Source organism: Grampus griseus (genome assembly GCF_964374135.1).
Source record: "Grampus griseus genome assembly, chromosome: 13".
In the NCBI taxonomy this organism is placed as follows: Eukaryota; Metazoa; Chordata; class Mammalia; order Artiodactyla; family Delphinidae; genus Grampus; species Grampus griseus.
Window position 1 is genome coordinate 52,526,163 of NC_139007.1, and position 72,089 is coordinate 52,598,251.

The 72,089-nt window shown below is 41.8% G+C and overlaps 1 protein-coding gene across 1 annotated transcript; it reads right to left on the reverse strand.

Annotated features, from left to right (window-relative positions):
• Positions 1-3,981: 3,981 nt before the first annotated feature.
• HDDC2 (HD domain containing 2) lies at positions 3,982-22,013 on the reverse strand. Its single transcript, XM_082668800.1, has 6 exons — positions 21,886-22,013; positions 20,528-20,649; positions 18,569-18,671; positions 11,802-11,870; positions 7,790-7,928; positions 3,982-4,329 (listed from the first exon to the last, which is right to left on the reverse strand). Exons 1-6 carry the CDS (start codon positions 21,955-21,957, stop codon positions 4,232-4,234), a joined length of 603 nt encoding a protein of 200 aa, XP_082524926.1. The 5' UTR covers positions 21,958-22,013; the 3' UTR covers positions 3,982-4,231.
• Positions 22,014-72,089: the final 50,076 nt, after the last annotated feature.

Genomic DNA, 72,089 nt, shown 5'->3' on the forward strand with positions numbered 1-72,089 from the left:
GCCAGTAGGAGCGTTGGCATTCTCCCTAATTTATCCTTCCAGCCTGCTGGTTGAAGCCAAAGTGGCTTGTGACCGTGTTGCTCACCCCCTGCTACAGCGTGTCCTCCGTCTCTCTGTGACCAGTCTGCAGTTGCCTGGTCACCTTTTGTAAACTCACTGCCATTGTTTTGATTGCATTCAGCACCCTGCATTGTATTAGAAAATGCAGTTATGTTGCTATAAACGTATTTTCATTCACCAACCCATTTCTGCACACAGTAGTCTCAACCCTACAATCTGAAAACACAGTATTAAAATTAGGTAGAAAAATAATCAAGAAAATTAGTGTTAATGCCTCAAAGCTAAAATAAAATAAAATAAATTTTATGTTTGTTTTATTTATTTTAATATTTTTGGCTGCGCCAGGTCTTAGTTGCAGCATGCAGAATCTAGTTCCCTGACCAGGGATCGAACCCGGGTCCCCTGCATTGGGAGCATGGAGTCTTAACCTCTAGACCACCAGGAAAGTCCCTAGCTGTTTATTTTAAACCATTCTTCAAAAATTCTAATTTGATCAGTTTTTTAAAAACTATATTCACATCACCTCTATTAATTGAAAAGTTTGTTTTTAATTAAAATTATTCCCTCTCATCTGGGAGTGATAAAATGGCCATGACATCTCTTTTTTCATTTTGTCATGAGATGTGTGAGTAGAATAATTAAATCAGTTTTTGGTTGGTAGGTCTCATCTTCTCACTGCTTACTCACTCAGGAGCTGCTCATGTCTCCCTGACTTTGCACAGGCAAGTATGTCCCAACTTGACTGGCCGCTGAGTTGCCCTATTTTGTCCAGCTGGGCTTAGTTCACATGCAGTAGTTTAAAGTGTTCCACAAGTACTGAACAGTATTTGCACGCAATGGACATAGCCTTTTGCTAACAAATCAAAACGACTTCAGGTCAGGCCAGCCAAGTATACGAAATGCCACAACATGTATGATACCAAAAATGCATCTCAATAATTGAAAACTCCAATGTGAACTGTGATTACAAAATAAACTGTTTTTAAGTAAGCCATTCTGTAATTTAACCATTCATTACTTTTAAAATCCTGTTGCTCTGATGGAAAGTATTCAGAAATTTACACTGCAAATTTATCTTAAACTCAAATCTCATAGACTATGACTATTGGTAGGTCATGTCAGCAAAGCAATCTGTATCTTTCCCTAAATTACACATTTTCTTATAAATCTGCTCTTGAACCATAGACAACAGAACGAACTGTCCTGATAAGCCATGCCACTCACAGTGGTCAACGTGAAGAGAACTCTGGGAATCTAAGCGGCTCTTCTGCCACAGTGCATTGTTCCAAAATTACCCATCAGCTTGAAAGTTGTTGAACTTCACTGTAAAATGGTGCATAAGGTTGTGAACTTTAACCCCAAGCCTCTCCTCTCCCTTTTTATTAAATTGGAGTGTGGATGGGTACAATAAAGGAAGGTGGTGATAAGTTTAAAAAGTGATTTAAATATGACATGTAAAGCAACTTCTTCAAACCTGGCGTTCAAATATAATTTCAAACTATATTTGGCAAAGTTTTACGGTTATTTTTGATAATCTTTATTTAAGAATGGTAAAATTCTTTATTCTGCATTTCTACTTGACTTTCAGTTTCTACCATAAAGAGTATATATATCAAGGCAAACCACAAATCACATAATCCTAAGTCTCCCATAGAAATCATCCCCAATCTCACTTTGTCTATAAAGACTGGCAAGTTACTTAAATAAAAATGCTGGGTACAGAGGATGCTCTTCCCAAGGCACTTCGTTAGTCATTTATCCCAGAGCATACGTTACAAGATTTTAAGACGAACAGGTTGGCCATTCTGTTAGAATTAGTATTTGTCAAATATAAGGGCATTGAGAATTACGTAAGAGCTAGGGAAATGGTAGCCCACAGACAATGGGAAAACAAGGAACTGTTTTGGAGATAGAACCACCCCCACCTCCACCCGACCCGGATCAGCCCCAGGGACCAGGCAGGGAGAACTAGCCTGAGGTGCCCCCTGCAGACCAACCCTTCCAGCTGCTCCTCTTTTTGAGTGCGGGGTAGTCTCTTCCTCATTACCAAGAGGTAACAAGGAATTGTTTTTGTTGAGTTCATGTTGCAGGTCATCAGGAGGATGTGACCACCAGCTGACCAGAGAGCTGGGCCCAGGCAATTGGAGGCTACTCACCCCCATCCCTCTGCGTGTAATGTGTGTTCCACCTACCATTCCCACACTAGGAGCTGTTTCAGGAAGCTGCCTTGTGACGGTAATGGTTGAGACCATCTGGACGGTACACGACTGACTGAAGCCAGTTAAAGCTTCTATATAAATTCAAGATTCTGACAGGCGAGTGCAGAGATCTTGTCTTGAGGCCGCCCCAGACAAGCTGCATATGTAAGTTGCCTTGCTTATGAACTGGCCACCTACTAAGCTGGAGTGGCTGCCTCTTCTGCAGTCTCTCCTTGCCCTCCGCGTAGGGGAGCCGGTCTGCGAACCAACAGTTCAACCCAAGAATAATTATTTACTCGGCAACATAGTTCTAGGGTTTGTTATTCAGAAGACCAATTCCAGACAAGTAGCACAGGTATCTAAGAAGAAAAAACCATTAGATTGATAATGCTTAACTATTTGTAGACATCGGCTGGTGAATGCAATAGCTATCTTCTTTTACTGGTCTTCATTTTGTCCTTATTAAAGGATATTTTATTTATAACACCATTACATTTTCTGTTTTTAAATATATTAGCCCAATAAGGAAGGTTTAGGACTAAATGTGAACCCTCATTTGGTAGGTAAATGGAAAACTGAGATAATGATTGTGACCAGTATTAAGTCTGACCCAGTAAAGACTTCGAGAGTCTCTGTGTGGATTTATGAAAATTACAACAGGCAAACAACCCAAATAAAACTCCAGGGCCACAGAAATCTTCTGGTTACAAATATTTGAACTTTATCAAGGGTTATTTTGTGTGCATGTTTTCATGCCAGGAGAAAAAAACTCCAAAACACTGATAGATATAGTTGTTTTCTTCTAAACCGTATCTCCAGTGAATAACCAGACCTTGCTGACTTTCAACTATTTACTGCTTTTTACATACTGTTGCTGTGACGCAACAGCATCTCAGTGCAGAGCAGCACTGCTCTTTTCAATGCAGATCAGCTGTATGTACACGTTTGTGTTCCTCCTAAAGAGATCATGCACCTTGCTTCCGGCAGATTGGGTATCCATGGATACTGCAAAGTTTCCAAAGAAACTGGTGCCTAGGATTCTCACCATGCCAGCCTTTTTAGGCCTTCTTCAAATGGAAACTGATATTTGAATTAAAGGGACAGGCATCATGCTCCCACCAAACTACTGAGCAGGTTTGCATGGATAGCCTTCCCTTCCTCACCATTCAGTGGCTGTGCAACATGTAAAGGCAAGCGGGCAGATTACTTACCCTATGCTAGGGAGATGAGGGGAAGAAGTCCGGTCTGATGCGTTCTCTCCATAAGGCCCCGTGACCCAGTAATAACTCATATATTTCTCATCTGGTGATAAATATCTTATAATCAAGGTCTGAAGAATATAAATCAGCCAGGGGAAAACAGAGGAGGAGAAATGCCATTTGAGATCGCATGCCCAGATTTATATCCCCAAATGACAGAAAGGATTGATGGGGGCAGGGGCAGAACCAGTTACCAGGTTACAAGTCTATGATCAGGGCCCTAAAGCACATCATAGTGAATTAAAAGTCTGGCTGCAGCATCTGAATAAAGCAGCATTTCATCTGATGGGAGAATGCATTATGATACTTTGTCTTTCCTGGATCCTTATCACTAAGCCAGCTGAAGAATCTTCTTAAAAGCAATCATAATTACATTTTCTATTGTTCAACGAATCTGGCCTTCAGGGAGGTAGGTTATTAACTCAGAATAAGATGACTTAAAATCAGTAATAAATATTCCAAAGTTTAAGGTTTTAAAAATTTATTTACTCAGTTCATAAAAAGCCCCCCACCCTCCAAGTCTTCATCCATGGCATTTTCAGGACCACACCCTGTTCTGTAGCTTCTTTTACTGTCCAAATTTTATCACGTTTCTTGCTGGAGTCCAGGCAACTGAAAATAAACAGACTCACATCTGGGGAATCAACAGACCAACAGTGGCAAAACACAATACCATGAAACAGAAAAATAAAATGTTTGTTACAGGAGTGCATCTCACGAGTGTGGCTCACTGGCGGCGGCAGCTATGTTAGCGTTTCTTTCTGCCTCAAGTTCAGAAACAAGCTGGGCTATCTCAGGGTGACTGAATTTTCCTGCAATGCAAGAAGATAGGGAAAAAGATAATGACAAGTGATACATCAGTTTCTCCAGCTGGATCCTAGGGCTTGTCAGGAGCTCGATTCTGTGATCTGACCCATACTTCACTCCAACGCAGAGTAAGATTCCAGGTCCTGGAGAGAGGCCAAAGGCAACCACTCGGAGCTTATGCTAGTCACCCCAGATGCTATCAAGCGTAAGGATGAGAATCAGGCAAAGAACTACAGCTCAGGCAGACCTGGGGAAAACCTCACCAGGCAGCCTCTGAGTACCCCTACCAGGAACTCCAGGGAAACTCAGGGAGGATGGAGTCCAGAGAACTGAGAACAATCGTTGTCCATTCTGAATCTGCAATTAGTTGTGGGGAACAATGCACCTACATATAAAAAGACTGATAGGAAGACCAGGGGGTCTGGGCTGTCCCAGGATGCAGACAAGAGTGCAAACGTCTACATTGAAACCAGCTAGTCTGTGCTGTCTTCCTGGCTCCTTGGCCCCTCTGGGCTTCTGCCCTGGGCAGCAGCCAAGCTCCGAGCTATCTTAGGTGGGTGGTGGCTAGCACGTGGTGGGCGGGGGGGGGGGTGGTTAAACCCACCATCCCTTCTTCCCTGTCTTCTCTTGCCAGTGCCTTTTGTTGCTTGCTCTTCATTCCACAGTTAACTCTATTCCATTGATTCGCTATGCTCAATCTCTTCTCTGAACGTCCCCTTCACTTTCTTGCCCTAACTGACACCTACTCGTCCTGAGGATACAGCTTTCTCTGCAGCCCCTCCACCCGTGGCTGTCTTCTGTCTCATGCAGCTCCTACCACCAGGCCAGGGCTTGTCCTCCACACTCCTCGTTGCTTCCAGGCCATCCTCTGCCCCACGGTGTAAAAGTCGTGCTGTCAGACTTAACGTCATTCCACCAAAACTGCTTTTACCAAGGACACCGATCAGCTCCATGTTGCTAAATCCGACAGCTACTCCTGCCCTCTTGAAACACTTTCTTCCCTTGGCTTCTGGGACCCCTGATTTTCTTCCTCCAAACCTATTCTTCCCCCCATCTTTCCTGTCTAGTGGAAAGTCCAAAATCCTCAGACTCCTCTTATAAACACCCCATACACAAATCCTGTCGACTCTATACTCAAAATATATCCAGAATCTGACTTCTTACTTTTTCTACCATTACTACCCTGGTCCAAACCAGGGCAAGAAATAGGAAGAAACCATTTCTTACATCATTTACACTGTTTAAGTTTACTAATTTTTTACTAGAAATAGTGCACCACAGTGGAAAGTGCAGTGAATTTTAATCTCATCAGCTGTGCGCACATCACCCTCTTTCCAGGCTCAAGTTTCTTCCACAATAAAATGTGGAGTTTAAACCAGATGACCTTCCAGCTCCCATAGTTTTTGATTGTACTAGTATTCTCATGTTTCATTTTCTGTTTTTCATTGTGAATGTACCAAAATAGAAGAAAATAGTATTAAAATGCAAAGAACAACATAAACGTGACATATTTTATTACCTTATTGGGGAAATATGCTATCTAGTAACCCGATCATTGGTCAAACCTTTTTTCGTGTAAAGAGTCAGATAGTAAATATTTTAGGTTTTGTGAACTATTTGGTCTTTGCTGCCAACTACTGAGCTCTGCTGCTGTAGCATGAAAACAGTATAGACAACAGAGAAAGAAAGAGCGTGGCTGTTTCAGTAAAGCTTTATTGATAGAAACAAGCAGCAGCCAGTTTGGCCCACGGGCTATAGTTGGCTGACCCCTGGTTTACAACATTATTCCACTGAACCAAAGTCAAACATTTTGAGCATCACCTATACCGAGGACAGATAAGACAAAGCTGGTTGGTCTCAGCCCTCAAACAGCTTACGATAGGGTGGGGTGGGCAAGTGGGGTTTTGGAAAGAAACCCAACGAGGAACATCATTACGGAGAATGCAAGTCAGACTGTGACAACGCTAAGGCAAGATGCAGACCGAGGGCAGATTGAGCAAAAAGAAGGGAACGCTCAGCTGTGACAGGGAAGATTAGGAGAGGAAACCAGACAGCTGAGTGGCCTTAGCCTGCAGAGCTGTTCAGATGACTTAGAAATTGTCAAGATTTTATTTTTAAGGAAGAGGAAAGCCACAAACGTTTAAAAAACAAAGAGGTGATGATACCTATATCTACTAAGGAGGAAAGCACTGAGACACGCAGGATGAACTCATGAGCCTAGCAGATTAAATTAGGTGGTTATAACAACAGCTCAATACAGAAATAATGAGGGCCTTGTCTAGGGCAGAGGTAGTGGGGCTGGAAAAGAGAGAAGGAAAATCACATCAACTTCATTACAATGCAAATCATAGTTTGGAGCATATTTTGGAGCTGGGACTTTCCTCTACTTGATGAGGTCACAAAAGGGTCCAGAGAGGTCCCCCCAAAATCATTGCTAACAGTATTCTCAGGGGAGATGGAGGCTGAGCTGAGCCTGAAGAACTCCCAGGGAAGAGAGATGGAGTTCTACTCCAGGGAGCAACATGAACACCAGCGGTCAGTGCACCTGGTGCCTCACTCTAGAAGCTGAATCAAAATGAAGATAGCGGGCTTCCCTGGTGGCGCAGTGGTTGGGAGTCTGCCTGCCAACGCAGGGGACGCAGGTTTGTGCCCCAGCCCGGGAAGATCCCACATGCCGCGGAGCGGCTAGGCCCGTGAGCCATGGCCGCTGAGCCTGTGCGTCCGGAGCCTGTGCTCCGCAACGGGAGAGGCCACAACAGTGAGAGGCCTGCGTACCGCAAAAAAAAAAAAAAAAATGAAGATAGCTAAGGCTTATTGCCAGCCATTATTCTAAGCACTTCACATATATCCTCAAATAACCCTATAAAGTAGATTTTGTAATTATCCTCAAGTTAAAAATAAGGAAATGAAGGCCCAGAGCTAGGTTAAGTATTAATTTACTGGAAGTTACGTAAATTGTATGTGGCAGAACCAGGATTCAAACCCATGCAGTTTGACTTTAGGCCTGTGCTCTGAAGAGCTATAATGACGACGGTGACTTCAGCTGTTTGGAGTTTTCTCTTTTTAAGTCTCTATTTCTACCTCCACCTTAACATGACCTGACATCTATAAAGCACTTACATATTATAATGCATTTGACATACCTTGAATCTCAAAACCAGCCTATGTCTTAAGTAAGGTATTATGATTTCCATTTTTCAGAGAGGTCAGGAGACTGCCTGGAAGCACACAGCTAGTATGTGTGATGTGAACCTGGTGCTCAGACTCCAGAGCGGCAATGCTCTTGTGCACTAGGTCACCTCATACCATAAACCCCACCATTTGCTTCTTAGATGCTCCATACGAAAGTGTCAGAGGAGGGTAACAACAGTGGACATATAATATAATGTTATGACTAACATTTTATACATTAGGAGTAAATTAAGCCAAACTAAAGTGATGCTTATTGAAAGCAGCATTGCGTACCTGCTGTGGAATTGTAGAAGTCCTGCAGTCTCCCAGGTTTGTTCTCAAGGTCTTCATATTCAGATGCCTGAAGAATCATTTCACACTGGTCCAGCTGCTTCACAAATTTAGCTTCTGCACTAGATTGGGTCTCATATTCCTAAGTAAAGGGACAATTAAAGCCACATGATTAGGGCTGCATGATAGGTTATTCCAGGAAAATTCTCATTCTGGTACCTGAAATCAGAGTCACAGCTAAAAGCACATTCTGCACTGGCCACATTTCTCCACTGCATACAAACCCATCACAGAGACTAGTCACCTGCAACTCCACCGCTTAACAGCGGCGCTGTATGTGGGAAGGCGGTGCTCACAGCTCCATCTATTCCACCCGATGCCTGCGAGGCCTCATGTGTTCACATGGACACTTCCAAGCATTTTCCTTCCTGTTTAGTAACTTATCTTCAAGATCATTATTCTTTAATCCACCTGAGTAGAGCAGGTCTTTTCAACTTCAAGCTAATATTTCATCTTATGCTTCTCAAATTATTTCCCTCTCCATTTAATGTCGCGTTTCCTTTTCCTTTTGAAGTGAATTTCTAGCTTTCTCATTTAATTTCAGTTACCACTCTACAATGAAAATCTCTGTCCCTGCTTTCCAAATAGGGAGGAGTTAATCAAGTCCCTCCGGGTTATGACTCTTGAGGATACAGCCAGGGTCTGAGAACTCTTCATGCCATGGGTATGTGCATGTGTTGGTGGCAGGGAGGCGGTGAAGGTAGTGGACGGGGTGTGGCTTTTTTACCTTTCCTCTTCCCTTTGTTCCCTCCCTCCTCAGTGCAGGCCAGAAATAAGAGGCAGTCTGCTTCATAGTGCATGACACATGTCACAAAACCACCAGTCCCAATTAATACTATACAGAACCATTCTTCTATTAAGACCAAAGTATTCCCAACTGATTTCCCTGCCAAGCTCTCATTTGTAATTCCACCCTAGATGTGTTCAGATAATGAACCTGTCATGCTTTCTCAGCAGGGTGATGTGATGTGAATCACTGAAGACTTCTTGGTTTTTATTAGATGCAGCTCTGACTGGGGTTTTCAGAACAACAGAAGGATGAGGATTTCAAGCAAGTTCCAGGTTCTCAACATGGAGGACCGAAGGAAAGAGAAAGAGAGGAAAGGAGAGGAAGATCAAAGGTTACCTCCCTCTCCCTTGGGGAAAGATTGGCCCTACATGAAGTATCGACATATATAAAGTTGTCTTTTATGTGTTCCACTTTCCCACCTCCTAGTGACTCTCCCTCTGGGACCCAGGACGCTCATGTTGCTGTATATCAAACTCCCCACCAAAATACTGCACTTGTACTTCAAAGGATAGAACAGAGAGAGGCTTTTTTAAGGGGTACTTGTTAACCCAACAGTATCTTCAGCTGTATGTTGGGAAACAATCCAAGGGCAGGTGAGTGTGCCAGGCATTCAGCGTATGGCAGGGAGCACCTCTTGCTTTGCCTCGGGATTCCAAGGGTTATTTCTTTAAAGCAAAATGCAGGTGGTAGGGCGGATATCTTTCTGTGATACTTCGAGGAAAAAAATGAAAATGTTTTCCCTTGACTTACTAAAATTTGACTTCACACTTCTATGGTAAAAGATAAATTATAATCGAGGATATCTAATTGCTTTAACTAGATGTGACCCTGTGGGCTGACAGCTATTTACAGTTGTGAATAGCAGTGATTAACGTTTCAGAAATCGATCAACTGCCATTTTCTATGTAACCAGTACTCAGTTCCCTGCGTACAGAGTGACCCTATTTTCTTAAATCAAAATCAGAACATATGGACTGGAGACAGAAAAACAGAGTGTACTATGTATCAGGCAATATTCTAACTGCTTTACATATATTCATTTGATTGCCACGCAACCCTATAAAATAGGTATACTACTATTAGTAGCATTTTATAGATGAGGAAATTGAGACAGAGAGGTTCAGTAAGTCGCCCAAGATCACATAGCTAGTAAACAGAGGAGCCAGTAATTTGAACCTTGGAAATCTGGTATTGAAGCCAATGTACATGAATCTAAAACATGCATAAGTTAATATGAGAGTCTGTGTTCTCTGTTGAATAGCGTTCCCACAAAATCATGTCTACCTGTAATGCACGAATGTAACCTTATTTGGAAATAGAGTCTTTGCAGATGTAATCAAATTAAGATAAAGTCATAATGGATTAGCATGGACCTCAACCCAATGACCGACATCCTTACGAGAGGGAAATCTGGGCACAGTTACAGACATAGGAAGAACATCACCTGACTAAGGAGGCAGAGACTCGAACAATGTATTCAGAAGGCAAGGATGTCAAAGCTGGAAGACGCATTCACCAGAAGCTAGGGAGAGGCAAGGAAGGATCCTCTCCCAGAGCCTTCAGGGAGCATGGCCCTGCCAGCACCTTGATTTGGACTTCTGGCCTCCAAAACTGTGAGACAATACATTGTTGTTTTAAGCCATCCGAGTTCGTGGTAATTTGTTACAGCAGCCCCTGGAAACCCAGGGTCTCTTACAATTAATAGTAAGTAACTGACATAGTATCATGAATACATAAGAACTATAAATGCTTGTTCAATTAATTAACGTACAGCGTAATGACATAAAGAAAATGCTGAGTTAGGAGGCAGGCTTGTGGCCTTGCTTTGTCACCAGCTGGCTAAGAGACCTTGGGGAAGGCAAAACTCTTTAGTCTCCAGTCTTCTTATCTATAAAATAAGGAAGTTGGAAACAGGCTTTCTTTCAGCTATAACTGTACAAAACTCTAACAGATACAGTAAAGAGCCAAACAGAGAGAATATAGAGATAATTAAAAAATAACGAAGAATATAATAAAGTAGCCACTGCACAGAATCAGGGAAAGAGGAAGAAAGAGAGAGAAAATTAGTTTTCTAAGGCTGCTGTAAAAAGTACCACAAACCGGGTGGCTTAAGCAACAGAAATTTATTATCTCCCAGTTCTGGAGGCTGGGAATTGGAAATCAAGGTATTTGCAGGGTTGGTTCCTTCTGAGGGCTGTGAGGGAAGGAACTGCTCCAGGCCTCTGTCCTTGGCTTACAGATGGCCTTCTTCATGCTCACATGGTATTCTTCCAATATGTGTGTCTCTACATCCAAACTCCCCTTTTTATAAGGACACCAGTCATATTGGAAGAGCGCCCCACCCAAATGACCTCATTTTAACTTGATTACCTCTGTAAGAATCCTAGTTCCAAATAAGGTCTTATTTGGAGGTACATATGAGTTTTAGGGGGTGAAAGAAAAGGTGGAAGGTCAGGTTCAGAAGACAGGAGGAGGGAGCAGGGCTTTGAAGGAAATGTGAAAAGTGAGAGTGAGAGGCAGGGCTACCCAAGCGTAAGGGGTGGGGCTAGAGGCTCAGGCAAGGGAGGGTCAGTGGGGCTGGAGGGGAGTGAGAAACTGCAGTAGGCAGGGTTTGTTTGTCGTTTTCTCTTCACTGCTGGAAAACAGCACCAGGGAGGGACTGAGCACCCACAGAGCCCACGTTCTGCACTGGGCTCCATGGCAGCACCTGGCCTTGACCTCACTCAGCCCTAACACCGCTTAATGGTTTCAGAGATGGACAACTGACTCAGGGAGGGGAAGGAGCCCAAGGTCACTGAGCCAGGAAGTGATGAGTGAGGTGGGAACCCAGTTCTGAACTACCCCAACGCCTACATTCCTTTCAAGGACCAGAGACGGGGGTGGGGGAGTGTGAGGTTGACAGGGTGGAGGATGAGAGCCATGCATCAGGAAATCCAGGGGCTGTGAGTCAGTACCCGTACCAGGCTTTATGGTGACAAGGGAAATGGGAAGAAAAATTACTGTTAGTCCTGAGAAGTTCCTGCAGCAGCTGGGAGGTGAGAAACTGACACGACCAAAAAAGCAACAAGTTGGAGACAGCTTATTGAGACAGTCTAAGTCAAATAAAACACTGATGAGCCATATAAATTCAGTTACAATAAAAAGCAACCCAGCAGATATACTTACTTCCCAAAGTTCATAGAGCTCTTTTCTGAGATCCTCTGGGAGGAGCTGGGTTAGCTGCTTCATAGCTTCCTGAAATATCAAATCATTACTTTAATCATATTCACATTTATTTAACAACTCATCTACAAATGCCAAATAATGGACTCAAACTCTTACAAATAACTCCCAAAGGGGCAGCAGAATATTGGACAATATTTAGGCTTACAAGGAGGGCAGCTGTGTACATTAAATAAATGTATTTGTTCATATGTATTTATTCACGAGCACTTATTTTGTGGCCTACAGCACACCAGACACGAATAAGGACAATGAGGAAGGTGTGAAATGATTACAGAAGTATCAGAAGCGAGGCCAAGGAGTTTACATCTTTTTTTTTTTTTTTGCATCTTTATTGGAGTATAATTGCTTTACAATGTTGTGTTAGTTTCTGCTGTATAACAAAGTGAATCAGCTATACGCATACATATATCCCCATATACCCTCCCTCTGGCATCTCCCTCCCACCCTCCCTATCCCACCTCTCTAGGTGGTCACAAAGCACCGAGCTGATCTCCCTGTGCTATGCGGCTGCTTCCCACTAGCTATCTGTTTTACATTTGGTAGTGTATATATGTCCATGCCACTCTCTCACTTCGTCCCAGCTTACCCTTCCCCCTCCCTGTGTCCTCAAGTCCATTCTCTACATCTGCATCTTTATTCCTGTCCTGCTCCTAAGTTCGTCAGAACCTTTTTTTGTTTTTTAGATTCCATATATATGTGTTACCATATGGTATTTGTTTTTCTCTTTCTGACTTACTTTACTCTGTATGAGAGACTCTAGGTCCATCCACCTTACTACAAATAACTCAAATTCGTTTCTTTTTATGGCTGAGTAATATTCCATTGTATATATGTACCACATCTTCTTTATCCATTCATCTGTCGATGGACACTTAGGTTGCTTCCATGTCCTGGCTATTGTAAATAGTGCTGTAATGAACATTGTGATACATGACTCCTTTTGAATTTTGGTTTTCTCAGGGTATATGCCCAGTAGTGGGATTGCTGGGTCATATGGTAGTTCTGTTTTTAGTTTTTTAAGGAACCTCCATACTGTTATCCATAGTGGCTGTATCAATTTACATTCCCATCAACAGTGCAAGAGGGTTCCCTTTTCTCCACAACCTCTCCAGCATTTATTGTTTGTAGATTTTGTGATGATGGTCATTCTGACCAGTGTGAGGTGATACCTCATTGTGGTTTTGATTTGCATTTCTCTAATGATAAATGATGTTGTGCATTCTTTCATGTGTCTGTTGGCAATCTGTATATCTTCTTTGGAGAAATGTCTATTTAGGTCTTCTGCCCAGTTTTGGATTGGGTTGTTTTTTTTTTTTTTTTTGATATGGAGCTGCATGAGCTGCTTGTATATTTTGGAGATTAATCCTTTGTCAGTTGCTTCATTTGCAAACAGTTTCTCCCATTCTGAGGGTTGTCTTTTTGTCTTGTTTATGGTTTCCTTTGCTGTGCAAAAGCTTTTAAGTTTCATTAGGTCCCATTTGCTTATTTTTGTTTTTATTTCCATTACTCCAGGAGGTGGGTCAAAAAGGATCTTGCTGTGATTTATTTCATAGAGTGTTCTGCCTATGTTTTCCTCTAAGAGTTTTATGGATTTCACATCTTGTGGATGAATTGCTAGATGCCCACATGAAGTTCAACCATAAGCACACTAGAGTTCAAAACAAACCTGAGTGTGGGGAGAATAGGAAAGTATCAGTGAATTACAAATCTCAAAGAAATTTTTTGTATACCATTATGTTCATTTTTTATCGTTCAAATGTTTTTATTGCAAAATGTAAAGCACTACACAAATGGGCAGATATTGTTATTAACATAAAGGAAATTACAAGCAGCATTTCATAGGCTCACAGACTCACAGACTGAAAAGAGATGTTAAAGGGTAATGAGCCCAACCACCCAGCAGCATCACTGGGCACTTCTTATCCTCCCTCCATAAACATGTCCAGTGGTGGGAACCTAGCACCTCAAGAGGTTACCCAAATGGGCTTTAGGCAGCATTGGTAGAAAGTACTTTCTTACATCAAGCTGAAAATTGTCCCTGTAGTCCTTCCACTATGCCTATAGCCCCAGCTCTTCTGCCTTCCTCCCTCATAAAAACACAATGTCAAACAGGTGGGCAGTGGCCCAGCTGGGCCAGAATCTCTGCGACCAGTGATTGGTCCAAGGGATGGCCATGTAACTCAAACCAGCCACTCAGGGACCATCTGCATGAGTTGTCCAGCAGAGGCTGGGAGACAGAAGCCCCGAGTAGAGCCTGGAGAGCCAAAACCCACAGAAAAGCAGAGATGAGAGAGTGAGAGCATAGAGGGTGTTCAGTATGTATATCTAGTCTCCAAGTCCCAGGAGCCCCTCTCGTTCCCATCTCTTCCTTCATTTCTATGTTGCTCCAAAATTCTAAAATATCACATTTTGGGGGCATGAGGTCTCCAATCTACTCTCAGATGGCTTCCAATTCCTTCACTATCCTCATCCTATGCCTCTTAATCTGGTCCAGTTCTTCTAACTAGAGCTTAGGCTCTTTGAAAAGAATATGGTTGTAAGAACCACTTTTGGCAAAGTGGGTATATAAAAGTGGCAAAGGTCTCACATAAAATCAAATGGTGAGATGGGAAAAAGCAATAAAAATAAAAATGAATATTTGTATATATAATTATTTATTACCGGGAGAAAAAAATGTTATAGAATACAACCACTTCCAGAGCAAACCATATTGGCCAGTGTCAACGATCTGCTCTTGTAACTAACATCACCATCTTGAATGGTTTGCACCATTATAGCAGCCTTAGTGGTATGAAATTTAGGGTGTTTTGCACCTGCATTCTCCCTTGTTTCTTTTTCATAAACCTCAGCAAAATACTTGAGAAAATACTTTGCACTTTCAAAAATTAATAGTGTCTTTATAAATAGATCACTTTTCTCTACACTATTCTAGAAACATAAGTTTGCCCATTGCTTTTGTTTGAAAAGAATGAACTGAATAACATATAGGTATAGAGACATATCAAAATTAAACTTCTAGAATATAAACATAGAAGTCCTGCTGTGACAAGGGATGACTTTATTTCCTTCAGAGCGACGCAGCCAGCACTGAATACAGTGATTGATATGTGGTCTGACCCCGAAACACAATGGAACCAAAGCTTCCATCGTGCCAAATGCTCTATTTCTATAAATGCAGCCCAAGGCTGAGTTGGCTTTTTGGAAATCACATATGATTACTGACTTATTAATAAGCTTCCTGGTGACTAAAATCACCATGTCTTTTAAAAAACAAAACATAGCAAACACATACGTTTTTGTTCTCTTCCTGAAATTAAGCAATGATTTTCTGGACCTAAACTCATTGATATCATTTGTTATTATACAATCAGAATTGCATTGTGAGACCTCTTAGTTGTTATTCCTTGTTTGGCCTCATATGCCACAGAATCATGCCTACCTTTTCAAATGAGCCACTGAAATCGACTTCATTGAAGTCCAGGACAAATGGCTGAAGATGTCAGACTTGCCCTGCCTGATGGTGAGCCCTGCCACTCCCACTTCTAAACTGAGTTTTGTCTTTTTCACACAGATTTAGAGTGATAATCTCCCTAGCTTCTTCCTGTTAGCAAAGCATGTCAAGAATCTGCCTACAGGGCTTCGCTGGGGGCGCAGTGGTTGAGAGTCCGCCTGCCGATGCAGGGGACATGGTTTGGTGCCCCGGTCCGGGGAGATCCCACATGCCGCGGAGCGGCTGGGCCCGTGAGCCATGGCTGCTGAGCCTGCGCGTCCGGAGCCTGTGCTCCGCAGCGGGAGAGGCCACAACCATGAGAGGCCCGCGTACCGCAAAAAAAAAAAAAAAAAAAAAAAAAAAAGAATCTGCCTACAGTTCTGAGCTGAGTGAAGCTTTCAGCAAATGTCTGTCAGTTTTGTGACAAGCACCCAGAAAGCAGTATTCATCACTCACACATCTTTGGTGAGGCTGAAGAGTGCAACAGTTAATGACAATCTGTAGATTCAGATGGGGTTTGAAACCCTGCTTGCCATTTACTAGCTGTGGAACCCTGTGCAAGTTACTTCTTTGTCCTTCAGGTTTCTCATCTGTAAAATGGGGTTAATAGTGGTACCTACCTGAAAGGATTGCTGTGAGGATTAAATAGTTAATATATATATCAAGTGCTCATTATCTGGCACAGGAAAAGCACTCTGTAAAATGTTCACTGTATTTTTCACTTTCTCCATCTTGCCATGTTTACTCCCATAATAAAGTTTGGTTCTTCCCCTTTTAACCTCTAGTTCTTCAGCAACTTTAACTCTCAGGTACATATATATCATAACTCTGCCTTCTGTTTTAATAAGTTTTCCCTTTGCCAAGGAATATAACCTGCTATTGCTATATTCCAGAGTCAAGCTTCATCCCACTGCTTCTTAATGATCCCTACCAGGCGTCATTTACCAACTAGGGTTATAATATAAAGTTTATTTTATCCTGTTTAGGAGGGGAGTCAGACTACAAGTATTACTTTTGGCCCCCCTGAATTTTCTCTTCTACACCTTCATTCTCCCTTTCATCTTAATACCTACTCTCCTCCAAGACAATCAGCCTTCCAATTTTATCAAGTATTTTTCCTCCCATTCCTACTTGGGTTTAAAGCCTTTCTGATGCCGTTGGCTAGCCTCTGGGCAAATGATACTTCCTGGTTTTCAGTATGTGCATTCCACCTCAAGGAGCCAAGAAACCCTCATTTAATTATCTTAAGTTATGGCTCAGACATCCACATCTTACTCATAAACACCATCTGCATAAAGAACTGTTCACCTCCCAGATCTTTTTCTCTGTCCCAAATCCTAACTAGCAGAGGAAGAGGCAATGGAGTATCAGCACTCCCCAAGCCTTTGGTTTCCTGTCCAAGAACTTGGGGTTCTTTAAGATGTTTCCCCTGTCCCTTCTGATATTTATTCTCCTGTAAATCAGATGCAGTGGGCAGCAGCCAGGAGGTTTAATGAGGCTGGGCAGGCTTTTCATCATTGCCTGCATACGGCGTCCAGGAAGAAGCAGCACTGAGTGTCAAGTCCCCTCTATGCCCCGCTCCGGGGGGTGTCACTAGCCAGGACTCAGCTTCTGTCATGACACAGGTAGGTTTTCTCTGTCTCCAGTGGTTGGAGATCCTTCCTACTGAATGTTTTTTCTTCAGAAGGTTCTGACTCGCTCCTCTGTGGAATGAACCTCACATTCCTTGTGTGCCTATACGGGAACACTCTCTTCTTCCTTTGCGTCACTTTAAGGTCTCTGGTCACCCTCTGGTACTTCAGTATGTGATTTCTCCTCCACAAGGTATACATTTACCCTTGAATGAAACCATCGTACATCCTGAAACGTGCTATATAATTGAGGAGTCTTTTCCTCCTCCTTTTTCTCTATGTCATATGTCAATACCCAACATCCTCTGGTTTGGGGCTAACTCCTCTCCGCAACTCAGCATCTTGAGCTAATTGTTTTCTTTTTGTGTTAATCCTGCCAGTCAACCTAGGAGTTCTTTATTCAGGACAGTCTAGACTCCTACAGAGAAATATTTCCTTAGCTCCTCCCTTTTCACAGACTGTCATGATGCTCATGTGTTCTGGACCTGTATTTACACTAAGAACACATCCCTTACACTATTCCCCTTACTACCATAATTTAGGGTGTGTTGGAACTCCTAAACTGAGATTCCTTATAGATCTTCTTGCCTCTAGAGGGGCAAAAATGCTGTTGGCTACTGAGCTCTAGCCTCCGCCAGCTCCGAGAACAGCTATTTAAGCCCACCTTCCCTGTTAAACCACCTTGATGAAGGATCTGTTGACTTAGACATTTAGGATCAGTCTCTCTGGCCTACAATAAAAGCAGCTTGCAATAATCCCTGAATTGGGAACCAGCCATTCAGCATTTTAAAAAAAAAACCTTCCTGGATTTTCCAGTCTCTGTGTCAAATATGTCTTCCTCTTTGTCCCTGGACTCTGGTTTAGAGTCCAAATCAGCAGACAATGTTTTATTGATGTTATTCATTTTTTACTAATACAAAATTTTTTCTTTACTTTTAACCACTAAATCAAAGGACTAATTTAAAATTTACTAAATACTAATTATAATAATGATTATTCTTGGGCTTTCTAGAACTTCTCTCCAAAGAGCTTAAACTAGCATGGAGAATTCCTTCAAGTTCCAGCTATTTCCATTGTTCTAATGAAAGCCGTACTATCTGTACTCTGTGTTCAGGTCCCCTCTATGCCCCTCCATGAGAACTGAAACCAACAAAATGTCCTGTCTCTGTGTTAAACAAGGCTTAGAATAAGCAAAACCAATTCACTGCTTATTCCAAAAAATCCTTACTTCTGGAAGGTAAGATTGTAAACCACCCAAAATAGGGTAAGCACTAACAGCTTGCCCTTCAAGACGCTTGTTAAGACCTTGGCTCACCAGCCCTACCACCCCAAAGTTATTATGTCCTAAACTCTATGCAATCCCATCTTGTAAGATAGTAGCTCCTCTTGTAAGATGCATCCAAACATCCTCCAGCCCAGGCCCTAAAACTCTATAAATACCCTCCCTTCACCCTCCTTTCTGAGACACTACTAAAACTCCATTAAGGAGGTATTCTCCCTTACTGCAATAGGTCTAATAAACTTAGCTTTGTTTCAGCAGTGGGTTTTTCTGGGGGTCTTTTGTGGAGTCAACAGTCAACACTGACCTCTTCTCGCCTATGTTTTTCTTCTTTGGGGATGTTATCTGCTGGTGCTATGTCCCCAACGATGCATTCTGCCATGTCATGAACCAGGGCTAGGCGTACACATCTGACCAGGCAAGAAATGGTGAATAATTACACAGAATTATATTCACTACAGATTCCTTCTCTATACTACTTTGAAGTTACATAATATAGTTTTCTTTCTCCAGCCTCACAGAGTATTTTATTTTAATGCAGTATTTTCTAAAGTAATTATATTCTGCCAGCCTGCAACAGTTCTGAATCAAACCTGCTAGTTAATATTCAGCACAATACATGAGAATACAGGGGAAATTGTTAGCATGAATTAAAAAAAAAATAGCTGGTTTCTCAAATGTCACTTTAAAAGGTTGATAACTTTAGATTAAAAAGCCAGGAGGTGATCTAGTTAGAGCATTTACTTACTGATACAAAATTCAAAAACTATCATTTCCCCAATGTACTAGTCAGATGTCAAAATGATGCCCTTTCTAGAGAAATGGGTAGAGTTGGACAGATCTGAGTTTGCATCCAGCAATCAACATCTAATAGCTGTGTGGCCTTTGCCAAGGTACTTAATTTCTTTAAATGCTGAGTTTTGCAGCCTTCATTTTTAACATCCGTAAAAAGGGGTAATAATACTTCCTAACTTTGGTATGAAAACTAAATTTGATAATTTATGTTCCTGAAACATGTTGATTATTCAACAAATGATTATAATTATTAGTGATAATGATGAGTGATTAGGATAATCAGCATCAAAATAATAAAGGCAGTTCATGAGATAAATGCCCCGGAGGGCCAGTCTGTTTTATGTTCCCACCATCACCGAGGCAGAAGAAGGCCTCCCAGCCTCCTCACAGGTGTCCCTGCCTGCAGTTGCTCTCTCATCTAGTTCAAATTTCAGACTGTCCTTACGAGCCTCTCCATCTGACACCGTGCTCATCTCGTACCATCTGCCAAAAACCTCCTAAATTCTACGCCATCTACAGAGTAACAGGCCTCCGGAGACTCCCTAATGGACCTTCGTTTCAATCAATTTGATTTACTTATCAATTCCAAAATAAACCTTTACTTTCCTACCATCAGAGATTTGGTTTCTCTGCCCTCTCTTTATGTGCTGTCTTCTACTTCTCCACCTAATCAGCACCATAGAGGTCAACTCCGATTCTGTCTCCTCCATGAAGACCGCCCAAGAACAGGTGATCTCTTCGGTTAAATTTTCTAACTTAATTTATTTTGTGCTCTGTATGGAAGCCACTCTGGGCCTGTGTAATTCATCTGGGTTTTATTTACTATCTTATACTGTATTGCTAGGAAAGTTTGTCCTGCGCTCAAAAAGCATTTTATTTTTTATTTTGTTTATTTATTTTGGCTGAGCCAGGTCTTAGTTGCGGCATTCAAGACGGATCTAGTTCCCCACCCAGGGATCAAACTCAGGGCCCTTGCATTGGGCGTGGAGTCTTACCCACTGGACTACCAGGGAAGTCCCTCAAAAAGCATTTTAAACACTTGTTGGTTGACTGAAGGGAGAGAGGATATCTTTCTCAGCTCTTTCCTGCACATACAATTTCAAAAAGTCACTTCACAAATAAGTGCTACTATTCAGAAAAGGGGTGAAATAAAGGTACACACAGTGTATGGATACAATTTTAGACAAAAGACACTTTACCTTCAAGGCCCTGGAAACCCTCACATCACACTTAAGTTTCCTTGAGACCAAGGTAGGCTCTTTCACTTGCCAGGAGAAAACCCAGAGTACAGTTTACAACAACTGAAGTGATCAGCATATAATGCCCCTTCCCACATCCTGAATCTGTATGGTTTGCCTCAAGTAATTTTTCTTGACATATACACTAAGCTACAAGAATCTGACACAGGCCTCAGTCATGAAGAGTCATGCATACCCACAGACCCTAACCGGCACCAAAGTTCACAGCTTACCGGTCTTTGTTAAGATGTTCATCTTTGGTCACCAGAGCCATAATTGCCATCCTATACATGTGATCTGATACGCTCTCTGGCTTCTGGACATTTCTGTATACCCAGCCAGTACGTGGGACTCTCTGATAAAAATGAACAGAAAACAATTGATAAAAATAAGTATTTTAACTATCTACGGTGCTCTTCAAGAGAAGGCCAGGGAATAGGGCACAGAAGCTGGGTCATGGTTTCAGTACACATTAAAAAACGCTTAACTAACCTAAATGATCAACTGCTGGAATCAAATAAACCAGTGAGGGCGGAGAATGAGAAAGAGAGAGGGAGGGAGGAATAATTCACAAGTATACAATACATTAAGTCCTAAAGTCAAGTTACTCCATGTTACCGATTTACTGATGTACAGATCATATACAAGTCCTTAAAACATAAGAACAAAACTGTAAAGTATCTTATCTTTCCTAACTATAAGAGTTGTTAAGTTTTACTTCAAACAACTCATTAGACACAAGTAGAAAACACTGTGGTGAAAGCGTCGTGAACAAGCAACAGACTTCCAAATTCTGAAGCAGAAAGGATAAGGCATTTCTAACTGCTTCATGCTACCCACCAGTCATGACTCTTCCTTTTACTCAGATAATGATGTGATCCTGTGAGACTCGGGAGTTCACATTTCTAAAGAATTTTATGAACTGTAGAAACAATGGCATGAAACAGATAATCTGCTTTGAACTTGGAGAAATTCTGCAAAACGTGTGGCCAGGGGTGGACCGGCAGGAGGAGGACCCCTGGGATGTAACTCCAGTGTGTGCTACATAAAATCCTCCGTTAAAAAAAAAAAAAAAAAAAAGTCTTGTTATTTCTATAAGTAATTGTGAGACAGATTTTAAGCACTCCACTTAAACCCTGCAGGACCAATGGGTTCTGATCTTCCCACTTGGCCGGTTGTGGGGTCGTGAGCCCCAAAAGTACTCGGGGCAGACGCGGGCAGATGGACCAGCACATCACCGCGCCGGATCCCCTCCAGAAACCTCTCGAAAGGCCGCCTGGGCCGGCCCCATCGGAGCGCCAGGCCGACACAGGAAACAGCGCGTCTCGGACTCCTCTCGGCCTGGGGTCGGCCCTAGCAGCCCGGCTACGCAGTCTCCGCCACTTGCTTCCTCCGACCACGGTCCGGACGCACTACCGCATCCATCCGGAGGGGTTTCCTCTGTCGACCCCAAGAGGCCGGGAGAACTGAGGAAGGGGGCTGGCCTCGGGCCAGGTGGGGAGCAGGAGCCTCGTCGCCCCGCGGCCGGCCCCGGCCTCTCCCCGCGCAGCCGCGACCCGGGCCCCAGGCGGCCCTCCCGGCGCCCGCTCACCTTGAGCTGCCCCACCAGCCGCAGGAACTGCAGCAAGTCCCGGGCCCCGCGGCCCGAGATGGGCGCAGCCATGCGGCCACCGATCGCGACACGTCTGAGCCAGCAGCGCGACCGCCGCTCGAAGCTCCTCCCCCCGAAGCCCCTCCCACTGAAGCTCCTCCCATTCTTCCTCCCTACCCCTCCTTCCCTCTCCTCCTCTCCTTACTCCTCCATTTCCTCACCCTGGTTTTCTCAGACTGTTCTGTCCAGTCTTCCACCTTCCTGGCCGTAGTGGCTGCAGTTGGGCATTGCACCATCCAAGGCAGAGGCACTGTACTTGGAGCATCTAGGTATGCATTACTTGTTTGCTAAACTCCGCTCAGCTGAACTCCATCAAACTTTTAAAGGGATTGCAGTTCCTTGGGGAGGGACAGAGGGGTTGGGGTGCCGTGGAGGTGGAGGAAGGTTATGCCTTAATGCACCAAAATCTTGCCTTTTAGCAATTCAACCTCTGACTAGAGGGAGAGATAAGGAACTCTACTTCAAGGCGAGCAATCTATAAACATTTTAACAGAGGCACAAGGAAGATGCTTTGGAAGGGAGACATTAGTTAGGAGTGGCAAAAGTACTGGAAGGATTGGAGGCTAGCCATAGCTAGAGAACTTTAGAGGTTAGTATAAATGGCTAGGGAGAGAATACAATTCCATGTTGAAATCACAACCCCCTGACACCTCAAGTGCTGAAGAATCCCCAAAAGTTGGTCAGGGCCTGTCTCAACTATCTGTCCTAATTCTATCAAAAACCGATGGTACCAGTTTTTAAAGTCACTTAGTGACATGCATACTGAAGGACTCAATGAGAGAGGGTAACATGGAGAATAGACTGTATAGGGAGGAAGGAAGTTGGAAGACCAGTTAGGAGTCTATTGAAGTAATTCTTTGGGGAGATGATTTTGGTTTAATCCAGGATTCGAGTAGTGGAGGTGGTGAGATGTTAAATTTGGGGTACAATTTAAAGGTAGGACTAACAGGATTTGTGACAGATTGGACATGGGGTATGAGAGAAAGAGAGGAGTCAAGGATGACTCCATAAATCTTGGCCTGACCAACTGAAAGAATGGAGTTGCTATGTATTGAGCCAGAGAAAACTGCAAGAAGAGTAGGTTGTGGGGAAGGGTAGGAATCAGAAGTTTAGTTTAGGACATGTTGAGATACCTATTAGAGATCCTAGTAGAGAGATAAATCGGGAGGTCAGGGGAAAGGTGACAACTTTGTGTCATCAGCACATAAGATGGTTTGTAAAACCAAGCAACTGGATGAGACCACCTGGTGGAAAAGTGTGGATGAAGAAAAGATGTCTGAAGCCTCAGGTCTCAGGCAAACCAAAGTTTAGAGTTTGGGAGACCAGAAAGAAGTGGCCAGTAGAGGATTAAGAGGTGGTTGTGTCCTGGAGGCCAGATGAAGAAAATACTTCAAGAAGGAAGGAATGTGATCAATTAAGTCAACATTATATCAGATAAAGACAGATTTGACTACTGGATTTAGCAAATTCATTGTCACTACTGACCTTGACAAGAGCAGCTTTGGTCTGCTGGGGCAAGCAGAACCCTACCTGGAGATGGTTCCAAAGAGAACAGGAGTGAGAAATGCAACTCATTTAAAATGCGTGGGGCTACTGGAGGAAAGATTTCTTTTTAAGACAGGAGATGTTACAGTATTTTTGTTTACTGATGGAGGTGATCTAGTAGAGAGGGAAAATTAATGATGTACTGTAGGAGACGAAGGAGAGAAATACTGGAATGATGGCCTTGAGTAGATAGAAGAGGATACAATCTAGGGTACAAGATGAAAGATTGGTCTTAGGAATATGGAGCATTCATCCATAAAACATGAGGAAGGGAGAATATATGGTGACTAATTAATGGCAGTTGTGGTCGTGGGAGATTGTGGAGCTCTCTTCTGATTGCCTCTATTTTCTCACTGAAATAGGAAGTGAAGTCTAGACTGGGTTATGTTGTAGTAATACGCAACCTCTGTATCTGAGGGGTTTAACACGTCAAAGGTTTACTTCTCTCTGATGCTAAATGTCTATTGCTGGGAAATTAGCAAGCCTGTTTGCACTCTACCAGACCAATGGCTTATTTCAAAGCCTTGTTGGCCAGCCACTAACATCAGGGGACTTGGAACCCATTTGTTTCCCTAGAAGGGGGTGCCAGTTTAAAGCAATGGGCAGGGAAAACAATTTGTATCACTTACTGAGTCAACTAGAAGAAAAGGTGAAATCAGAAGGCTCTCATTAGAGGGATTCATCCCTTGGGTTTAATATACACTCTGGGGAATATGGAAATCTCCTGAAATTGTGCTGCATTTGAGGGCTTTTCTATTTATCAGATCCCTAAAGAGGCCTGTGACCAGAATGGGGGCAAAATCTGCTGCTACTGAGAAAGCTGCTTCAGTATGCAGCTGTGGGGTAGTCCACAAAGCTCTGGTCTTGGTGTTCTAATACAAAAAGCCATCACTGCTTAAGCCTCCACTAAGTGAGATATATTGTCACACATCTCTCCTCATTTTAATTCACCCAACATTTCTCCAGGATAGTAATCGGACATTTCCAAGAGAAAACTGAGTGGCACAGAAGCTGAAGAACGGGCCTGACTTTTCTTTCTTTTTTTTTAACTTTTTATTTTATATTGGAGTATAGTTGATTAACAATGTTGTGATGGTTTCAGGTGTACAGCGAAGTGTTTCAGTTACACATAATTCATGTATCTATTCTAAGTTTTCATAGCCAGTGAACAGGGCTGCCAGAATTGAAGCTCTGGCCTGTCTTCCTCCAAATCTTCCTTTCCATGACACCCTGCTGCTTCCCAGCTAACTGGCTGTGAGTACCACATCTTATCACTGTGGAAATTAAATGAGATCCTGTGTATAAAATAGATTTCGTATACTGTCATTTAGGTAAAGCATTGGGCAAGAGAACAGATAGCAATGGATTGATCTGAGAAAATTTGCCCAGAAAACATTTATAAAAATGCTTTTAGGAACTGATGAAAGAACAGAGACCATGTCTGACCAAAACCTACTTTCTTTTCTTTTTTTCCTTTAGACACCCAAGGAAGAAATGATGCTTCTGCCTGCTATATCTTCATTGACAAAAAGGTTAATAGTTGGTTTATATCAGCGACTCTCAATCTCGGGGTGACCTTGCCCCAAAGGAACATGTGGCAATGTTTGGAGACATGTCTGGTTGTCACAAAGCAGGGGAGTGTGCATCTAAAAGGCAGATGTCAGGGCTGCTAATAAAATTCCCACAAAGCACACAACAACCTGCCACAACAAAGAATTATCCGGCACAAATGTCACTAATGTTGCAGTTAAGAAGCTGTAGTCTATAGGTCCAAAATGAAAATGCTTAAAATTAAACTCCTCGTATTGTTGATGAATTATAATTGGTGAAAATGGATGTTACGTTTATATTAAAATGAGTGAGGAAATAAAATAAACACAATTTTCACATGTAACCCCTTTTTAAAGTAGTGTAGAAAGGCTCTGGAGGTTGGCCACAGAGACTCCGGAAAGATGAGGGGAATTCGAGGAAGGCTTTGATCAGTTATGTTACTAGGTTAAGCAGAGCAATTCAGCTCCCCGAAGAAAAATGTAGGATAGTAAGTCTAGGAGTGGGGGAATATTACAAAAGGAATATTTGCTCAAGGGAAAGAGATTAGGTTTTGTTCTCTTTTGCCACTTTTCTTGCCGGTGGTGCAGTATTGCAGTGCAGCAAAAAAGTCAGAGTGGGCACCAGTCCCCCATAAAACCAGCCATGAACGACAGAGGTAAGGGAGGGCTTTCTGCTCAGATGAGCAGCTGTAGAGTGCACCCTGTCTGTGGTGGCTGAGGGCTGTGGCAGAGACATTGCCAAGAAAGATGTGCCTTCTTAACAGTTAACCTTAAGCTGAGCAAGAACGGTTTGGCTCCAAGATAATTGCCACTAATGGGTGTGTTAGAGTCACCCCTGGACACATCCGGATTACAGAGTGGAGGGGTTCTGCATGTAGAAAGACAACATTACTGTTTTGTTTTAAATTATTATCTGAGTTAATAATCCCTTACACCAGTTTTCTGGCAAGCTCCCAACTCTTCTCCACTGATGCGCACCTTCAGTGACTAAAGTGTTTCATAATTGTACAAGAATCTTCAGCTGCTCTATCACTCCATCCTTATCAGATGGAACAGACTGGAACTATTATCCCTCTAGAGTGACTGAAGTTACAGTTTGCCCCTGTCCATCAGCATGCGTCATCAGGAATAGGGCAGGGTTCCAGGTGAATTTCACAGAGGTCCCTGATGCCAGCCACTGTTTTGGGAGCTGTTACACGGTGACCTTTCACGTGTCTTAGACCAGGTAGCAGAATCCTTCTCCGCACACAGAAAAAGAAATGATACTATCGTACGTACTCAGCAGTAGCATTTTCCTGTTAAATAAAGAAAAATAGTTACTCCTATAAAACAGCAGCCAAGTTAAGTAATATAGAGAATAAATTATATTAAAAGAAAAGCAATTCTGATAATATGCAGCTTTCAACAATTTGGAAATTTTTTTTTTAACTTCTAACTAAAAGAAATGCTATTGTTCTAGCACATTCCTAACTGTTAAAGAGTAAACCTATATGTTTTGTAGCAACACCTCAGTTATCCCAGAGGCCAAAATTCTAGTAATCTTATACATCTGGAGTGGCATGGAACCCAGAGGATTAAAGGGGGGGCGCGGGGAATTTTTAAAGTGTGTCTAACGGGAAAAAGAAGAAAAACAACCAGGGCATCCAGCTTTAAGCCACTGAAGCGAAACCTGATTGGCTTGGGTCCAGGATGGCACTTAATGGTCTCTTGGTTTAATGTTCAGAAAGAATAGAGATACTTCAGTGCCTTTTAAGAGTCATAAAAGGCAAACCACAGCAACACTCAGGCCAGGAAGTAGAGAGGAAGTCTGATGGAAAAGGGAAGAAAACAAGCGAGGGAACAGCAAACAACAAAGGCAGCAAGTGGTGAATATTACAAGTGGTGGCAACGAACATTGACTCGAGGAAAGCAATTAGATACAAGGACAGATACTAAAACTGAAGGGTTTGGCCTCACTAACAGCACAGGACAGTCAGGTGGTCTTGCATGGCGTTGTGAGAGGGTATCAGAAAGTGAGTACAAGGAGTATTTGGATGGCAGTGGTAATACCTTTCTTTAAAGAACACCTCATTTGTGCCAGACACTTCACTAGGAGTTCTGCCATATTATTCAAATTTGTACCATCCTTCAGAGTATCGTTATCTGCTTTCTGTAGGTGAGGAAACAGGCTCAGGAAGGTTAAATAATTTGCCCAAGATCGTACACCTATTAAGTTGCTGTGTCAGGACTAAAACTTTATAGCACCACGGCTCATGTATTTTCTAGTATCCATACCGCCTCCTAGGACTTTCTAGAATGGCAGTGTGGGAATCCTGGCAGCCATTGAGTTCTCCTGTGTGGGGAGATCATTTCACACACAGAGAGAGAGGCTGTGTCAGAATATGCCATCATTATGTAAATACTGAAGTGGCTACATTGCCAAGGAATCGTATTTCAGAGCTTGGAAGGGGATACGGAACAGAAAGGTTCTTCTAGGTAAAGTGCATCTCAAGCTTTCTCTAGGGACAAATCAGGTTCTGCATGTGTCTTTGGTTCAACTTAATTGAAATGGTAATTTTTGAGCTTACAAATTAGGTCAAGTTTCTTTTCTGGTCGTTGCCCCTGCCATTTCGAAGTAGGACTTGACCTCAGAAGGTGCGAAAATCAAATGGCAAACCATGAAGCCACAGAAGAATTCTTTAACTGTTTGGAAGTACATTTCTGAGCTCAGGGAATATTTCCCAGGCAGTTTTGTCATGATGGTGATACTAGACAGAAAGGCTCCTGGGGGTAGACACTCTGTCTGATCCATCTTTTATCCTCAGAACCTAGCGTGACATTCCCCTAGATGTGGTGACAAGAAGATGGTGATGGTGGTGGTGGAAGTGTAAAAAGGAGATGCCCTTCAGGGATGGAATCACCTTGCCCGAAGGCCTGAAAATCGTTGTGAGATTTGTAGAATAGCCCAAGTCAGGAGCTCAAAAATGTTAATTTAATGAACAAAATCAGTCTATCTGGGAGATGTCTTCCAACTTCTACCAGAAGAGATGCCATTGGTCCAAAAGCCATGGCATTTCTATAAAGCAAGGGCATTCAGGATTGGGACACATGTGTTCCCCTCTTCTTCCATGCCCACGTGAGGCTGGGCGGCAGGGTGTTGGGGGAGGAGGCATATCAAACTGCCGGGATGGTCCTTCCTGTCTCTGAGGCCAGGGCCCGTCTAGGGCCAGAGAGACAGCAGCAGCAACATCTGTCCTGCTCTAACTTTCTGTTTCTGCCTATTCTCTCTTCATCTGAGCTTTTAAACTGCCTTTAAAACTGGAGCAGCAATGGGCGTGTATATGCCTTCAGCTGTTTCTAATTCTCTCCCAGGCCCGCTCTCTCCAAATAAATGACACATTGTAGAAGGTGTTTTACAGCCTGACTTGTTAATAGAACCAGACTGCTCTGTGACAAATCCTAACACAGCAGTCAAGGGTAAAAGACAAAATCACAAAATATGTGAGTTAGATAAACAGAGTCATCTGTAAAAGAAGGAGCTGAACCTTCTAATTTTTAAAGTGCCTTCTAATTCTAAAATTCTAAACTTTAAAAAAGATTTCCTTACAGTTGAAAGTATGCTGCTTTATACTTGGGCTATTGGATTTTTCTTTTATCGGTGGAGTTAGTTTGTCTTCATAGATCCTACTGTGAACAAGTGAATAAATAATATAAAGTTAATCGAATCTGCTTATTTTCTCTTTCCCAGGGACTCGGGACTGAATGTCTGTAGAGCACTGTAAAACTCCTCACGTAACATCATTGTGTTTAAAAGATTATAATTTTGAGTAAGTAACTGCAGGAGGCACTATCATGATAGATAAAACATTCTTCCTTAAACGTTCATAATTTTATGAATTTTGATAAACTTATAAAAAAAAAGTATTTTCTTCCTTCCTTGCAGATGGGGAAATGGTGATCAAGACCACAGCTTAACTTGCAAATGTCAAGAATCTCATCATCCTTTGTTACTTTGTGATTGATTAATATGTTGACTTGTTGCTAATGAGCTAATTTATAAGCCCAGAGAGGCTCTAACTATTAATGTAGAAGTAACAAGCGAACAACAAAGTGCTGCTGAGCAGGTCTGTGAGCACAGCGCTGTGCACAGCCCAACTCAGGACGGGTGAGAGAGAGGAATGCACAAGCGGTACATCCCCACCTTCTCAAAAGAGACAAGAGGAATAAACTGGAGGCCCCTTTGGCAATTATTAATATTTCCCCACCGCTTACGAAGTCGCTGCATGTAATATTAAGAGACCACCACTAAGTGGCACTGTCTCACCAGTGTTCTCTTTTATCAGCATGATGAAGCCACCGTCACCTTTGGATGGTGGAATACATTTATTGCCCTGTGTTTGCTGACTTGGTTTTAGCAAACTCTTTCTGCTCTCATCATGCTTCTCTGGCTTTTTCTATATCCTTTCTTCTGTTTTCCTTTAGTTCTTGGGAATCTGGGCCAATGATAGGCATAGAAATGGTGGCCACCATGGTGATAATAATCGTATTAGACAACTTAAAGGAGAGAAACACTGATTGTGACCTTTTATTGAAGTCTTATTATGTGTTAAGGGCTTTCCAGGTATTACTACCAAGATTCATGAGGACTCTGCAAGGTTGCCTTCATTTTATGAGCAAAGAAACCAAGGTTCAGAGAATTGAAGCAACTTTCCCAAGGATACCCAACAAGTAGGTGATAGAAGCACAATGTGAGTCCAAGTGCTTGTAACGTTAAGGCACTAATGATCTTTGGACCATTCATGGAACTTAAACATCGGGTACAGTGAGAAAAACAGGAAGAGGCTAGGCTTCACGAAGTTCATAACCTAAAAGAGGAAATAGGGTAAATGAACCAAGTTATTTATAACATAATTTTTTAAAATAATGACTTATTTATAAGTTCATAAGGTTTATAAAGGGTCTAAGATTACTGGGGACGCTTACTAGGAAGAGTCAAGAAGACATCCTGAAATCGACTCTTCTCTTGGAGTTGAAATTTTTTGTAAGGGACATAGTTCTGAAGACGAGAGTAGGGGGGGCAGGATAAAAAGCAGATATTCTTGGACTTATCCCTCAAACTTATGAATCCTTCTGTTCATAATTTTGTTTCATGACACTTTCATTTGCTCTGTGTCCTTTGAGGCGATGTCTCAGCTAGAGCTCTAGTCATAGGGGAGGGAGACCTAAGTAAAATATTTCAAGGGCTAAAAGGCTCAACTCTCCCAGATTATTTATCCCACAGAACTGTATGAACAGAAAAAGCCAGGAATCGCATAGTGCTAAAACAAACTAACGTTTATTTGCTGTGGGCTGGACATCCCACGTGGTGCCTCGCACGCATCACTGTACTCTATCTTTTATTTATTTTTTATTGAAGTGTAGTTGATTTACAATACAGTGTTGTGTTAGTTTCAGGCGTACAGCAAGTGATTCAGTTATATATATATATATATATATACATATATATATATTCTTTTTCATATTCTTTTCCATTATGGTTTATTACAGGATATTGAATGTAGTTCCCTGTGCTATACAGTAGGACCTTGTTGTTTATCTATTTTATATATAGTGTGTGTATCTGCTAATCCCAAACTCCTAACTTATCCCTCCCCCACCCCCTTTCCCCTTTGGTAACCATAAGTTTGTTTTCTATGTCTGAGTCTGTCTTGTAAATAAGTTCCTTTGTGTCATATTTTATATTTCACATATAAATGATATCATATAATATTTGTCTTTCTCTTTCTGACTTACTTCACTTAGTATGGTAATCTCTCGGTCCATCCATGTTGCTGCAAATGGCATTATTTCGTTCTTTTTTATGGCTGAGTAATATTCCATTATATATATATATATATCTCGCATCTTCTTTATCCATTCCTCTGTCCATGGACATCTAGGTTGCTTCAATGTCTTGGCTGTTGTAAGTAGTGCTGCTATGAACATTAAGGTGCATGTATCTTTTCAGGGATTGAACCTGGGCCCTCCGCAGTGAAAGTGCCTGGTCCTAACCACGGGACTGCAGGGGAATTCCCTACCTTTTCGAATTAAAATTTTCTCCAGATAATATGCCTAGGAGTGGGATTGCAGGATCACATGGTAGCTCTATGTTTAGTTTCTTAAGGAACCTCCGTACTGTTCTCCATAGTGGCAGCACCAATTTACATTCCCTCAGGATGTCGGGCTTAGGCAGGTTTAGTAACTCACCAGAGGGCACACAGCTAGGAAGTAGTGAAGTTAGGATTCCATCCAAATTGGCAGATCAAAGAGCCCAGATTTTAACCTTTAAACATATGACTTCCACTTCACATGCTACATGGCAGCAAGCAAATGCTCTGGCCGTTATAATACTAGCTTTTTTTTTTTTTTTTTTTTTTTGCGGTACGCGGGCCTCTCACTGTTGTGGCCTCCCCCGTTGCGGAGCACAGGCTCCGGACGCGCAGGCTCAGCGGCCATGGCTCACGGGCCCAACTGCTCCGCGGCACGTGGGATCTTCCCGGACCGGGGCACGAACCCGTGTCCCCTGCATCGTCAGGCAGACTCTCAACCACTGCGCCACCAGGGAAGCCCCTAACTTAACTTTGATTTATAAGTTTCAAAGAACGTTCAACTATATTATTGACCTTGATGCTAACAACAATTCAATGAGAAAGGCAGCATAGATTTTCTTACCACTCCTTCCCCTCCACCCCCCGTCCCTGCGAGCAACACACATGCCTCCACCAGGAGAGTTTTTTTGGGGTTAATTCACAGAGCTGCTAAGTGTCAGACACTGGACTTGAACCCAAAGTTCTCATCCTTTGCTCCTTGCCTTTCTTCTGCAGTAGCAACACCCCTTTATAGTAAATCATATATTATAAGGTAAATTTCCCTCCATTGGCACTCAGAATACGCTAGCTCCAAAAATCTCTGTTAAACGTCAAGCATGCTATTTAGGAAAAGCTGTATTAACATCAAATAATACATGCAGGTATATATTTTAAATCACTTAAAACTCCTGAGAAAGGAAGAAGAACCTAAAATGCTTTTTTCAAAAATTTTACATGAATGATTTTAGAGGCATAGGCAGTGATTAATATAATTCAATTTAGAATCAACATCTGTGGTTTTTTATGTGTTGTGAATAGAGAGATTTGTACTTTATTAGCACAAACAGAACATGATAAAGTTATAAAGATAAAATGCATATGACCTAAGATATCACAATTAGTTTCGATACAGTCCCAGTCTTTCCAGTTACCCTCTAAACTGCAAAATTCTGGGAACCCAAGACAGGGGAATGTGGCCCAAAGGGGAGGGCCTGAGGGTAGTAGTCAACAGGTGCGGGGTCAACAGGGGAGGTATATGCCATCACTGGTCTACTCCAGGCCTCACCTTCTGCACCTGTAACAAGAGGAGCCTAGAAGACCTGTGAGATACCTAAAATGCTAAGAAAGAATTCTTAATCTGAATAAAGTCTGGAGACTTGTTTTATTCAGTAGAAAATCCAAGATTTTAAAGAATGGTGCAGACTGAGAAATAGATTAAGAATTACTGTCTTTTAAAAGTGAATTCATAGACGGTGAATAATAATTTTAGAGCCCAGAGACACTCTCGCTAAAACAGTCATGAGGTACAATCTCAGGTACTTTACCATTGTTGGTCCAAAAGGTAATTGAATGCTGTGCAAGGAGAAAATGCGAGCGATCCCTGATTCACTCTTCTGGCGGACGGTTCCTCCGACTCTGGCCCACAGAAAGGCCACCTTGGTTTGCTCTTGAGAGGTGGCGCTCTTCACCAAAAGATCATCACAGCAAATCTTACGGTTGGGCACGAGGCTTCCACTTTATTAAGTCTTTTTAATGGACCACAGTTGTTCAGTGTAAATCAATGTGGGATGCATGGATATCAAAGCGATTATCAAGGTACCACATTTCCTGAGATGATAAACTTCATTCAGAATTAAAAGAAGAAGGAGGAGAAGAAAAAGAAGAGGAAGGAGGAGGAAAAGGAAGAATAGGAGAAGGGAAGGGAAAATCTTAAAAGACTTCCAATGTTTCAAGAAGCGTTGAAATTCTCTTGTGGGCCATTCTTAAGTTAATTTGGAAATCTGGGTTCCAAATTAGTGTGACAAAGAGATGGGTTTAGAAGCCTTTGGTTCTGTAGGAAGAAGGAACTGGGTTTTTAGGACCTATCAACCACAGCTCTAGACTAATATGTATCAGCATTCAAATGGTGCTCTAGTGGAGAAGACCATGTCCACAGAGAGTTTCAAAGGTACAAGTATTATTCTTAGTAAAAAAAAAAAAAAAAAACTTTAGTATCATGAATAGAAATTAAAAACCTAGGGTTTAATAAACTGTGGCTCAAACTGAACAAAACTCCCAGAAAGCAGAGCACAAGGATTTGGTTCCTGGCTTAAACTGATGATATTACAGGATGCATCTTTTAATACCCTTCCAAAAATGAATCTGTTCATGGTCATGAAGTAGAAAGTGTTGGAGCTTTTCCTTGGCCAGGGGCTAATGGGCTGCCACTGTTTTCCCCTCATAAACGGGGTCAACCCCCCAGCTTACATAACAGTATCCACAGTTTATGTTTGAACTCCTCCAAAGATGGAGAGCTCACTGTCTGTCATAGCCCACCTTGGGCAGTGCTTCTTATTAGATCATTCCACTTATATTAAGGTGAAATTTGCTTCCCTGAAGTTTTGTTTTAATTCATCAACAAAATAATACTTTGAAAAGCATTTTTGAGCATCTGCCACGTGTCAGGCCCTGTTGGGCTTTAGGAGTAAAAAGATAAGAGAATTACGTATAGTTCAACTGATTTAGCAAAATTTATAGTCCAGGTTGATCCACCTCAATTTTTTCCATCCTGACCCTCCTAAGAAATAGGTCCAACTCTCAGGATAACAATGGCATTCTACTGCAGACGCATTAGCATCTCAGCAGAGATGTAAACTGAAGACGACCTTAACTGTCTCTACTCACCACCACCACTCCCCCTGAAGAATCACTGCTGTGATGGTTCTGTATTCCTAAAGAAGTCCAATCCTATGTCAACAGGGTGGTAGGTCAAATATCTGAAGACAACTGTCATACATCCTTCTCTCTACCCCAATCAATTCTTCTTTCAGCTAAACATGCTACAGAATTCAAAATATGATTATTATCTTTCTGAAGCAAAGATTGTATCCAAAAAAAAAAAAAAAAAGCTGCTGATCATATCTGTAAATGTATCCATAACTGTGGTAAGTGGAAGTGAACCCATCAGGCCAAACCAATAGCTGAACAGAAGCAGAGATGTTGAGCAGGGAGAACCCTGAGCTATATGCAGTGCCCTGTGGATGTGGCTTTTCTACTAGAACGTAGTCTACAATGACCAGCTCAGACGTGTGGAGGACGTGGAGTTGAAAATGGGGAGATGGGTGTACTCACTGCCCCATCGTCTTGTCTTCCTTCGTCCTAAGGCACAACAGATTGTTCCTTGATGGGGGTTAGAAAGGAGATAGAAGAAAGATTGGCGAAACCTAAAATTTAAAGAGAGAGGAAGAAGAAGAAAAGACAGGCTAAGATAAAAATTGTTCCAGCTTGTATAGCCGGGATGTTTATAATGTAAAGAGACAACAGCTGCCTTAAAGGGTTAGGACTCACTGCCTGATTAACATCTTTTGATCTTTTTTTTTTTTTTGCGGTACGCGGGCCTCTCACTGTTGTGGCCTCTCCCATTGCAGAGCACAGGCTCCGGACGCGCAGGCTCAGCGGCCATGGCTCACAGGCCCAGCCGCTCTGTGGCATGTGGAATCTTGCCGGACCGGGGCACGAACCCATGTCCCCTGCATCGGCAGGCGGACTCTCAACCACTGTGCCACCAGGGAAGCCCCCATCATTTGATCTTTTGCTATTGAAAAGACCCTGTGTATTTTCAAAGGCAGTGGACTTCTTAAACAAAACCAGGGGGTCTGGGTTAGCAGAAAGCTGTTAGAAAACAACTCATCTTTTGTTTAGTAATCTTTTTGTCCTACCTGCTTCATAATCTTCAGTTTCCTTCTCTCTGTTATTGGGGGCTGCATCTAAATCTGAAAACTGGGGCTCTGGGACATGTGATTTGTCAAAAACAAACATAAAAATCCTTATGACCTAAATTGGTCAGATCAGATTTTTCCCATGAATATCATCATAGGGGAGCTTCTTTTTCTGTTTTCTTCTGAGTTTATTCTTTAATCTTTTACTCTCCATCTCCAAAAATCCCTGTGAATTTCAGTGGGAGAGATTAGCACATCATTACAGCATAGCAGTTTCAGGATTTACTTTCTATCTCGTTTATCTGCGTTCTTTTTGCGAGTTTCCAGTGAGCTTGGTACCCCTACCGAATTAGATTGGTCATCAGGAAGTCAGCATTCTCCACTGGCCAACTTGGTGCAGCATATTGGTAGGAGGAATTGGGGCATCTCCGCGTCCATGCAGTCATCCCAGGGTGGCTGGGCAATGAGGTGGGGAGGCCCTCTGGTCATTTGGGAGGACCCAGCAGTCGTCATAACTAGTTCAGTCTCTGTGGCCCATTCAGCTCTTAGCATCGCTGCCAAGCCAGCCAACAAAGGAGCATTGTAATCCTGTCAGTTTCCCAGCATTGACTGGACAAGTGCAGACCACCAACCAGCTCCGTTCGCTTCTGCTCTTCACAAGTGAGACCATGAATAGAAAAAAGTCAGTGGCAAAAGTCCCACATCCTGCTGAAGTTAGTGTGTGGATGCTTTTCTAGCAAGTGAGTCTCCCTTCAAGCTGGTAATCCTCATACCTGTTTCCTTGTGCTTTTTTGTGTGCTTGTTTTTAAATACAGTTAGCTTGAATGGTCAGGCATAATCCTCATCGATGCCACCAAAAACTTATGTTTGAGTTTTGAAAAATAATCACATGGCATGCAGTACTTTGGAGAATGGGAAGTATAATAAAAATACAAGTTCATAATAAGCTTCAAAGATAAGAAGCAATAATTCCAGCTAGTGCTAGAGGCCACTATGATTCTTAAGAAGTTGAATTTGGGGGGAATAGACTAGAGTTTTCAGGAATAAAATGAAATATTAACTCATTTAAGTTTTTAGACATGCACCCCAAAGTCTGCCCTTTCTGTAGACCAGGCCAAGGACATTTACAACTCTGATTTTAAGAATAGCAATAAATAAAATAAAATGTTTAAGAACAAAGTAAATTCAGAGATATTTTTCATGACTTTATCATTGATTGGAAGTCAGGAAATATTTTTGACAATCAGATAAAATGATCTTTTAATACATTTTAATGGTAAGAGTGGCATAATTCCATTCATTTAAATTGTTTTCCTTATAAATACAGATTACAATAATGAGATGCCATGCTTACTTATCAGTCGTCAGATATTCAAAGAAATTGTTGTGCTCCATGCTGATGGGAGAGGTGGAATAAGAATCTGGTGTTTAAACTGGATCCCTGGTTTTAGAAAGCAATTTAGTAGAACCTTAATAATAGTCTGCCCCTTTGACCCAGTTATCCTACTTCCTCAAATATATTTTATGTATTTATATATTCTATAGATTCACACATAATATTATATTAAAGGCAAAATAAGGAAATAAATACAATATTATTCATCAAAATGAAAATAAGAGCATAAACAAACAACAGGAAAAACAAAGCCCTAAAACAACATGGGAACAATGAGTTAATTAAGTAAACTGTTAACCCTCAGTAAATCTACACAATGGGATACAACATAGCTAATAAACTAATGTATCCAAAGACTCTTAGTAATATGGAAGAATGCTTATTTAAATGTTAGATGAAAAGATAAGCTGTAATTAAGTAACTGGTAATGATTTTAGAATGTGAAAGTGCAATAAAATACTAATGGTCATTGTCTTGGTTGGTGGGATTATGATTGACTTTTCATTGTACATTTCCACATTTTTAAAAACTATTCCCCAAGAGCATGTCATTTTTTTGTAATCATAAAAGAAAACATTATTCTTTTAAAATTCTTTTTTCAGTGTGGGGGAGGGATAAATTAGGAATTTGGGAGTAACATATACACACTACTATATATAAAATAGGTAAACAACAGGGACCTACTGTATGGCACAGGGAACTGTCCTCAATATTTCGTAATAACCTGTATGGGAAAGGAATCTGAAAAAGAATACATATATATATATATATATATATATATATATATATATATATATATATATATACACACACATATATATATATGTATATATTTGAATCACTTTGCTGTACACCTGAAACTAATACAACATTGTACATCAACTATACTTCAACAAAAAAAGAAAAAATCCCTTTTCTTGTGTTGTAGAAAGGCTAATAAAGAATCTAAATTTCTACTTCCCTTACACTTAGGGGTTATTTTATTTGAACACAATACAAATGAACAACACCTTAACCTGTTACCAGGAGGCCCTGCTGAGATAGTTTTTGATGCTGATTAGACAGACTTTCAGTTCCTTTATTTTCTTCTTGATCCACCCCGAAAAGTAGACAACAGGTTAAGCAACATAACCCAGCACTGCCTCTGGGCTGTTTGAGACGGGTAGAATGTTGAGTCCTGAGCTGTGGTGGCGAGGCCCCAGGCTGGAGCCCATGCTCTGGGAAACCAGTGACTTTCCTGACAGCTAAGCCATCGGGGCACCTCAAGGCAAGTCTAACCAAATGTCACAGGAATGAAAACTGGTGATGATCAGAGCTCTTTTGCTCCTTTAGCCCAACATCTTTTCAATTTTGTTCCATAGATAAAATACAAGTCTTTTTCTACTAAACTTCAAGAGGACAGGTCCCCGGTCTCATGCAATCACTCCTTCACGTAGCCATTTTTGAACCCAGTTGTGTTCTATGAAACTGTTTGCCTAGTGGTTCAGAGCATAAGCTTTGAGTTAGACCCAGGTTGGTAGCACTAGCCTTAGACCAAGGCAGGAGGTGGAAAGGGACGTGGGGATCCGCACCAGGTTCCACATTTTGGAAATCCCTGTTCTTGCCTCTGGGCATCACATTGTGGAGTGTGCAGTTCAAGGGGCACCTGGAGCTTGTGTTCTATGCACCCATGCTGCCTATTAAGCCATCATCCGGGTGCCAGGGACCTTGGAATGTCCAGCTTCACAGCTGCAGCCTATTTCCAATCTGCTCAGGCCTCTTTCTTTCCAGGTCTGTTTTTCTGAAAGAGCATTGGGCCACTGGGGGTCACTTGTAGCTGAAGAGGGGGCCAAGGGACAGGCATTTTTGGGGGTGGAGGGAGCTTGCCTGTGCACACTGGCACAGGGGAATCATGAAGACTAAGAACGTTTAGCACCGTGTCTAGCGTGCAGTGGATCCCCTGCAAATGTTATTTCTGATGTAGTCCTTTAGTACCTTATTACGTATTTTCTACTTTGAGAGAGAGATAATATAACCATGAGAATGCAAGCTTCTACAGGGGGACACCGGTTTAATTTTTGGTGTCCGAACTGGGATATTTTTTTCAGTAACTTGGCTATTGTTCTGGCCCAATTCCAATACTCTCTATTCAAACTAATTACATTCCTCCCCCACTGGATAAATTATTCTTCACTTCCCCCATAAAAATCATCATGTTATACTTGTGAAACAAAATAGCTTCTGTGTTCTACTGAACATGCAGAAAATGGTTGTATTTCAATACACAGTGTATTTCTCTGTGTGACTAATTTGAGGGCTGCATTGGAACTCACTACAGTGAGATGTGAGCTTAAGTCTCTGATGCTTCTGAATAATGATAGATCCCCTATTAAATGGAGCAATATCACAGGAAACATTCTCCTGGTGACTTAAGATGAGACAAAATTTTAAAGTATTATTTGGGTTGAGATTCAGCAGATGTGAGCTGTTGAGCTTACCTCTAAGTCATTGCATTCCCAAGCAAGGCCTTTACCTCATCACTTTAACTCTGTTTTCAATGCCAGAAGCCTGAGCGTTCATGAAACGGCTTACCAAGGGTTCTACATTCATCCCCAATATCGAAAAGATGTGATTTTAAGATAAAACTGGAGAGAAAAATATTGAAGGTTGTTAAGAAGTCACTATCCTTTTTCTCTCCCTTTCTCTAAGTTTAGCATCACTTAGGTCTAAAATCCCTTTTGGTGATTGATTTAGGGAAGTGAGTTTCATTTCTTGAGATCATAGAGCATGGCGTGGGTGGCAGCGACCAGATAAAAGTGGCAAATTTTCATGAGGAAATAGTAGCTTTGGGCCCAAAGCGTGGCTGGGAGCACAGTCGGCTCCCTTTGAGGAATATTCCAAGAAATGTCATCCCTAGATCTAAACTATACTTGGTTTTTAACGACTTTGAGCAAGAGACAACTCTCACCAAGAGGGTTACCTTTTCCTGCACTGTTCCTGTTTGGAAGGGACCTTGTTGTTATGAATTGTTTGTGCAGCTGCTACAATGCCAGGCACGGTGCCGCCTTGCCCCTCTGTGCTCGCGTCAGTGGAGAAGGCGGTCAGCAACCTCTCCTGTACTTGAGGATTTACTGAATTAATGTTCCCGTGCAGGCTGAGGTAACTCAGGTGTGTGACTTTTCCCTTCTAACTTTACTTTCTAAAATTTCAGTCTGAAATATTTTTATCATTCTAGATCTTTGCTGCTAAAGCAAAGGAGATAATTAATTACTTGGGTTTTTCAGGACCAAATAACTATTTGGGAAAGGAAGTACCTGAATAATGCAATGAAACATAGCTATTCTGTTGGATTGATTCTGAAAAATTATTTCAGTTATTGTCTTTGGTTTGTATCAATTGAAGTTTAATTTTTTACATGTATTCTTTTATTCATCCTTTAAAACGTTTATTTATTTTTTAATTGAAGTATTGTTGACTTACTATAGTTTTAATTTTTTAAAAAAGTTATTACTCATAGATACAAAGAACAGATTGGTGGTTGTCAAGAGGTTGGGGGGTGGAGGATGAGAGAAATGGATGAAGGGGGTCAAAAGGTAAAAAGAAACAAATTTTAAATATAGATGAGAAAAAAAGTTACTGCCTTAGTCTCTTCGCAAGAATTGGTGGTAGGGTTTACATTAGATTATCATCCCAATCATTGCTGTCATTTTGCATACTAGGTGTAGCCTTTCTCCAAACTGGACTCAAATTGGTGACTCCAGACTAGAATTCTATACTATAATAAGGGTCTAATTGGTATGCTGTGTAGTGATATTCTGCATCGTTTTGGAATGCTGTACCTTATTTCTCAAAGTGTGTCTCCCCATGAATGATAAACAGAGGACATGGAAGGAAAGTCTCTATTTTCAGTTTCTCCAGCAGATTGATAAGCTTGGCACATGGTCGATTTCATGCTTTAATAAATAAATAAAGAATTAAGAGTATTGACTAAACTGACTGATTAGTAATTTAGTTAAATAACCAGTGAGTTGCGAGCTAGTTAAAAGAACACCTTTTAATTTTGTAGTGACCACCTGAGCAAAACTTGTAGGTTTGATAGACACTAGAAAAATGAAATCAGAGGCAATGTGAACACCATTTTGTAACTCTAGATAAGACATGTTGAAGTCAGATCTAGGTTTGCAGCATGAATTGGCCATTTCCTAGCCACGTGTCTTGGGACGAATTTCTTAACATTTTTAACTTCTCAGTGCCTAAATTTCCTCATCAGCAAAATGAGAACAATAGCCTTTGCAGTGCTATTGTGAGCATTATTGCCCGAGTGTGTATAAAGCACTTAGCATAATGCTTGGAACAAAATCAGTACTCAAGAAATAGAAACTATTATTTTTTATTAAGAAATCATTTTCTGTCCTACCTCATAATAAGAAGTATGAGTATCTTATATGTACACTCCCTTTAAAAAATCTCTCCAAATTAAAAAAGACATAAACCTGTAGAGAAACTTGCATTTTGAATTACTAGCCTTTGTTGAAGACTTCAAGATGGTGCAGGAGGAATTTGAAATTTCATTTAAGTTCGGTGAGCTTTGCTATACTGTGATGCATAAAAAAAAGGGAGGAATAATTGTCTACTCAGAGCAAGCATCTCTTTCTGGTCCCCATAGTTCTCTTGGCACATTATTTTGGCTCAAAACTGTTATTTTTGATGGTTCCATTCTTTCAGTCAGTGTGATCTCTTATCAAGTCCTTTTCTGCTCCCATATCCACCACCATAATCAGCATTTAGATCATCTATGCTTTGACTATTGCAGGTGCGGCTGGAAGCCCTTCTCTCCCTAACTTTTGTCCATAATGGGTAGCATGACCTGGTTGCCAGGGATGAAATTGTAGCAGGAGGGCATGTGTTAAGCCTGTTTCAAGAGATACTCTGGGCCCTCTTGCACTTGCAGATGCTTGCTCTCACCTCTCTGAGCTGCCCCTCTTAGACTCCTCTCACTGCACTCATCATGACAAGGGTAGGCTGAGGAGGCTTAAGAATTCTGAGACTTCTTGGCATCTTTTGGTCTACGTTCTAGTCCTGCCTCCAATTAGACAGAGTTCTCCACACAATCCGTCCATCTGGCTTCAAGCAAGAGATGTCATTCGTTAGGAGTCAAGACTCCGTAGTATTAAAGAAATGCTTTTGCTGGGCCTGGTCCTCTGTACACAGTTTCCCTCAGAACTGCTCAGCATTGTGGTCAAAAATAGTATTTGAGGAATTTCCTTGGTGGTCGAGTGGTTAAGACTGCGCTTCCAATACAGGGGCTGCAGGTTCGGTTCCTGGTTGGGGAATTAAGATCCCACATGCCTCAGGGCGTGGCCAAAAAGTAAAAAAATAAAAGTATTTGAGGATTCTGGCTCCTGGCTCAAAGTCATCTCTTTTAAATTCAGGTATTCCTCCCTCCCCCAAAGTCTGCAAATAGATTTTCTGCCTTCATTTAGTTCTTTCATCAACTTTCCAGCCCAGTTTATTATTATCATTTTTTAAATATGACTTTCAGCTTATAAATTGCTTGCTGAAAAATGATCAATACCTGCCACTGATTAAAGGATAAAGACCCCCACTTCTGCATGGCATTCAAGGCATTTCCAAATCTGGCCACAAATTAACAATAAGACTAATATAAAAAATTGTCTGCACTTCTCCCGACTGTCCTTGTGAATAGCTGGCATGACGCCAAACTTTCTAACACCAACACCACCGCTGCTTCCACAACGACCACCTCCTCCACCACCTCACTCTCCACCACCTCCACCTCCACCTCCACCACCTCCACCTGCACCACCTCAACCTCCTCCTCCACAACCACCGCCATCACCTCCACCTGCACCACCTGCACCACCTCCACCTCCACCTCCACCACCTCCACCTCCACCACCACCACCTCCACCTCCACTACCTCCACTTCCACCACCTCCACCTCCACCACCTCCACCTGCATCACCTCCACCTCTACCACCTCCACCACCTCCACCTCCACCTCCACCTCCACCACCTCCACCACCACCTCCACCACCTCATCACCACCTCCACCTTCACCTCCACCACTTCCACCACCTCCACCACCACCACCTCCACCACCACCTCCACCTCCACCACCTCCACCACCACCTCCACCTCCACCACCTCCACCTCCACCTCCACCTCCACCACCTCCACCACCACCTCCACCACCTCATCACCACCTCCACCTTCACCTCCACCACTTCCACCACCTCCACCACCACCACCACCAGCTTCACCACCATCACCACTACCCAGAGAGTGAAGCATTGCAAATGAAGGGCATGAACTCTCATGCTAGGCTGCCTGGATTCAAATTCCCTCTTGTTTACCATCTCACTTTGTAAACTTTAGATAAGTTACTTTGTACTTTACTATTCTTATCTGCCAAATGGGGAAAATAATAGTGCGCATCTCATAGGATTGTTCAGAGGATCAAATTAATTAATGAATGTAAAGTACTTTAGATAACATCGTTGTATATTATTCAACTTAGAAGCTCATACCCTCATTGTAGGATAATTCTCCCCTACTTTGTCTATGTTCTTTGTTAGGCACTCATTAGATGCTCTCTTTTGGTGGTAGTCAATTTAATTGCTTTTAGTAAATAGTGAACATACTCGGAATAGAATACCTCCAGTGTATGTGAGGGGTATAAAGATGAACAATGATACAAGCATCTGTATCTCCATGACCAAGCTTTGCATATAGAATAGTACTAATTTCCAGGGAGGCCCTTGAGTATTCCTTCCAAATCTCATCCACTTTCATCCTCTTCATTATCGGTAAACTCCATTCAAACATTTTTCTTTAAATCAATAGTAATTATCAGCGTTGGTGATTCAATATATTTTCAAATTTCTTTTTCTCAGGAAAGCTTTCTTGAATTATAGATTTTGTATATTAGGAAAGGTAGCAGTCCAACTTCATTTTTTTATAATGTAAATATCCAGTTGTCCCAGCATCATTTTTTGAAAAGCCTATTCTTTCCCCCATTGAATTGACTTGGTACCTTATTGAAGATCTTGAGTGAAGATCTTGAATTGATTCTGAGTGTGTTTATTTCTGGATTCTTTATTCTATTTTATTGACTGATATTATTATGATTCTATATCTATTCTTATGCCATTACCACACTGTCAGGTTTAATGTAATTTTCTATTAAGCTTTGAAAGCAGGAAGGCTCCCATATTTGTTCTTCTATTTTTTTTATATTCCAGCTGTTTTTTTTAAATAAATTTATTTATTTTTGGCTGTGTTGGGTCTTCATTGCTGCCTGTGGGCTTTCTCTCGTTGCGGTGAGCGGGGGCTACTTTTTGTTGCCGTGCGTGGGCTTCTCGTTGCGGTGGCTTCTCTTGTTGCAGAGCATGGGCTCTAGGCGCATGGGCTTCAGTAGTTGTGGCATGTGGGCTCAGTATTTGTGGCTCACGGGCTTAGTTGCTCCGCGGCATGTGGGATCTTCCCGGACCAGGGACTGAACCCATATCCCCTGCACTGGCAGGCGGATTCTTAACTACTGTACCACCAGGGTAGCCCCCCATATTTGTTCTTTATTCAATATTTATTTATTTATTTAGTCCACTTTGGGCTCATTGAATTTCCTTATGGATTTTTTTGTTTTGTTTTTTGTTTGCCCCATGCAGCTTACAGTATCTTCCAGGGAGGGAACTTGTGCCCCCTGCTGTGGAAGCGCACTAATCATTGAACCGCCAGGAATTCCCCCTTAAGGATTTTTGAATCAGCTTGTCAACCTGCAAAGAAGCCAGCCGGGGTTTTGATTTACATGTTCTTTCATTTCTTTGATCAGTGTTTTGTAGTTCTCAGAGTATACAATTTGGACTTTTTTTGTTAAATTTATTCCTGAGAATATTATTCTTTTAATGCTATTGTAAATGGAGTTGTTTTCTTAATCTCATTTTCAAATTGTCCATTGCAAGTGTATAGAAATACAATTGATTTTTGTATATTGATTTGTATCATGCAAACTTGCTCTAATTGTTTATTAGTTCTAATGGTTTTTAAGTGGATTCCTTAAGATTTTCTGTATCATGCTGCTGATCATGTCAGCAGCAATAAAGATAGTTTTACTTTATTTACAATCCGGATGCCTTTTAGTTCATTTTCTTGTCTGATTGTCCTGGCTAGCCCCTCTACTACAATGTTGAATGGAAGTGGTGAGAGCAGATATCCTTGTCTTGTTTCTCATTTTAGAGGAAAACCATTCAGCCTTTCACCATTAAATATGGTATTAGCTGTGAGTTTTTCATAGATGCCCAAATTGGGCTGAGGAAATTCCCTTCTATTTCTAGTTTGCTGAGTCACCTAACTCCTGAAAGGTATCTGTTATGTTTACTTGCTCTTGCATCCCTTCTAGTTTAGTCTTTAAATCATATCATTTTTCTTTTACTTCTAATTCTTTCATAAGTTCTGTCACCTTTCTTTTCAAATTTTCTTTCCTCTGATCATTTCGTTTTTGAGTTTTTCCCAATTCCAATTTGTTATTCTTTATATCTTCTATCATTTTCTTCATGTAGGTGTTTTCTGAATATTAGGTTATACATCTTTTTGTGGTCATATCTTTTTGGCACATATTTATTGCTTGTAGAGATGTTGTTTTGCTCCCCTGTCTTTCTCTCTCTCTCTCATTTCACCACTTTGTATGGGATTCTCTAATGTTTCCCTGTTGCTAATTTTTGAGGGAAATGAGTTTTCTATTATTCTAGAGTGCTGGTGGTAGTTTTGGATATCTTTTCTAGTTTGATGACTCTCGCGCTCACTGCTTCTGTTGCTGTCATGGCATTTATCTGGACCTTCCCTTTCCTTTGCTCCTGTTGCTCCTGACTGGCCAAATTGAATTCTATCCCAGCAATTTCTTCTCATTGCAGGGCTTTGTCTCGGGAGGGAGCTTTGATGAAACCCTCCAGCCTAACCACTCTCTCAGTTGGCTGTGGGGCCCCAGTTTGAGCTTGCTGGGCCTCTTCTATTCTCAGGGCTGCCAGATGCCTGCTGGCTTCCCTCTGCTTCCTCCTGTGCTAAGGATGACCACACACAGATCTTGTAGCTGTGGGTGCTCTGGCTTCTCATATTTTGAGGTTTGTGGAGGATACTTTGTCACTTAGTTTGCTTCACACGTTGCCCATGGGTTTTTGGGTTCTGGTATCATAGTTGCTCTGTTCTTTATAAGGGGATTCAAGGATATTTAAATACCATGCCTTCACCACTGCCATCTTCCCAGAATCCTTGTAAGCTATTTACAATCCTTTCTGATGTGATGTAGGCTATAAAACAAGTGCTTAAATAAAATTTAAAGTTCTCCTTCACATACTTTATAAGCCTTTATGTTGCATGTAAATAATTCATATATACAGATATATTCTAGTCAAAAGAGAAATATAGCTGTTTTTGCAGCTCCTGAGAAGCTACCTGCATATTAATTAGCTCTTTAAAGTCGGGGTTTTGGATTTTGCTCCTCCCTATTTCTAGGGAGGGCCACACCTCAAACATTTCAGAAAGATGAGAATCTGATATGATCCCAAGGCAGGGAGACAGCTTTCCTTTCTTGTGTTTCCTTCACCCGTGTGCTTTCCTCACCTGTGTGTCCCTTGTGTCCATCCTCAATGGAAGGGGGGAATGGTGGTTTGGGATCATGCTGTAAATATCCTCAGGGGCCACTGGACAGTCTTTCCCAAGAGATCTAATAATCTTAATATCACAAATAAGACTTATCTGTGAATTTTCTATGAGCATCAGTGTTTCTTTCAATAGGTGTATCCCAACTGAGTAGTATACTTTGGTAATTCTACATGTGCATGTTGGGCAAGAATTAACCTTTGGGCTCCTACAGGCTATTATGCTTGCTCTGAGAAATGATTTTTGCAAATTGTTGCAACAGTCATATTGCAGTCACTCTGAGTCCAAGACTGGCGAATATTTTTCTATTGTTCTTCACATAAAAAGTCATTCTCAATCATTTTATTTGTGTAATGTATTTTCCTACTTTTAAATTAGCATGCGATGTTTCTCATTGATTTTGATCGGTTTCCATCTGACCACATTTCCAATTTTCCATGATCACTCAGAATTTAGAACATATTTCCCAAGACACAGTAGAAAAGTTTTGGCCCCTAGGTATTGATAACTAGGCTTGTATTCAATCATTCATCCTACTAATGAAGTTACGAAATGATACTGAATCAGAAGTGTTCAGTTTTCTAAATGTAATCATGTATATCTGCAATCTAACACCACACTGCTCTGTGAAACCCTTTAATAAAACAGTTGTGATGTAATTGTTAAGTCTACTTTTGGAATCTGTATAGATAGCACCATGATAAACATGTAATTGTTATTGCTCGATACTGTTGAAGGAAGAGAGGAAGGAAGGAAGGAGGGAAGGAAGGAAGGGGCCATTTACTCATATGTAGATGAGTACTAAGTGAAGGTACCTTGAAGTCCTTGCAAAAGTACTTTAAAAAACAATTAAGACCTTATTTGTTATTCCTTTGCAGGAAAACACTAAGTGAAGATACACAATATTTCACTTACACAAACTACTTACGAGTATTTTATGTTATACAAACAAATGATATATATATCAGAAAATACCCCTCTGCTCTGGGGAGTAGGGGGGAACAGAGAAAACTGGATTTTTTTCAAAAGAAAAGCTCAAGGGTTAAAATTGTGCTTTTATGGATTACTGTGTTTAGATTAAAAGTAAACACTGATGGAAACTCTTTTTATGAGTGCTTCTTTACACTCACATCATTTACTATTTCCATTTAAGTGGACTATGCAGGTGTTCTTAAAGCTAACACATCATCAGTTTTTAAAACATTTCTTGGGATTCTTTAGGATTTAAAAAAAAATTTTGTTCTATAGCTCATCTATGAAGCTGAATTAAGCTGTAATTGCTGTGGCACATGGAAGTCTATCCCTGTCAGTAAAATTTAAATAAAAAGATAATATTTTTATTTGCAATGACTTTTGTTTATTAAGCTTGTAGAAATAGAGTCAAACCTCATGATACAATGGTGTATTATTACGTGGATGTGGCCAAAGAAGAATTTTATTTGATAAATTGATTTCACAATTTAGAAAGTTTGTTTGTTCCTCTCCCCAACATGAGCATCTTGGTAGGGTTCCACCATAAATATATGTGAGTCTGTATTTAGATTTTTCAAAATGAAGGGTTTAAATGTAACCTTGCAGATTTTTGACTTGCTATTATATCATTTATTGCCCAATTCTCTTGCCACTTGACTCAATCACTGAGCTTTCAGTACTATTTAGCAAACTAAACATTCAGCTCTATGGGCTTCTTTGCCAAATGTGGTGACGCCACAGTATTTTAGAGAATCTTTGGTACTGTAGGTGACCCATCTCTGGGTTTCCAGTGCACCTTGTACACATCTCCGTCATAGCTCCTCTCAGACTGTGCTAGAACTGTGGCTACCGGTTTGTCTCTTGCCTCTTTGGAGCCAGTGACTAGTTTCTCCATTTCTATATCCCTTATACCTTAGACTATTGCTGGCATAGAGGAGGCACTCAATAAGTATACATCAAATGAAATATAATGTATACTTTACGGGACATACTAGAACTTTTCTCCTGTTCTCAGTGACCTCAGTTCTCATTATTTTATAAAGTATGAAGAGTATTCCCTCTCTCCTGAACAGTTGAAGGCACTAAATTATAATTACAGATGGAAGAAAACACTTCATGGCTATTAGTAGACACATTATTTGATGGTCTTTGTACCAGTTACTCTTTGCAAACTGGCAAGCAGCATTTTTCATCAGTGTGCATCTTATGTACCGACAAGTCACTGTGATGACATTAGGAAGGTGATAGGGCTAGAAGAATGACTCAGCGATGAAACACAGACATTGCTATAGTGGGTATTTATTAGTAACTAGAGAAAGTCACAAATGGGTGAAATGGTTGCTTTTTTCAGGCAGAGTTTACAATGATTTAATAATATGTTAGACTTGGATTATTGTATACTTTGTGGTCATAAAACAGGATGACCAAATTCATATCTGGGTACTTTTTGTTAGGTTATATCTAATAGTATAGCTGGAGATTTTTTTCTTTTATGCTTGTATTACTGTCATTTTCATTTTGAAACTTGGCTTTAGACACTTGAAGAGTGAGACATAATTGAAGTGACCGCCCTAACAAGCACAGTTGCCCGTGACTGTGATGTATTTGTTGTGTCATATGAACGTGTGCTCCCCAAACACTGAACAATAATCTAGATAGTTTTCTCTGTTCATGAGTATAGAGAAACACAGATTGGACTTTTAATTTTTCTATTAATTAAATGCAGTTATACTTTACCAGTTCTATGTATTTTTTTCCTCTTCCTAGGAGTAACAAAAAAAGTGATATATGCATTTTGACCCAGAAATTCCACCTTAGGGGATCTCTTCTGCCAATATAAAGGTACCTATGCATAAAGCTTATGATTAAGAAAGTCCTCTGGAACATTGCTTGTAGTGGAGGCAAACTGCAAATATCCTGACTGCCCATCTATAGGGCAAAGTTTGAGTAAAATATGGTGTATCCATGCTATAGATCTCTACATTTATAGACAAAATTTAAAATAAAAATAAAGTCATATTGTATACTGTATCCTTCTCTTTCTTCTTTATTTAAGATATATCTTTGGAATCCCTTCAGATTAATGCATATAGCTGTTTAGTTTTCTTTAATATGGATGTACCATATTCTATTCATTCATGAGGGTGATATTAGTGGGAGAGGATGGAGATTATTATTTTTCCTTATACATATCTTTGACTTATTATAATGAATGTATTTTTATTAAAAGTATCTAACAAAGTTAAAAATATCATAGCAAATGTTCATTCAAAGAGGCTGGGTTAAAGACAAGATGTTTGGAACTAACTCTCTGAATATGATAAGTATTCAAGATAATTAAACAGTTTGAGGACATATTTCAGATGTGAACACAAAGTAATGAGTATGCTTTCTGTTTTTAGTTTTCAGAAACTAAATTCAAAGTTGTTTCTAAAAGAACAGTTTCACAGGCTTTTAGGTAAATACAGTTGCATTGGAATAACCATGTTTCCTGGATTAAGGAAAATAATAATTTGGCTATTTAAGTTCTGACATTTAAAAAAAAGTCAGCCTCAAAACTTTATGGTCACATTTACTGTGTATTTGCATATAAGGATGGATGTAGAGAGTGATCTTGTATATGTGAATTGAGCATCAGAAAAAGGAGAATGAATCTAAACATGGAATATCGACCAGTAAAAGCCACTGGCTGAACAGCTAAAATTCGTTCTAACTTATTCTCTTCCATTCTTTATTCATTTTGTTAATACATCTTTTCACAGTCATTGTTTTTATTACTTTGGCTGCATAGTCTTGTGATTTTTCACTATTCAGATGTCATTTTGAAAATCATATTTACATATTTTCCCTTGTCAGGCTGCCCTTGGGAGACAAGCATTTTAAGTGTTACAAGGAGGTGCTGTTACTATTACAGAGGATAAAAGGACTTGGTGGGAACAGTAGCCCCATACATGAGAAAAAAATGTTACACGGTTCCAGAAGCTCTGTAACAAGAGTGGAGGGTACGTAAATGATCTCAGGTCACCAGATTAGCGCAGATAATAGAAGGAAGCATGTGAACCTAAGTTCACTCTATGGATGTAAACTGGAAAATACAGAGGAATCTGCAGCATGGTGTGCTAGGAGCAGAACAGGGCACAAACGTATCCTGTGACCTGGTTATCTACAGAACATTGGGACTGGGTCCAGCTACTTTGATCCTCTAGAGAAGCAAGGCCGCTTCCTCGTGTAAAGCTAATTTGGTAGAGTTCACGGGGAGTACAGAGTTGGGTCCTGAAGCAGGCTGCCCGAGTGACCTCACTGCAGGGCACACAAGGGTTGGGGTGCCTGCCATTCTCCTAATCAGACATCCTTGATATTGCTTGTGTGGTGTTGTTTCTTCCTGAGATGCAATTTTCTCACTCCCAGAACAATTCTAAGGCTGATAATACAAATAACACTAATAATACACTGTGTTCTGATCATTTAGGGGGTTCTCTTGCTGTCTCTGATTTCAGGATATAAGCAGGAATCCTCGTTCAAACAATAGTCCTCTGTCCCTCCCCACAGATGGTACTGTGGTTGGAAATCTTTACAGCATTCCAGAGGAACCACTGTGTCTTGGATGCATCATTATACCAAGGCCCAGGAGCTATGGAACATATTACTTTAAAGGCCTGCCTTACGCTGCCTTGGCACTTGCAAAAATGGTCTTCACGCTGAGTCCCAGAGTGTGCCTTACGAAGTAATAACTTACGTTACCAACAGCCGTTATGACCTCAGTGAGAGATTCATGCACCCAAGAGCAGCTACATGTTACTGTCAGTTAATTAGTGTGGGTATTCATTAAAAGTGGGAGTGAGAGCTCGGAAATGATCCATTACTCATTGAGAATGGAGTCCTGGCACAGCATAAAAGCCCTCCAAGTAACCACTGAAAGCAAGAACTAGGAATCAGGATAGAGATCGACGAACTGGTTACTTGGTCATAGTTCTTTACAACATGAATGCACACTCACACAAAAACACACACACTCTTACACTGAGCCCTCACTTGCACATTCACATGTTCATTAGCTCTGATAGTTCAGGCTGTGGGTTGAATTGTGTCCCCACCAAAACAAGATATGTTGAAGTTTTAACTCTCAGTGTTTGTGAATGGGCACTTATTTGGAAATAGGGTCTTTGCAGATGTAGAGTTAAGATGAGGTCATACTCGAATTGAGTGGGCCCTAATCCAATATGACTAGTGTCCTTATAAAAAGAGAAAACAGAGACCTAGGGAGGAAAATATCATTAAGACACAGAGACATACAGACACAGAGGCAGAGAATGGAGTTCGGCTGCCACAAGCCAAGGAATGCCTGGGGCTACAAGAGGCAAGGAAGGATCCTGCCCTAGAGGATTTGGAGGAATCATGGCCCTGCCAACACCTTCATTTCAGACTTCTAGTGTCCAGAATTATGAGACAAATTTCTGTTGTTTTAAGTCGCCAGTTTGTGGTATTTTGTTCTGAAAACCCTAGGAAACTAGTATAGTTTACTTCTAGGAAATGGACACCCTCACACTTACGGCACTTCATGTTATGCATCTTCTGACACATTTTCATACTCGTGTTATGTCTCACTTAAAACAATTCAAACTTAAACACAATAAACTCAGCCATTCCTACTCCAATCAATTCATGTCAGGCCATCCTGTTTGGAATAAAATGAAAGATGAGTCAGAATTGCAAGGTGGGCAACGGCTACTTTGTGCTCTGCTTTGGAAGTAAGGAAAACATACCCCTTTATCATTCTTCAACTCAGAAAACAGTTGTGATATAATTATAATAAAAATCTTTCTTTAGGATATATTTGTTCCATGACCAATCTAGTTTTGGAATCCCAATAAACTTGCCCATAAAGGAAGAAGTCATTTGAGGAGTTTTTAATGGGGTAATTTTTAACCAATTTGAAATTCTGACAGAAAAGTGTTGTGAATGTTCACAGTAAATTTAAAATATACGATTTTCCTGTCTTTCCTGTTTTTTTTTTTTTACTAAGTCTTAAATAAAAAAGCTTTCCAAATGGACATTTATTTTGCTTCTTTAAAATAATCTGTACAATTTGCCTTCATACCTACTTACTACTTGGAATGGTCACGTTAGCTTATATTTGTGTGTTAGAGTCTATGGCAAGTATAAATAATACAAGGTGGTTTTCTTTTTTTTTTTTTTTTTGCGGTACGCGGGCCTCTCACTGTTGTGGCCTCTCCCGTTGTGGAGCACGTGCTCCGGACGCGCAGGCTCAGCGGCCATGGCTCACGGGCCCAGCCGCTCCGCGGCATGTGGGATCTTCCCGGACCGGGGCACGAACCCGTGTCCCCTGCATCGGCAGGCGGACTCTCAACCACTGCGCCACCAGGGAAGCCCATAAATACGTTTATTTTTTAAAAAAAGAAAGATCTGACATGCTGTGAGGTGCGGCCAAAAAGTAAAATAAAGGAGTAAGGAGCCAAAAGAAATATGGTGAGCAGGAGGTGTAAATTGCGGAACACTGGTTATAGCCTATGAACACTTTGATGTCAAGAACCACCTTGCACGGCTTCCCTGGTGGCGCAGTGGTTGAGAGTCCGCCTGGCGATGCAGGGGACATGGGTTCGTGTCCCGGTCCGGGAAGATCCCACATGCTGCGGAGCGGCTAGTCCCATGAGCCATGGCCGCTGAGCCTGCGCGTCCGGAGCCTGTGCTCCGCAATGGGAGAGGCCACAACAGTGAGAGGCCCGCGTACCGCAAAAAAATAAATAAATAAAGTAAATGTATTTATTTTATTTATTTATTTATTTTATTTTTGGCTGCATCGGGTCTTCGTTGCCGCGTGGGCTTTCTCTAGTTGCAATGAGCGGAGGCTACTCTGCATTGTGGTGTGAGGGCTTCTCATTTCGGTGGCTTCTCTTGTTGCGGAGCACGGGCTCTAGGCACGTGGGCTTCAGTAGTTGTGGCTCACGGGCTCTAGAGCGCAGGCTCAGTAGTTATGGCGCACAGGCTTAGTTGCTCCGCGGCATCTGGGATCTTCCTGGATAAGGGCTTGAACCCATTCCCCTGCATTGGCAGGTGGATTGCCAACCACTGTGCTACCAGGGAAGTCCGGTATGTGGGAATCTTAGTTCCCCAACCTGGGATCTTAGTCCTAGACCTGGGATTGAACCCACGTCCCCTGTAGTGGAAGCATCAAGTCTTAACTTCTGGACTGCCAGGTGAGTCCCTGAGCTCCCTACTCCTAATTCCAACTGTCTACTTCCACATCTCCACTTAGATATCTTAAAAGCATTCAGACTCAACATACAGAAAACCAAACGTTTGATATTTTTTGCCACTTTAACTCTCTTTCATACTCTCTTTCTCCAAAGCAGTGCCACCATCCACACAAGTACGCACGCAAGTCAAAAACCTGAGCTTCAGGCCTAACGTCACATCTTTCCCCACCTTCCATCACTCTACCTTTACTGAATTGAACACCACCATTTATTTTACCTCCTTATTGTCTCTGGAATCGTCCCAATTTCTCATTATCCTCCACCACTTGTTTAGACCATGCTCCCATGATCTTTCCTCTAGATTACTGCAGCAACATCCTAATGGCAGGAAGGATAAGAGCCACACTGCCCACACCTCAGCCTCTTCTTTACACTGCAGGCAAAGGGATATTTTTAGAAGGCAAATCTTAAGATGGCATCTACCTGCTTAAATGCACAGTGGTTTCCCAAAGCTTTCATGGTAAAGCTGGGAATCCTTAACTTGGTCTAGAAGCTCTGCATACCTCTCTCAGTCTGAGTTCACACGGCTCTCCTCTGTCCTTGCATGCTGAACAGGGTCCCTTCTTATGCTGTAACAAATGCTCCGTGTTCCTCCCAACTCCAGGTCTCTACACCTGTTGTTTCTTCTGTCTCCTCCCCAAATTCTTCCTGTTAATTACTGCTCATCATTCAGGATTCTGCTCAAACAACACTCTTTCAGGCAAGTCTTTCCTGATATCATAGAACAGATCAGGGCCCCTGAGAGTATGTTTATTGATTCTCTCATTCATTCAACAGTTATCAAGCATCAGGGTATTCCAGGCACTCTTCTTGGTACGTGAGCTATATCACTGGACATGAAGACAAGACCTCTGCTCACATGAGCTTACGATATAGTTGGAGGAAGAAATAATGCACAAATAAATGAACAAGGCGCCACCAGGAGGTGATAAGCTCAATGATAGAAATAGTGGGTGAGGCGTTAGACCTCTCTGAGAAGGTGACATCTAAACTTAGATCTGAGTGTGAAGAAGGAGCCCATGGTATGAAATTCCAAGGGAAGAACATTTCCAGCAGAGGTTCTAGTGGTGGAAGGAAGGCTCTAGAGAGTAGAAAGATGGTAGAATGCAAAAGTGAAGGGGATTAGGTTCTGTAGAAGAGATCTCCAGGGGCAGGATTCTGCAGGTCAGGGTAAGGTGTTTGAATTATATTCCAAGTACAATGAGAAGTGCTTTAAGCAGAGAAAGGATTTGCCCTTATTACATCTCCAAAAGATCACTCTGGCTGCTGTGTGTGAAGGATTTTAGGTGTCCAAGTCTCTAAGTACAGCTATCAGACAGGGGCTACTGCAGTACGCCAGGTGGCTTGGACTGGGAGGGCAACCATGGGGTTGGAGGAAGACAAATAGAGGATGTCAGCTGGAAGCAGAAATAAGAAAAATTGCTGTCAGATTGGATACAGGAGATAAAGGGAAAAGAAGACTCAGGGATGATTTCTTTATTGAGCAACGAGGTGAATGGTGGTAGCAATTATTGAGATAGGGGATGCTGAGTAAGAGCAGGTTTGGAGATGGGGAAAGCAAGAGCTCTGTTTTAGGCATTTGAGATATATGTTAGATGGCCAACTGGATGTATCAGGTAGGCTGTGGCTTCTAAGAATCTGGAATCCCAGTGACAGGTGATGTCTGGAGTCACAAATTGGAAAGCCATCAGCATATAGATACTATGAAAGCCATAAGCCTAGAGAGAACAGTGAAGAGGGACCAAGATTGAGCCTTGGGACATTCAGGGTGGAGTTGAGGACAAGGGACTAGAGCAGCCAGTGAAAGAGGACAAACAAAGGGTGTACTGTCAAGACGGCCAAGAGTAAAAACGATCCCATCAATTTAATTCTGCATAGGGTGTTCTGTTACTGTTACACGTTCAGCAAAAAAAAAAAAAAAAAAAAAATCTAAACAACCCTTCTTTAATATATTTGACAAAAATATGAATCCTGCTTTAGCTATCAAAATTAAGTTTATTTCTCCTTCCAAGAGGAGAAATCTCTCCCTTTGAGTAACAAATCTCATTCTTCTTAGCAAATGCACAGAGTATTAGGTTTTCCCCTGGCTCCCAGCCTGAGTTCTGGTTAATTCCTTCCTCTTTTCTTTTTAGATTTCAAACACTGATCAGGTAAAAGGTGACTTTAAAACATCTGAAAATAACAAATTTATGTCTGAGGATCATGGTCAAATATATTCACAAGAACATGTGGACACATCAAACATGGAAAGTAGAAGCTGGGATACCCAGTATGTAGTTGATAATTTTATACCTTTCCACTGAATATGTATGTGTCTATAGTTTAAAAAGCCCGGGAATCTTCAAAAGAAATGAAGTTTGGGAGAGCAGGGAGTAAGGGGAGATAATTAAAAGATAAATAATTTGTGTTATCAAGGTGTTTTCAACCCTGGGGTATGTGTTTTGCACGAACTGGTGTGTGTGTGTCAAGCTCCAGCACGCTCATCTGGGGTAGCAGAGGTTTGCCTCAAAACATTCATCAAAACACAGGCTGCATTCCATTTCCACAGCCCGATATCAAGATTGCCCAGAATTACATCTTTAGGCCATTAGACATCTAATGCAAAGCCATCAAGGCTTTCAGCTTTCCCCGGGGACCCCTTGAGAGGAATTTCTGCCGAGAGCCGGCAACTCAGACGCGATGCCTGTCAAGAATGAACCGTGGTACAAGCTTCAGGGAGGGCTTCCGTTGTCAAAACAATAATAGCTGTAATTTTCTCTCCCTCTATTTACAGGAAACAAACTCTTCCTTCCTGTCCTCTATTTTCTGTAGCAGAAAATAGACAAGCCTAGCAGATGTCCAGGGATGGCGGAGGAGTACGCTGGGCTGCAGCTTCCTTGGAGAGCAAACAAGCGCTCAACGGAGACTTGCGGGTGGGGCGTGAGGGGTGAGGGGTGAAGGGAAGAGGGGGGCAGGAAGGTGGTGCAGTATTGCATCCTGATTCCTAATGCGGGCAGCACCGCTTGCCTTCTTTCTCTCCCTCCATCTGCCTTTGTCTCTTTCCAGTTCTTTCCTACCACTGCGAGACCTATGAACTAAATATGGCCACGGAAATCTCCAATCGTCGCAGTATTTTTATTTTTATTTTATTTATTTTTTTCCGTCACAGTATTTTTAAACTCTTGTGGCCTCCTGTTTGCAGACTCATGTGACTCACATGAACTGGATCCCGAGAGTTTCTCATGGGAATCCAGGATGCTCTGCTGGCTGGGGTTGCTGGTGTTTTGGGCCCTTGTTAATGTAGCCCTTGGGGTTTCATTTCACATCTTCAAGACTTGGGAAGCAGCAGACCCTGTGGATGCACCAAGAATGTGCCAGGGAGGCCATCTCCACGGTGCCTCGCAAGGACGGCCACCCTGGGCCTGTGAAGCATTGCTGGCTGCGTGGATCGGCCAGCTCGGGCCAAGGGCTGAACTGCAGGGCATCTTAATGCAAACTTGGGCGCTAGCAAGAAAGATTTAGCTCTCACAAGTTTCTAAGGGCCCTTTCATGTGGAAGTCCTTGTTGTCGTTGTGTTTTGTTTGGCTGTCCTTGTGTATTATCCAGCTTTAGTCAAGATATTCTGTAAATATGTGCCCCCACCCCTTCCCTTCAGCATTGCTCTTCCTAGTAACTGGTTATTTCTCTTTCTGATGCTCTTGCTGAGGTTCTTTTCTCCTCTGAAAAAAATGTTTCAAAATGTCCTGGAATAGAAAATATTTTCTTTTACTTGAGAAATATCTTTATTTTCAAGTAATTTCTTCACAAGAATTAAAGCTCATTTGAGGTTAAAATGAAAATAGGGGGGCCATTCACGTGTTTACTGAGAAAAATTACCTTTAAAACAATAACAGAGGGGGCTTCCCTGGTGGCGCAGTGGTTGAGAATCCGCCTGTCAATGCAGGGGACATGGGTTCGAGCCCCGGTCCGAGAAGATCCTACATGCCACGGAGCAACTAAGCCCAGGCACCACAACTACTGAGCCTGTGCTCTAGAGCCCACGAGGCACAACTACTGAGCCCATGTGCCACAACTACTAAAGCCCATGTGCCACAACTACTGAAGCCCGTGCACCTAGAGCCTCTGCTCCGCAACAAGAGAGGCCACCTCAATGAGAAGCCCATGCACCGCAACGAAGAGTAGCCCCCGCTCGCCACAACTAGAGAAAGCCTGCGCGCAGCAACGAAGACCAAACGCAGCCAAAAATAAATAAATAAAATGAATAAATTTATTTTAAAAAAAATAATAGAAAAATGAAATTGTCACTGGGTGTAGTTTCTTGCAGGAATACTGAGTGTAGTTAGTTGTCTAAGTTATGCATGATGTAACTCTAGGTGTCACCATTCACACTATAGATTTAATTTAATATCATGATTTCCTAGCAAGTGTCAGTGAAGTTTGGGGAAGGAGGGGTGTTTTTTGTTGGTTTGTTTGTTTTGTACAAAGGGACCATAATGGACCAGCAGTATCCTCTTTTTCTCGTATTGCACTTTACCTATTATAATCATTACTATTTACCAAGGACTAGCAGACATTAGTTTAAGTATGTATTATGCTGGTAATCTAGCTCTGGAAAAAAAAAAAAGCCCTGAACTGCAGTGTTTGTCGATTTCCATAGTGTAAATATTCCCTTCACAGCATAGTTCAAGCTGCCAAAGTTCTTGAAAGTGAATATGGAATAGAGAAATGATCACAAGTGGCTTTCCTGAGCCAGTACAAGTCAGCTCCAGGATACCGATGGTACTAAGTATTAACTGGTACCAACTGCTTTGAGTATTAACAAGTGTTAGTTACTCTATCGAGTGATACTATTATCACACACTCTCATACCGATAAGGAAACTGAGGCATGGGGAAGTTATGTTCCTTTGCCAAAAGTGACAAAACCAGTAAGCAGTGGAACCAGGCTTTGAGCCCAGGCAGCCTAACACCGGAGTCCACACACTTAACCCCTGTACCATTCTGCAGGCTGTCGTGTGGGTGTTCAGTAAATGATTTCTGAATGATGAAATATTGATTTCAAGAAGTTTATACTCCTTTAGGTATTGTGTCAGTCAGAGTTCCACCAGAGAAAGAACCACTACTATATATGTATATACATATGTTAAAAGATTTACTGCAGTGAATTGGCTTACGTGATTGTGAGGGCTGGATAGGCAAGTCAGAAATCTGCAGGGCAGGTCATCAGGAAGGGCAGGCTAGAAACTCTGGGGCAGGAGCTGACACTGTAGTCCACAGGTAGACTGTCTTCCTCAGGGAAACATCAGTTCTTCTTTTAAGGCCTTGCAAATGGTTGGATCAGAAGCCCTCAGATTATCTAGGATAATCTTCCTTACGTAAAGCAAACTGATTATAGACTTTAATCACACCAAAAAAAAATCTTCACAGCAATGTCTATGTGTTTGATTGAATAACTGGGGACTATGGCCTAGCTAAATTGACACATAAGGTATTAAGACTTGAATTGTGTTCCCCCCATAAGTAATGTTGAAGTTCTAACCCATGGTATCTGTGAAAGTGACCTTACTTGGAAACAGCATCTTTGCAGATGTGATCAAGTTAAGATGAGGTCATACTGGAGTAGGGTGACCTTTAATTGGATATGACTGGTGTTCTTATAAGAGGGGGATGGAAGTTGGACACAGACACGCAGGAAGAATGCCGTATGGCAATGGAGTCAGATGTATTTACAAGCCAAGGAACGTCAAGGATTACTGGAAACCAGAAGTTAGGAAGAAGCAAAAAGGATCCTTCACTGGCACCTTCAGCAAGAGCGTGGCCCTGCCAACACCTTGATTTTGAACTTCTAACCTCCAGAACTGTGAGACAATGAAGTTCTGTTGTTTTAAGCCAGTTTGTGGTATTTTTTATGGCAGCCCAAGGAAACTAAGCAGAGAATCTTAAACATAACACTAAATCATAATAAATTTAAATAATGTCTACATCACCAACATTTAAAACTTCACTTCCATTAAAAAAGTAGTACATTTACCATGATTTTCTCGTGGTCTCCTCAGCAGGCATCCTTGTGGATCCTTTCAAGTTTGGCGTGTGTCTATAAACTAATTTGAATAGCTTTTATTTAATCAAATGTAGGCAGGAATTTACACACATTCCTATCAATCACTTAAAATATTTTACTAAAGCCAGTGTGATTGATATTGTAAAAGCACCTTTTGTAGTGCATTGAAGTAAATATTTATGGATGAATGGGGAATACATTCATTTATTGCTTTCAGGGCCAGTTATTCATTCTTTGGATTTCTATTAGTGTTAACAATTCTTTTTAAGACTAAATAGGATTTTGGGGGATAGTTACAATCAGTGTCAGATGTGATGGAAAATTAAAATAGGTTTGATTACTTTTTGCCTGTAGCCTATAAACTGTCTTCCCAAACAGAAGAACCAAGAATATTTTCAGCAATCTCAGAGTAGCATTAGAATAAATTTTAGAAATGTCTCACAAGGTGACAGCTTTGAAAGTCAACAGTTCTTTTGATATGTAAATTTAGCATAGCAGTTTGTGCTTTTTTTTTTTCAGTTCATCCTGCAATTTTATAATCACATCTGTAATGTCATTGCAGCAGGCCAAATGAATTATCAGACTATTTGATGTGATCCAGTTAAAGACATTTTACCTAGAGAGTTCTATATGGTTGTGCAAGACTGAATTCGATTCATTCCAAATCTCCAGATTCATTCACACACACATGTTAATTGTAACATTGGAATTCTTTCCATGTATATAGCAACTGAATTTCCATCCTATATGTTTGATGCCTTCCATTATATATAATCAGCTTTATTGAGTACTTGCTGCTATCATCCCCATTTATTACATATGACAAATAAGCACAGCTATGTGAAGTAACTTTCCCTGATCACACAGCTAGTAAGTGGCAGATCTAGGATTTGATCCTAGGCAGTTTGACTACAGAGCCTGTTCTTTTAACCTTCTTGGTATGTGAATAGCGTGAAAATCACATTCAGCAAAATTTAAAACACTGCATGTGTTTGTTTAAAGATAGTTTTCAGCCGTTAGCCTTAAACCTATAACGGTTATGGAGACATTAGCTGGTGAGTAAAGTGTATATAAGTTGGAAAAAGTGAAAACAGCTTCACATACTCCTCAATATTTCATCTTAACTGAGTGCCTAGTAGGTGCTGCCTGCAACTATAGTAACACATTGGATCAAGGCCAAGTGCAGCAGCAAATTGCTAGGTCATATTCTGAAGAGGTGCTGCCTCCTCCTGAGGCTCCTGGATGGGATAATTTCAGGGCACCAAGTATCCTTTACAGGAGGCAATGCAGGGCCCTGTAGCCTTAGTCTGTGTGGATGGCACCTGGGTACCCTTTCTCCAGCTAAGTCTTCTTGGACTCATGACTCATTCACTGTGTTCAGAAGGAAGTTAGTTAAGCTGCAGGACTACTGAAGAAATGGTTACTTTACATATTGAGATACGTTGTGGTCACAGACACGGTCTGGTAATCATTTCTGTTTGTATGTTTCTTTGATTCAGGAGATCAGGTTATCAAACATTTTATTTCAGAAAAGGAGGGGTAAAAGAAAGCCATGGCAAAAATCTACAATCTATCTTATTTTAGGTCATTAGACATTTAGCTGACTCTCCATATTTGATCCCTTATTATCTTATTTGCTTCAGAAACATACCACAGCACAGGGATGATACTAGAAACATTTGGACATATTTCAAATTGAATTATCATCATTCCTTTTATTTGAATACACCATGAGAAAATTGAGCTCCAAAATGCTCCTCCTGGGTATGCCTTGACAAAGGGCATTCTTGTTTCCCTGCAGCCAAGAGGCCTGTGAGAAAGGGCAAGAAGTGTCTGCTCTATTTTCAGGAGGACTCCACTGCAAGAGTGGGTTTTCTCATGGCTGTCAGTTGACAAGGGAATTCCATGGGTCAAGCCTATAGTTAAATCAATTGCGTGCCTATATGGGAAAAACTCCGGCTTATCAAACTTTCCAGTGTAAATGCAGGAGTCTGGACTCTCTCACATACTTCAGGTATTCAAATTATTTGAAAATGTATTTTAAGATTATGTCCACTAAATCTTTTGAGCCCTGCTAGGAATAAATCAACTGCATGCCTTTCTAAGACACTAAAAAATTAGTTACCACCCAGCCTGCATCTCTACCTGTTGTGGTCCATGCCTTTTAGATCCACAGTCCTTCCAAATGTTACTTTTAGCTTCCATACTTAGAATGAAGGCAATTCTTGGACTGCTCCTGGGTGACATGATCCTACGGTGTTGAAATGTCCTGTTCTGTGACCAAATTTCCATTTTGTCTTAGAATGATCAACTTGCAATTTTAAAGTTATTTAAAAGAAGATAACTGCTTGGGCTGAATTAACTGGCTTATTTAATCCAATCACACTTTTGAATAATCTAGTGTCGATTTAATTCAGTCACTTACCCCCTCAAAAACTGTCTACTGAATAATCACGTACCTTAGTCTGATAAACTCTCACTTTTTTCCCTACAGGAGCCCATTGCTCTAGATAAATCCATTAATTGATGGGCATCAAACATGATAGTGATCATCTGGTCTCTGTGTATTACCCAAATTTCAACTGCCATCTGTCCCCCATTTCCCTGTGCAGTGAGTGAATTAAGGAACCAAAGGCCCCAACTCTCCATCACTGAGGTGTGCTAAACTTTGTTAAGAATTTTTATTGTAGGATGTGTGTAGGTTAGGATTAAGTTCTGCTGCTAATACCGGAGAGCCGTCTAGAATGGACTGAACAGTTTAAGGGTCCATTAATTTACATTTTAAAAGTCCAGGGCTTCCCTGGTGGCGCAGCGGTTGAGAGTCCGCCTGCCGATGCAGGGGACATGGGTTCGTGCCCCGGTCCGGGAAGATCCCACATGCCGCGGAGCGGCTGGGCCAGTGAGCCATGGCCGCTGAGCCTGCGCTCCACAACGGGAGAGGCCACAATGGTGAGAGGCCCGTGTACCAAAAAAAAAAAAAAAAGTCCAGCGGTATTTGGTACAAGGCTGGTGGGTTACCCTATAAAATATATCAGGGCACCAGGCTCCTTTTCTTCTGCTGCTTTGCCCTCCATTCTCAGGGTCATAAGAGGGCTGATAAAGTTACAGCCATTCACTTCACATTAGAGGAAACAATAAGCAGAGAAGGGGTGCACCTCCCTTCTAAAGATCCTTCTGTAAGTACTCTATAGATTTCTACCTCCATCTCATTACCCTGAATATGGCCACATGGTCATGCCAAGGAGGCTGGGAAATGCAGTTTTTCAGCTGAACACACTCAGGGTTCTGTTATAAATGAAAAGGGGGGAAACAGATATTAGAGGCAATGAACAGTTCCTGCCATAGTTAATATTAAAACTGATGTTATAGAAGAAAAATTTCTCACTCATTCAAAATTCAGTAAGCAAATATTTATTGATTAATACACTGACCTAGGCACTGAGATGAAAGACCAAAATGACACACTTTCTGCCTTCAGGATACAACAGTTTAATGGAGAAGATATTCCTGTTCATGTTCACAGGTGATCACATAACAGAAGTAGGTATAGCTTTCTATGAGAACAACTAGGCTAAGCTCCCTACTCAGGCAAGGGGGAGGGAGAGGAAGAAGGCTTTATGGAAGCCATAAAAGAAAACATTTGGAAAGGGAGAAGTAATCAGTGACAATATGTTGGGCCGAGGTCAAATAAGATAAAGACAGAAAGTATGTTCATCAGGCTTATTAAAAAAGGAGGTCTTTAGTGAGCTGAGGGAACACTATTTCAGAGGAGTGAAGAAAATCCAGTGAGGTAGGGAGTAAATTGTTAATGATGAAATAGAGAGAGAAAATATGGAAAACTCTTTAAGAAACTTAGCTATAAAGGGGAAAAGGGGGAAAATGGCAGCAAAGAGTTCTAGGGTACAGAGAGGTTTTTTAAGGATAGGAAAACATAAGGGTATTTTAATACTACCAAAGAGAGATAGATAGATAGAGAGAGAGAGAGAGAGGGAGAGAGAGAATGGGATCTTATTATCTAAAATGGTGGAAAGTAAAATCTAATGCCAAGGCAGGTGATATATAAGAAGATGGTCATATAACTGAGGAACATGTCTGGAGAGGATCTCTACATTTTCTGTGAAGTAGAATTCACAGTGCTGAGATACGGACTGATAGTCAAGGAGAAGAATGGTACCTCTTAAAATAGCTATTACTGGCAATGAGAACAACAGGGATGGGTGAGGGGAGAGAAGGAGGAAGAGTGGGACATACTGTGAAAGTCCCTTCTCCCACCTTTCCAGCCATCCAGATGCCCACCACAGAGACAATTACTCGTATTCCTTTCTCACTTATTTTTCCAGAGTATTCTAAGCAATACTAGCAAATATCTATATTTAGCCCCTCCTTTTTACACAATCATGCATACTGTACACAATATTCACCCTGCTTTGGATAACTTAAATATACATAGGTGTCCTACTATTCCCAAATCTCTGATCCATCATTAATTCCTTTTCATTTGCTCACAAACAAGAGGACCACATTTCAGAGATGTTAACTGTCTTGGTCAAGATCCACAGCTGATAAGTAGCAAAACAGGAAAATGGGTTCCAGAATCCAGTATGGATCTGGTATTAAACTTGCAACTGTTCCCCCAACAAGAAATTAAATCCAAAAAAAAAAAAAGTTTGGAAATTTAACATCAAAATGAATGACATGAATGCTCCAACTATACTATAATCATCATGAAATGTCCTAGTGTTGTGTTCTATTTCACTTTTTTTTTGGTTTGTTTGTTTGTTTTGCGGTACGCGGGCCTCTCACTGTTGTGGCCTCTCCCGCTGCGGAGCACAGGCTCCGGACGCGCAGGCTCAGCGGCCATGGCTCATGAGCCCAGCCGCTCCGCGGCATGTGGGATCTTCCCGGACCGGGGCACGAACCCGTGTCCCCTGCATCGGCAGGCGGACTCCCAACCACTGCGCCACCAGGGAAGCCCCTATTTCACTTTTAAAATTGTATGAAAGACCAATTGACAGCACAACCAGAAGATTCCAGTTATGCATGGCTTTCAAAGCCACCTTGCTCTGTTTTTTTGGAAAGGTAGCTTTCGTGTGCTCTTTCAGAATTTCTCCCTCCAGTTTAATGTGAGGCACAATGGCCCTGCCCATCCATTTTCAGGTTACTTTCCCCCTCTAATTTTCGTTTCAACCTTACTTAATTACCTACTCCAACTGACCAATTACCTTCCTCATAAGCTCTATCTCAAGTCTCTACATTTGGAACTGCCCCTAATGGTGTCTCATTTAAATAATTTCTTTATCTTTCAAAACTCATATCTGAAACTCAGATTCATTCATTGGTTCACTCACAAGTACCTACTAAGTGCCTGTTGTGACCCAGAAAGTGTCAGCCCAGAAGATATGAGGGAACACAAGATAGGTGAGGGATCTGCCCTCAGGAACTTAGAGTCTAGTGTGGAACATAGACAATAAATAAATATATTAACTAGACATTGTTTTGGGTTCTATAAAATAAGTTAACTAGGTTCTGGAATGGACCATTATAGGAGCAACCCATTTTAGATTGTTAGAGAGAGATGGTATTTAAGTTGAAGCCTCAGGGTAAGAAGGAGCCAACCATATGAAGAACAAGGGAAGGAAAAGTAAGTATTACAGCCCTGAAGGAGGAAAGAGGCCAGGCCCTTCTGGGAACTGACAAAAGGCCATTGTTGGTGATGGGTGATGAGCAAGGGGACAGGTAAGAAGTACAAAAGGAAGAGGCTGGAGAGGTGAGGCAGGAACTTCATTCTAAGGATAATGGAGAATAATTTTAAAAGATTATGCAGGACAAAAGGGAGATGTTTTAAAACATCTGATTTTGTTTTTAAACAATAACTTTGGCTACTTTGTAAAGAATGGATCAGAGGAGACAAGTATGAAAACAACGGAGGATGTGATGGAGGTTGGGTAGTCTGTATACTAGACTGTGGTGGTGTCAAGTAGGAAGGTGGCCGTGGAAGAGAGGTGGAATCAACAGGACTTGCCGGTGAATTTGGCAGGTGTCATTCTTGGTAATGGGGTTTCCATTCTGGTAACTGAGTGGATGGGGGACTGTAATTCACCTATACAGATCCTTTGTAAGGATAACAAAGATGCCTTTTAAAGCGGACACAACCCCTTTGGTGCTCAGCTTGCTGGACAGATGTCACCTTTGACAAAGAAAGATGGCTCTTTACATCCAGGCAGAAGCAACTGGATGCATACAGTGTTTCAAGAAGAAGGTAGTGCTCAACTGTGTTAAACACTGTTGAAAAGGTGAGTTAGATGAGGCCAAAACAGCATCCGTTGGTTTTGACACCAAGAAGGTGACCAGTGACTTTTGCCAGAGTGGATTCAGAAGACTGGCTTAGGACAAAAGGCAGATAGAAGGAAGTGGAAAGTAAATAGATGAGGAAAGGAGCTACTGTGGATGGAACGCTCTAGAAATTTTTCTCTGCAGATCAGAGAAATGGGCAGTAGCTGAAAGCGTATGTAGAGCAACTTAAGGTGCTTCTTCTAAAGACTGGAGTTACCTGAGTAGTCTCAGTGCAATGGGGCTTATCCCACACTCCTTCTTCTGGGAAGCCTCACATGACCGTCTGTGCCCAGGTTACATCCATGTTCTGTGTGCTCCCAATGCAAATTGAGCACGCGTCCCCCTCGGATGTGCCACACTGGGGCACGGTTGTTCTGAACATACCAGTATTTTCGGGTTCTGACAGTCACGTGGGAGAAGTCCTTCCCTGGGAGTGGACAACTGGTTAGGTGCCCACTTACTTGTCCTGAGCTCACCACCTTCATAGATCATCTGTGATCATTTTTAGGGAAATCTCTATATTTAGTTCAAAAGATAAGAAGGTAAACAGCCTTTTGTTTAGAAGTAGACTACCCCCTCCCTCCCCAAACACACTCAATCTGATACTGGACTTGCTGTGAAAAAGAAAAACATCCTCTTGGAAATTGTTCTTCAAAATAGAAAACACTGCTCTGGCTGGAAGGTGACATTGTTGGCACACACACTGCATTACATTCTGTTGGAGATTTTCAATGTGCACAGGATGTGGTTGTGAGGAGCGAGCCCATCCCTGTATAGACCTGAACAAGTGTGTGTGTTTTTAACTCCAAGGACATCCAGAGTTTGCATTTCCTTGCTGGGTTTGTTCGCTCTGAGAATGGGTCCCTGTCCCTACTTTCTGTATGCCTGGTGCATCCCCCTTTCTCTTTCTCTCAGCAGCAGCAGAAGCAGCATCTTGGCAGGACTCTGTGAGGTTCACCCTGTCAGGAAGCAAAGCACCCCCAAAGTCCTTGGCTTGTTTCTAAGGCAACGGGTAATAAGGACATAGGTCGAGTCTGGCTTCTTGCCAGCTGAGTGCACTCACTGTCAGAGTGTGCTGGGGTCCCGGGAGGGATTTCAGAAGGAAGGGCTGCCTGTCAGTTCTGAGGAAATGGTACCAAACAAATAAACTGCTCCCGGGCCCCTGGTTCAGCCCATTGTGCTGAGTTACCACTCCAACAGCTAATTCTTCTGTCCTCTTGCCATTGATTGGCAAGCTTAACGCCAGAAGCCGCTGAGAGCAGACGTGGCCACAGAGGCAGCTCTGTGCTGGCAAGAGGGCGTCAGGGAGCTCCAAGTACCTCTCCATCCTCATGGCTTGAGTTACATGACTTCCTCCTCTGGGGCTACAGACAGGTCATGAGGGATAAAATTATCAGCCCAGGAAAGAGATTTTTATAGCTTCTGCTACTTTTACAAAAATAGATAAAAGGAAGGATTGTTTTTTCCATCCTTTGCAGCCTGTAAACTTCCTTAGCACTGTGCATAACTTGCTCCTTCTTCCAGAAACAGGGAGGCCAGTGGGACACTCTGTGTTCGGGCTGTTGGGTGCCTTGTGCGTGATGCTTGCAAGGCAGAGCTCTCCAGTTTAGAGAGTTATTGCCCTGCAGCATCCCCTTCCTCTCTCCTTTCCTTCCTTCCCTCCTTCCTGCCTTCCCTCCCTTCCCTTTTCTTTCTTTCAGCTTTGGGACTTATAATTTGCATACCATAATTCACCTGTTTTAAGTATAAGTTACAGAGTTGTGCAACCATCACTACAATCCAATTTTAGAACACTTTTATCACCAGCCCCCAACACCTCTTTCTTTTATCAACCAATCCCCATTCCCAACTCCAGGAAACTACTAATCTACTTTCTGTCTCATGGATTTGCCTTTACTGAACATTTCTTGTAAATGGAATCATACATACGTTTTTTTGCTTGTTCGTGTCTGACTTCTTTCACCTAAGCTGCCCTTTTGAAGTTTTTTCTATGTTGTAGCATATGTGAGTACTCTGTTTCGTTTTTTTTTTTTTTTAATTACTGAATAGTATTCCACTGCATGGACATACCACATTTTGTTTAACCATTCATCAGTTAATTGACTTTTGATTGATTTTACTTTTTGACTAATATGAATAGTGCTATTACGCACATTTGCATACAAGTATTTACGGGGAAATATGTTTTCGTTTTTCCTGAGTCAATATCTAGGAATGGAGTTGCTGGGTCATATGGTAAATTTGTGTTTAACATTTTAGAAACTGCCAAGCACAAATATATGTTTCCATCAGCAGTGGCTGAGAATTACAGTTTCTCCTCATGCTGACCAGCACTTGTTATTGTCTGTCTTTTGTATTATAGCCATCCTGGCAGGTGTGAAATGATACTGCAGCTGGATTAGGAAAGCTGGATTTAGGATACTGAGTTTTCCTGGTTGTCAAGGTATTATCTACGTTCTCCTAGCTTGGCGGGAGACAGTCTGAGATAAGAAGGCCAAACAGAATGAGTAGAAAATGATGACTAATAACACTGGCTAGAGTTTTAAAAGAAAAATATTCTAAAAAGAAGTATTCCTTTTATGGACCCTTTTATGGATCAATAGTAATGAAAAATTCATTATGCACTTTAATTCTCCTAAATAAAAAGAAGAACCATTTTGTCCTATCTACCTTCTTGCTTGGCAGATATGCCAAGATTTAAGCAATGTCTGAAATGTAGAACTTTGACTTGTGGGATCTGATTCTATTTTGGGGTAGATGGTGTCAGAATTGAGTTGAATTATAGGACACCCAGCTGATGTTCAAAGCGTTGCCTGGTGGTATGAGGAACACTGCCCCCGCTGACACACACACTGGTTCCTGAACCCTTTTTAGGGGCACTTGGGTTTGCAGCATCTTCCGGTTATGATGCATTTTGAAGTAGGAGGTCTAGATTTTGTCTTACATCAGACTTCACATAAACACATTAAGCCAAAAAGAGCATTTCTAAGGGAACTTCACACTTTGGAAGTATTGCTTGACTAGTTCACATGGAGGCACGTGTGTTTTTACTTTACTTGTATTAAATAAAAGGTAATAGCTGGTTCTACTTTGGGATTTAAGAAGATGCTTTTGCGTATAGACCATATTATAAACCCCTGTTACTTGGGCTTCGTTAGTTCGTTTGGCTCTGCATAGAGCTACTAAGCCCAGTATTCCAACGTTAGCTGATCTCAGTACTTCCATGGCTACGGACTACACAAATGCGTACTTTGGTTAGAAGTAGGTGTGGTGGGATGCATGCCAGGGTCAGCACTGGAAGGAGAGCTTGGGAAACAGAGGTGACTGTTCCTTTGGTGCTTTAAAATGTCCTTTATTTTACTCTAAGTAGGTTATTCATCAAAGAATAGTGTCAAAACACTACTGAGTACTTCATGGGCACTTAATGGATATTTTCAAGGCTGCATCAATTAAGCAGGCAACTCATCATTCTGCTCATCTTTCCTAGGGTATAGAAAGAGGAGATAGAAAGAGACAAGATATGTGGACAAATTACCAGCAATGTATAATAAATTGCCCAAGACTGATACAAACAAGTGTTAGGTTTCTTGAGAAAGGAAACATAATTTTTTCTCTGAGAAGTTGGGGAAGTATTCATAGTTAAAGGAATACTTGGTAAAGTTTCAATAGAGAGGCGAGAGGTGTCTTGGATAGGGCACATGGTACAGAGGCAGGAAAAAAAACATGAGGTATTTTTAGGGATTTTTTTTTTTTTTTGAGGTACACGGGCCTCTCACTGTTGTGACCTCTCCCGTTGCGGAGCACAGGCTCCGGACGCGCAGACTCAGGGGCCATGGCTCATGGGCCTAGCCGCTCCGCGGCATGTGGGATCCTTCCGGACCAGGGCACGAACCCACGTCCCCCTGCATCGGCAGGCGGACTCTCAACCACTGCACCACCAGGGAAGCCCTTTAGGGAATTTTTGATGGATTATTTTGACCAAAGCAAAGAGTTTGAATAGAGAGGAGGCAAATAATGTTGGTAAATAAAGGTCTTGAATGTCCCACCAAGGAGTTGCACAGTTTGCTATAGAGAATAAGGAGGCATCTAATAACACTGGGAGGATGAGCATATGATAATATGGTAGCAGCGTGTGTCCTGGACTGGGGGGCAGGAGATCTGGAGAGTGAGAGACTGCAGATTCTGGCTAAGGTCCAGGAGGGGAAGAGAGATCACTGCCTAAGCTAGGACCATGTCTGTGAAAACATCAAGGAAAAGACCACCACAGTGAAAGATGGTGCAAAGGCAGAAGGGAAAGGACTTCATAGCTGGCAGGATGTTCCAGGCAGGGTAGAGGGCAGTCAAGAGGCTCTCAGATCTGCAAACCTAGATGAGATGGTAATTCGTTTAACCTAATAAGTAAGTTGAGCAGAGAAACCAGTGACAGGAGAGAAAATACCAAGTTCAGTTTTTGATGTGTATTCTAAGGGACTAGAAGAGGAAATTTCAGCAGGCATTTGGAAATGCGTTTGCCTGGTACAAATTAAGCATCTTTTTTTTTTTTTTTAAATTAAATTTCCTTCACGCAGGGCCCTTCCCTTCCCGCCCAGGAGAAGTGAGCATGAGTCACACCGTGAAAAGCTCCTGCCTGGAGGAAACTCTGCAGATTCCACTTCTGCGGGGCCAACTGCTTCCTTGCAGCAGGACAAATGAGGTCGTTTGAAACTTCCCAACACAATGCATTCGTCTCTGCCAGGTAGGAGGAAGACGGCCAGTCCCGAGGCCGGTGAAGTGTCTCCTGGAGCGGACGCTTTATCGTTTTCTCGCTCTCGTCGACATCCCTGCCGCTTTCCGGTCCCACAGAACAGCTCCAAGCCTCCCCCCTCGGGGCAAAAAATATAAAAGCCCCCCTGCACGGACAGCCAGCTTCATTCATGCCACCAACAGACACTCTTGTAGCAGATGTTGTTAAAATTTCGGGGAGCGCCAACCACCACGCCGGGCCTCCTGGCTTCGCACGGTGGGCGATTGGGATGCGCGCTGCGCCAGGGTTGCCCGAGGACGGGGGGCGGAGCCGCCCCGCCGAGCGGCCGGCCTCTCCCACAGAACAATGCATCTGTCACCCAGTGAATGATAGGGCAGCAAGGGCTGAAAGGGAGGCGCACGTCTGGCTAGTCTTCCCACCAGGCTGGCCTGTGTGCCTCGCACTGCTCTTGGGCAAAGAGCCAGCACCCGGGTCTTGGAAGGTTCTTGACAAGGATGTACCCAGTCAAGGAGGACCAACAGAAGAAAGGATCAGCCAGGGCTGCCTTCCGCCCCGACCTGAGTGAGGTCACTGCCTTCACCCCTCCAGGTCTTAGGTCTCCAGCTGCCCACAGCACCCCTTTCAGGAGAGGACGGAGAGCTTGAGGATTGATAAGCCTTCCGACGGCTATGGGGGGAAGCCCGCCCGCGGTCACGCTGCCTGATGGGCGCTCAGGAATCCTGCTGTGGGCTATTCCTGGCTCCAGTCCTAACCCGCTCTCTAATCCGAGGCAGTCCTATCGCTCAATTTCCCCTTTTCATCAATACTCAGATGCTTTTTAGGACATAAGCCAGAAATGAGGCCGCAGAATATCAGTGACTCCCAGCACCTGCCGCAAGGCGAGTGAGTGTTCTGAGTGATCGATTTTAAAGGTCAAAATTCTGGTCGTGACTTTCAAACGTGGCTATGAGCACACATACTGTATACACATTCATATATATTCTAATGTGATTATTTCTCAAATAACATATATTTACTAATAACCTAGAGCCAGTCCTTCAGGATCTGGTCGAATGAATAAACAAGACACAAATAATTAATCAGAGCAATTCATTTAGTGATAGTCTTAAGATTATTTATGCTTTTAAACAAGGTCCCTCTAATCTTATTTCTGCTTTTATTTTGTTTAAGCAACCCCAGGTGCACTTCAATTCTCTTGAACCAAGGTCGACCTCACAAATCCTTTGTTACTGGGGTCGTGATTAGGTTACACAGAAGAAGCTAACCTTTATCAAGGCCACAAAATTGAGTTAGGGACAGAACTAGAATGGTCCACAGGGATCTGGATTTCCAATTCAGTATTTATTCATGACCTGATTCCACAACTAGATTATAATTTTCTAGAAGGCAAGGCTATGGCTTTTGTCTCTACTTCTTCTCAAAACTGAGAAATATGCCTGGCATACAACAGGTGCTGAATAACTATTTTTGTTGGGATGTCTCTAAAATTCCAGAAAGAAAAGGAGATGAACAAAAAGAAATAAGGACCTAGTTAACGTTACAAGGGGGAAAGAAACTCCATTACTCTATAAAATATAAATGCGGCTCAAAAAGAGGCAGGAGACACCTACAT

Bases quoted from the DNA above. Each gene is read 5' to 3' on its own strand.
- HDDC2 (XM_082668800.1), bottom strand. From the start codon at position 21,957: ATGGCTGCGCCCATCTCGGGCCGCGGGGCCCGGGACTTGCTGCAGTTC. The intron at 11,871-18,568 runs GTCAGTGTTGAC...TTGATATTTCAG, and splicing joins AAAAACATAGGCGAGAAGAG to GAAGCTATGAAGCAGCTAAC. The intron at 7,929-11,801 runs GTAAGTATATCT...CCCTTTACTTAG, and splicing joins AGCTCTATGAACTTTGGGAA to GAATATGAGACCCAATCTAG.